At 38.8% G+C, this 57,263-nt stretch overlaps 6 protein-coding genes across 21 annotated transcripts; 1 reads left to right on the top strand and 5 right to left on the bottom strand.

The window, feature by feature from the left end:
- Window positions 1-4,974: 4,974 nt before the first annotated feature.
- On the bottom strand, window positions 4,975-12,977 carry si:dkeyp-69c1.9 (uncharacterized). Its single transcript, XM_064352076.1, has 10 exons — window positions 12,706-12,977; window positions 11,887-11,999; window positions 11,089-11,216; window positions 10,574-10,781; window positions 10,141-10,263; window positions 9,564-9,801; window positions 9,003-9,144; window positions 8,338-8,526; window positions 7,470-7,612; window positions 4,975-6,885 (listed from the first exon to the last, which is right to left on the bottom strand). The coding sequence occupies exons 1-10, from the start codon at window positions 12,789-12,791 to the stop codon at window positions 6,789-6,791; spliced, it is 1,467 nt and encodes a 488-aa protein (XP_064208146.1). The 5' UTR covers window positions 12,792-12,977; the 3' UTR covers window positions 4,975-6,788.
- A 4,483-nt stretch (window positions 12,978-17,460) lies between these two features.
- On the bottom strand, window positions 17,461-37,527 carry LOC135263738 (uncharacterized). Of its 16 annotated transcripts, XM_064352086.1 has the most exons (8): window positions 35,346-35,483; window positions 33,760-33,856; window positions 33,583-33,638; window positions 33,213-33,414; window positions 31,148-31,294; window positions 29,828-29,948; window positions 20,659-20,771; window positions 19,108-19,647 (listed from the first exon to the last, which is right to left on the bottom strand). In XM_064352086.1, the coding sequence occupies exons 3-8, from the start codon at window positions 33,624-33,626 to the stop codon at window positions 19,549-19,551; spliced, it is 726 nt and encodes a 241-aa protein (XP_064208156.1). In that variant the 5' UTR covers window positions 33,627-33,638; window positions 33,760-33,856; window positions 35,346-35,483; the 3' UTR covers window positions 19,108-19,548. The 16 variants fall into 16 exon arrangements, 15 of the variants coding, with proteins under 15 accessions (XP_064208161.1, XP_064208156.1, XP_064208160.1 ...); XM_064352090.1 differs by lacking the exons at window positions 33,760-33,856; window positions 35,346-35,483 and adding an exon at window positions 37,389-37,527; XM_064352081.1 differs by lacking the exons at window positions 33,583-33,638; window positions 33,760-33,856; window positions 35,346-35,483 and adding exons at window positions 35,488-35,561; window positions 37,389-37,518.
- On the top strand, window positions 36,311-38,065 carry ttc36 (tetratricopeptide repeat domain 36). Its single transcript, XM_064352096.1, has 3 exons — window positions 36,311-36,551; window positions 36,711-36,899; window positions 37,411-38,065. The coding sequence occupies exons 1-3, from the start codon at window positions 36,446-36,448 to the stop codon at window positions 37,683-37,685; spliced, it is 570 nt and encodes a 189-aa protein (XP_064208166.1). The 5' UTR covers window positions 36,311-36,445; the 3' UTR covers window positions 37,686-38,065.
- On the bottom strand, window positions 38,066-40,197 carry c1qb (complement component 1, q subcomponent, B chain). The gene is made up of 3 exons (XM_064352095.1): window positions 40,041-40,197; window positions 39,339-39,520; window positions 38,066-38,816 (listed from the first exon to the last, which is right to left on the bottom strand). The coding sequence occupies exons 2-3, from the start codon at window positions 39,505-39,507 to the stop codon at window positions 38,278-38,280; spliced, it is 708 nt and encodes a 235-aa protein (XP_064208165.1). The 5' UTR covers window positions 39,508-39,520; window positions 40,041-40,197; the 3' UTR covers window positions 38,066-38,277.
- A 4,896-nt stretch (window positions 40,198-45,093) lies between these two features.
- c1qc (complement component 1, q subcomponent, C chain) lies at window positions 45,094-49,197 on the bottom strand. The gene is made up of 4 exons (XM_064352094.1): window positions 49,179-49,197; window positions 47,853-47,905; window positions 46,974-47,147; window positions 45,094-46,177 (listed from the first exon to the last, which is right to left on the bottom strand). Exons 3-4 carry the CDS (start codon window positions 47,137-47,139, stop codon window positions 45,618-45,620), a joined length of 726 nt encoding a protein of 241 aa, XP_064208164.1. The 5' UTR covers window positions 47,140-47,147; window positions 47,853-47,905; window positions 49,179-49,197; the 3' UTR covers window positions 45,094-45,617.
- A 3,128-nt stretch (window positions 49,198-52,325) lies between these two features.
- Window positions 52,326-54,583, bottom strand: c1qa (complement component 1, q subcomponent, A chain). The gene is made up of 3 exons (XM_064352100.1): window positions 54,426-54,583; window positions 53,870-54,044; window positions 52,326-53,526 (listed from the first exon to the last, which is right to left on the bottom strand). The coding sequence occupies exons 2-3, from the start codon at window positions 54,030-54,032 to the stop codon at window positions 52,934-52,936; spliced, it is 756 nt and encodes a 251-aa protein (XP_064208170.1). The 5' UTR covers window positions 54,033-54,044; window positions 54,426-54,583; the 3' UTR covers window positions 52,326-52,933.
- Between the last annotated feature and the right edge of the window lie 2,680 nt (window positions 54,584-57,263).

Below are 57,263 nucleotides of genomic sequence, written 5' to 3' on the forward strand. Positions count from 1 at the left end.
GACTACTCACATCGCATCTCTGTTTCTCACACATACACGCACACACATGCTCTAACGTTATCTTTTTTATGGGCTGACAGATATAGTGGCGCACTGAGATTTCTCCCCGTAGTCCCAATGGCCAGTCCATACCGCCTGGTGGCGATAGCTTTGTAATTTTAGTGATTTGTAATTTAGTTTTTGATAGTTTTAGCAAACAGTATATTGAGAAATATAATGACATAAATTGGGTAATAAATAAAAATATATGAACCAATGAACAATACATTTGAATATATTGGCATGAAATATAACAAACGTTTCATTACAGATTAGTTTATAACGTTACAACCCAAACTAGGCTATACAGCTTGCCAGTGTCAGGGTTCTGTGTCTTCCCCCCTTGTCATTCCTGGTTGGGCCGCCAGATGGCGGCACCCCTACTTTGTGTTCTGTTAATTGTTTCATTGTTTCCCATTACCCCATTATTAGTTTCCAATTGTCTCGTGTTTCCCCTCCCTCTCTGTGCTTAATTGTTCATCGTGCCCTCCTGTGTCTCGTCTGCGTCAGTCTGTTTAAGTCTCCCTCTTCCCTCACTCAGGCGCTGGATCCTTTTGTTTCTGTACCTGTTTTTTGGTGCCTGCCTGCCTGCCTGCCTGCCTGCCTGCCAATTATTTTTCATTATGTAGTGAAACAAAAACACTGGGATTCCCACCCATCATATTACATATCACATCGATGAATACATTTTAATTCTTATGACATTTTTAAAATAATACATTTGAATAGTTCAAAAGAGCAGTGTGCCCTAGGTCTCATGAAGGTAAACATCTCAAGCAACCCACAAACGTATATTATGTAAATGTAATCATGTGTTCAATCAACTTGGTACATTTTGAGATATAAAAAAAAAACCCAACAACATTTCAATTTGTGTTATTTTAATAAAAAATACAATATACATTTAAAAACTGTATTTGGTGGTCGATTTTCACATAATATTAGTTTTTATGACTGTGATTAAATGAGAAACATGATTTTGAATACAAAAAAGTGAGTCTTCATCACTAGCAATAACGGGCATAGCCAATTGGCATAGTACTGCATGCGCCTATATTTGGATAGATTGCTTTTATAACTGTGATACGTCGAGGGTCCCAGACACAGTCTTCTTCAAGGCCACTCTTCACCATCCCACATTTAGGAGGGCACCAGGCCGTGTCATAACCATGGACTGTGTGCCAGGTCTTCTGCATGGGGTGCCCTTGGTAATTGATTTTCTTCACTTTGCCAACTTCAACCCTGAGCTTCAGCACAACTCGTTCATGCTCAGGTAGATCCAAGGGGTACCTGCTGGCCTTCTGAAGATCACGGCTAACATAAACACCCCGTCCAAACATGCCATCTTTGGACTGATGGAACCCACAGGCCATAATTTGTTTAGCAGCCTCCTTTGATGTGCCGTGGTACATGATGTACGTCTTGCCATTTTTAGGTTCTGTGTAGCTTTGCAGACATGGGTCCGTTGCGGGCTCAAAATCATCTTCTGCCCACATGTTACAGTTGGATTTCTGAAATACGACTAAAATGAGTACAAGTCTTATGTACAAGCCCCGATATAAACGTATTTACCTTGTCCATTATTAACAGGATATTATAGATATATACTATATTACTGACTTGATCTTTCTAAAATTCTGTGAAAATGACTGATTCTTGTAATACTCCACTGCTTAAATAGGTTTGTTGCAGGGAAACTGTTTAAATTTTCAATTGCATTATCACTTTGTCTTTAGAAAACAGAATTCATCACCGCACAAAACAGACCACACCAAAGTGCTTGCAACAGCTCAATACTAGATTTCAATGGATAAAAAGACATGTAAATTATTTATATCTGGTGTTAAACCCTCAAATAAAATACATATTTTCAGCAAGTTAAAACACATGCCTATACTATAGTGTAAACCCATGTGTTAAAATGAATCATTTTTCTCATATACAAAAAAGTTCCTTTACATTTTGGCTTATAAAATATGCTTAAACCATTAAGCATAAATCTCACCTTGAGAAAACTGCAAGTTAGCTTCTGCTGATCTGTTGAAAGAAAACCTTTTAAATCTTATTTTGTCCCAGATAAACAGAATTAATTTCCCCGTAGTCTGTCTTTTAATTGTGAGACCACACCCCCATAAGAAGGAAGAGGGTTGTCTTTATATTTTATTGACTTGCTTCTCTGTAAGTTTCAGGAGAACTGAGAAATACCGTTTTAAGATTCAAGAGATTATTAAAAATGAGTTGTTTAAGCCTCAATGTAAAGTCATATTTTAAGTTTTATATTCTTTTTTCATTTCTATGCTCAGATAGGCACCCTGTCATGTATGTTTATTTATCTGCAAGTTTCTTTTGTGTTGATTCTGTGAAAACCAGTAAACTATTTAATAAATGTCTACCTATTTTTGTAGATATTTATTGAATAATGATCAGAGAGCACATTTACTGCAGCTACTCAAAATTAGATTTCTCATTGGATTAATCTTAATTTCATGGAGACAGCATGGAGAGTGGCCGAGATTCAGTCTTCAACCTTAATTCACTTTTTCAGAAACTTTACATTATTTGGTATGAGATAAAAATTGAAGTACAATTTTACCACACCAAAGTCTTGGTTGATTTCAGAAGTTACTAAAATCATGTTTCAATCATGCTTTTGCATAATTTGGCTTTCCAGTGTTTATAGAAATGGTCAGCATAGCTAGGGGGTTTACATAAAACGAATCTAAATATGTTTCCTTTTTTTAGCAAATTACAATATGTCACATAGGCCAGTAAAATATTAGTCCTATCTAAAAAGTAGACTGTTCTTTTCTTCATGTTTTACAATTTGAAATCAGTCTGTAGCAAAGACATTTATTAAAACTGAGCCTGACTGGGTAATGAGAGAGAGGGAGAAACAGAAACAAATCTTGAGTTTCATTTTCCTGTAACTCCGCTTAAAATGTCTCCACCCCCATGCTTTTTTCAAATGTAAGGTATTTTAAGTGTGTGCGTGTGTGTGTGTGCTTGTGAAACAAATGGGAATTTCCTGTTTTTACATTGTTACATTACATTCATTTGGCAGACGCTTTTATCCAAAGGGACTTACATTAATTGCATACCAAAAGTCATTGGAACAACTGCAAATACCCTCAAATTAAAGCTGACAGCTGACAGTACTTTGACCTCATGTTCATTGCTGGAGCACAGCGCAAAAACAACAAAAACTGTGTCACTGTCCAAATACTTATACACTGCATTGTACATATTTTTCTGTTTGTATGTGCAACCTGAAATATACATCACACTATTCAATTCTATTCAGTTAAATTTTATTTGTATCACACTTTTTACAGAGAACTATCACAAATACGCTTTACAGAGTACATTCAAAAATCTTTTCATAGGTCTTTGTAGTCAACATAAAAACAAACAACATTGTCAAATATTGTTCTTACTGCAGGAATGTCCAAACATGTTAAGTAGGTGTGACACACCGTGACTACCCTGATAGGGACAGAAGAGCTGGACACAGGGAGGTGTGGAAGCTCTGGATATCTCCGGCGTTTTATTGGGAGTAGCAAGAGAGAGCATAATCAACAGCAAACATAAACGTCACCCTCACAGGATCTGGGCAAAAACAATAAGCTAAAATAACGAAGACAAAATAAATGTGTCATGGTTCTGTGTTTTCCTGTCTGTGTTTCCCTTGTTGGGCCGCCAGATGGCGGCACTTCTGTTTTGTGTCCTGCTCCCCCCTGTTAATTGTATTATTGTTGTCTCCTTATTCTATCATTGTTCCCACCTGTGTCTTGTTATCCCCTCCTTTTCTGGTTTGATTGTTTTTTGAGTTCACCTGTGTCTTGTTACCCCCTGTCTATTTAAGTTCTTTGTCCCCTTGACTCGGGTGCTGGTTCCTTGTGTTTGTTTCTGACTTACATGTATCTGCCTGCCTGTGTTTTGACCTGCTTGTGTGTGTGACTGTGTTTCCGCCTGTGTGTTTCTGCCTGTTAGTTCCTGCCTGGTTTCTGTCCTACCTGTGTTCTGCTCTGTGTGTGTTTTGAATTTTGAGTTTTCTGTTTTGTGTTTTTTGGAAGTGCCCTGCGTGGCCTTTTGGTTTCCTGTTTTTTTTGTCCCCTGTCGTGTAAGTAAAGTCTTTGTTAATTTTCCCTTTTTGAGTTTGTGTTTTTTTTCCCTCTGCGTTTGGGTCCTCCCTACCCGTTACGTGACAAAATGAAATCGTACGAGTGCTTTTCAGCCTTTTTCTTTCATCTGTACTTGCTCTCTCTAGCTATTGTGGGGGATCCCGGTCTCAGATGCCTACTGTGGAAAGAGGCACACTTTTAAATCCTGGACTGATTCGTAAGAACATCCAGATGTGTGCCCACTTAACCAGTAGGCGTGGTCTTCTAATTGCGCTGAATTCCTCCAGCAAACCCAGCCCTGCCACAGTAAGCTAATATAATTCAAGAATAAAGTCATTTTACTATTCTTATACTGTCAAAGTCAAACAACCAGGGCCATGCTAAGGGTGCAGTCTGAGGGGAATTATCTGACATAATGTTTTATGTTGACTATAAAGACCTATGAAAAGATGTTTGAATGTACTTGATTTCAAAAATCTTTTCTCTGTAAAGCGTCTTTGTGAGATCTCTGTAAAAAGCGTAATACAAATAAAATTCAATTGAATTGAATAGTTTGATGTATTTGGACAGTGACACAGTTTTTGTTGTTTTCGCGCTGTCCTCCGGCAATAAACATGAGGTCAAAACATGAGAGCAAAGACTGTCCGCTTTAATTGGAGGGTATCTGCATCCATATTGGGTGATCTGTGTACGAATGACAGCCTTTTTATAGATGATTTGTGTGTATCTGTATTATATGTGTGGTTTTTGTATACAAAAAACCCATTCTCCAAATAGTTCACTCATCTCTTTATAAGACTATATCATTGCAGTCTGAATATGTTCCTGGTCCTGAAGCTTCCCAGTGTTCAGAAAGCCACCACAAGCACCACGATCTCTTCAATTCTGTGTATCAATAAGGTGAACCTTAAAAACTACATTCACAGGCACTTTCAAATCAAATATGTAGGTTTATATTTCACTTCAAACTTTAGCTTCTTTCAAATTTTTTGTGAGTTTTATTTGCAAATGTTGGTACATAATTGTTTCAATACCCAATTTGATATCATGTTTGATACCACAGGAATTTTTATTTTTTTATTATTCATTTTAAAACAAAGGTCTTGTAATTTCTACACAGCCATATCAATACACACAGCTAAATCTTAAATGAACTCTAACGTAGTATCTTTTACGTTTCTAGCCTCATGAAGAGGTGTAAGGTTTATTGGTTGAATTAAAGTGTATTAAGTATGAAGGTAAATTTGTTACCAGTTTAGAAGCAGGGGAAGATTCAAAACTGAAAAGCACCAGGATATAGGCACGATACAGAAGAATGTTGTAGTTTTTACTGTACAGTACTGTAAAATCTACTGTACAATTCTATATTTGTTGGTTATAGTATGTTACAGTAATTTGCATGGCATTCTGTGGAAATTCTAGACAGGTGGGAATATTTTATAGCACAATAAGTTCTACTGTAGCCTACCTTACTGTAATTTCCTTGTAACGTTATACAGTATTCCTGTTATTTTGCCCTTGTGATGTCACCCACAAAACTTGCACTTAACTCCAGAGGCAGAGAATGAATAGCCGCCATATATATATTCTTTTTTTCTCAAAAATTAAAAAAAAAAAAAAAAAGAGTAAAACTTTTAAACATCTACACAGGTAAGGTTTTCATCCTGGCATCAAATGACTATTTTCATAGACATATTTTCAGCCTCAGTAGTTGAGACTATATTGAATTTACACTATTTGTGCACCATGTTAACATTTGCTAGTCCAGTGTCTAGTGTGCGTAAGCTCTCAGATTTTGGGTAATAAGTTGCTGATTTTGAGGAAAGTGTCATTCAAATCTGCTGCAGCTAGACCTTAAAGAGGCTAGGCCACCAAACCAATGTAACCTAGTTTGGTTACATTAGTTTGATGTTCATGCCACACCGGCGGCTAACGAGACATTGACCGACTTCAAGTGACTCCATTCCCACACAACTGGATACAATAACTTTACGTATTCATATTCCACGAATGCCTAACTTTACTATGTGCATAATTCAGATTAAATAATAAACAAACTTACCCATAAATGCATTTTTGTATATGTACAGCTACCAAGATGTAATATAGCTAGCTATCCACTTTTGCCCTCTTAGGGATTTTTTTTTTACATCCCCTACTGTTCATTTTATTGTACCGAAAGGATTCATTTTGTAAATTTTTGTCCTCCTCATCTTCTCCTGGGGTGTATTCCTATGCTGTAATATGGTGTGAAGCTCTTGCTGTCTTGTTGACCATTACCAAAAGTTTCTGATGTGTAAATTTAAGTTTTCTTTTCCTTGCTTCAACGTGCTTGGTTGCTGCGTACTCATTTCTTAGTGCCTCGTAATCTGGAGGTGTAAGCATGCAATATTGTTACTGACCCTTTTTATGGGTGTCTCCTACCGCAAAATTGCAAATGAGGGCGTTTATTTAACGGCGTAAATAGAAACATTCTTTGTTAACTGGTCATTAATGTGTCGGTATCTCTGGCCGCAACACACCTAACACAGCACAATACAGTGAACGGTTTTGCGCAGCAATTGTTTTCTTATTCAATCTGGCCCTGAGAAAACTGAAGATAAAAGACACTGGTGTTGCTTGTAGTTCTTAGGTCTCGACAGCAGATGGCTTTGGTTGTCCCTGACTGGTAGGTGGATTCTGTTCCAGATACAGCTGCAGCTGGCAAACTGGGAGGCTGAGTGGCCTGAAGAGAGGATAAAAAAGGGCTACTTACAGTACTGGGCAAGGTGGATTGAAGCTGTGTTGGATGAGCAATTTCAGTACGAATGAAGTCTGTGACAAGTTACTTTGTGTTAGAGCTCATCAATCAATCGCATGTATTTGTGCACAATCTCATTTACGTAAGAGTAGACCCTAAATTGGTATCACTACCTACTTTGGTGCTTTAGTAATGTTGGACTTATTCCCACTCTGGTCCGAACATGTTAAGTCTATGTCACTGTTTCTCATATACTTCAGGTGAATGCACTTACGTTCTCTAGCATTGTAAGTAGCTCTAAATAAGAACATATATTAAATTAACATAATGGAAGGTACAGCAATTCATCATTTGCGAGAGGAAATGTAAACAAACAAAAAAAATCTGTTTGGGAAAATTATAATTATAGTTAAAATTATAGTTTGAGAAATTTTAACCTTTTTAAGACTGATGATGATTAACTCCTAGAAAATGGTGGGATGCAGAAAATAACAGCTTAATAAAAACAAACAGTGGAGTGATCAGGTGACTGCAGAATTTTGTCAGAATGTAGTTCAGGATCATGTCACCTGTAGGCTTCTCTGTGCTCTGTGGCAAAGGTATGCTCTCCCCGGTCCTCTTCCAGTCTCTGCTCAGGCTTACAATTCCTCACCCTCTCCACTTTTTTCTGGAAGAATGTCTGAGAGTTTGTTGTTTCGCCCTCAAACTTGCCCTGGAAACAGAAAATGTCCAGTGTTATTTATTTACTTAAAAACAGAAGTGTAAAGAGTTTGCTCTGCTTTCATATTTTTGCTTTATTATAGAGGTGGGATTATAGCACAGAAAGTGCTATGGTATGGGATGTATCCCAATTGTACATGGGTTTTCAGATTAAAAGTGCAAAAGTTAGCTGCCCAACAGACTGTGCCACTAGTCTCGCTGCCCAGTGTTATTCGAAGGACCTGGATTTATGTCGCACTTCTGGATTTGGTGGTTCCAATGTATTTGTTAGCAAGGTATTAGCCTAAAATTTTGTGGTAGATATCCAGCATAAGAATGGCCAATTTAAGTCTAAATGTAAGTTTAAAGATCAACTTTGTAATGGAAAGTAGCAATACATTTACTTCTTAAATATAAATACAATTTCACAATGCCACAGCAGGTCCCTTACCACCCAAAATATGCAATCATATGTCTGAAGAATTTTGTGTTCTGAATGTTGTTGAAATATCTATGGAAAACTGATTTTGTTTTCTTTTAATTTGTCAGTAATATCGAAGTGTCATAAGAGCTAATGCTAGGATCTCAAATTCCATTCCTTGAGGACTGCACACAGAAAGCACGGACAACCAGCAGACACTGCAGACCTCCAGGACTTGAGTTTGTGAGCCCGGCATTAAGCTGTTTTGTCTACTGTCTGTTGTTATATATTTGATATTCAGTGTCGGGTTTTCTCACTGTAGGCTTCAGATAGGTCAACCCATCATATCGGTCACCATGGCGAACCCGCCTGCAGACCCCCCAGTCCTTGAAGAACTCCTTGTTGGCAGTCCGGTCATCAAACAGCCCCTGCAGGGGTTTCAGTGTAGGCATCAGGGGCTGTGGCTTATGGCGAGAGCTGGGGAGAGGAAGGGGCTGGAAATCCAGCTGCCCACACAAAGCAGAGTGAGTTATAAAGACAACAACTCCCATGAACACCATCTCTTAGTAAGTATGGAGTAAGTCTGTGGCAGGGAAGTTAAACTTGTGTCCTGGAGGACCAGGTTTTTGTGGTTTTCAAAGCCAGTGACCTAATAACTAATGCAGAAACATGCCAAAGTCAGAAAACAATGCGGCTATCCTAGGTTGAGTATTTCAATAATTGTTCTCAACAGGCAACTATTTCATTATTATTATTTTATCATGTAATGCCTACCCCTACCCCATGAGGACTACAGTCTCCTAGGACTCCTCATCTATGGTATTCAAATGCCTGAAAATTAAATTTGTACATTTCAGAATGGTTGTCTGAAGAACCCACTACTGTAAAAGGCATGCTTGAATGCAATTCTTTTTTGCTAGACAAATTCTGTGTACACATATGTTTACAACATGCTTTCAATTAATGTTGCATAACAAATTACCTTTGTAACAGTATCCCCTTGGAAATGGTGATCACTGCTTCTAACAGAGAGCTCCTCTCTGAGCTTGGCTGGGGCTGGTCTGCGGTGTTCCAAGGTGTTCCAGCCAGGATAAGTATCCATTTGGACTGTCCTAAATTCAGTCCTGTAGGAGACACATAGAGTTATCACCCCTATGATAATGAAGGAAAGTTCTGGGCTTGTAATCTCTGTGTAGGAGTGCTCATAAAGTTTTGCCTTTAATCTTATCCTGGATAAGGTTAAGATATGGACTGGCACTCCTACACCTGAGACACTTATATAACAGTACCAGGCCTGTAGCTAGTTCTGCATTCTGGCTGTTTGCTGTGATGAACATTATCACTACATACAGAAAACACTTTACTCCAGATTCAGTACAAGGTCAATTCGGGCCACATTATTCAAAGACCTGCAATTATATTGTCAGCATACCAACACCACGACAATAGAATGTGATATTCAAAATATTCAGCATTCCACCTAATGTGACCAGTTGCTACTGGACAGGGCCAGTAAGGTGGGAAAATGTTGCACAGCTCTTGCCTCAGTGCTGGATTGATCATGAGGTTGTCGGGGTGGGGTCGGACAGGGTTTCTTCGTTTGGGCAGGCAGGTGCGTGAGGGGAAATCATGGCTATATCGCGTGACAGATTCCATTGGCACCCCTTTGCTTGATACCTCTTCCTCTTTCATAAGAGCTGATTGCTGTCTTGCCACAGGAGCACCCTCTAGAGGATATGGCTTGAATTCCTGACGGTGTGTCGTGGCCAAGTTTCGCTCTCCTGCAGTGGAAGCATAATTAACACAGCATTAGCATACCTGGGTCAAAAACTGTTCGTAATCCTTCTTAATCCTACATCCTTTATACCCCAGTATAATTCCTGATGATATCTGAAAACTTTGAAAAATCTATTGTCACCAATATTCCAAGGCTATTATATCTGTTTTTTGATCATAAGTTTTAGTGAGTAGCAGATTTTGTTTAAAATTCTCAGAGATCTGCAGGAAACTTGGTCAGCATCCAGAGTTAAAGTATTTTGAATGTGTTACTAACAGTCACATAAACATTTTCTTATTTAGTGAAAACAGATGCTTCTATCCATACAGTGAAAGTTTCTGACCTTCTAGCATTAGGTTGCACTGTACCACCTGTTTCCTCTCTGGTCTGCCGCCTGTTTTTGGGACAAACTCCCGATTGGTTGTTGTTTCCATCTTCTCCCTCTGGTCTGGGTAGAGTACAGAGCCTGTGTTAGAGGACAGAACAGGGAGATCATGTGATGTTATTAAGGTCTTATTTTGTTACTTTTTCACATTGTATAATAATTGCAGTAGCCATTGTCATTTTTAGATAAGCAGCTACGCTATAGGAGACAGCTTGCATGTGTTGAAGGAGGAAAGAAATGGATTTGTTTTAGGAAGTACACTTCCGGATTATAATAGCTATGTACATTGGTTTTAATCAGCAACTTTATGAGGCAGTATTGTTTAGAATAAATGGCACTACAGCTACATGAAAGGTACGCACGCATTTCACCAACAAATCACTGGACACACCTATAACAGCAGGCAACTCCCCCAGCCTGGGGAATGAGTGTGAGTATGCTGCCCGCTTGTGCTGCTGGTAGCTTGTGGTGGTGGCTTTACGTCTGACTGCATCTTGGTCAGAGGTTTGCTGAAGGGTGGTGGTGTCTGGCACAGCTGACTGTACAGGAGGGCTAGTCAAATTCTGAAGGTAAGGTGCTTGTAACAGCTTTGGGGAACCCTGTTAGAGGCAGGGGAAGAGTGAGTATTTCGTACAGTGGAAAAATCATGTACAAACATGATTCTTGGAACAAACATGAGTCTTACAATTTCCAGATTTAAGCCTTGGCTCAAATACTCCTGCAAACTATGTAACATCTCCCAGAATTGGTTTGTTATCAATGAATGTCATCTTCTCTGCCCCCCATTTGACAGTCTCCTGGATGCATCCCTGAAATGCACTCTTCTGCAAAAATTAATTTTGCTAGGTGGACTATTTGATGCAAGGACACACCAAGATTCATGTCTGTGATTGAGTACGGACTCACTCTAGCCACAAGCCTTGGTGTCTGCCTGAATGTAGGATTGGAGAGGTATTGACCGCCCTGCTGATTGGTTGGAGACTGTGCCAGCAGGACCTGTGAGAGCTGGGGTCTCCTGCTGCTTCGTTTTCTCTCTGTGTGCAGTAGTGAGTTGCCAGAGTTAGCTCGCAAATATTAGCAGAAACATAACTTCTCATAATGAAAATGAACTAATTGCTAATGCTCAGTATGACCCTTACAAATATTACTTTGTAAACATAACTGTAGACTGTAGTCTGCAAGCCACTATATGCTGAGCAAATATTATCTACACAGACATCATTTTGTCCAGCTGTCTCTTCTGGAAACTAATGAAGCAATATAATTAATTTTATTAATATACGGACAAATGAGACATGTTGATAAATAAAAATAGTCACCAATAACCTCACCAGTAAACATGAATCCATGGCATTAATGCAGAGGGGATGATGTATTTAGTTGTTAATGTGATACACTGTTATACACTGCCCATTGCAAATTTGTTATTTATTTATACTTTCATTCAAGAGGAATGTCTGATAAAAATGGGCCTTCTGTGCCTACTCGTGATTAACACTAATGTTCTCCTCTCTTTTAAAAGTCTCTCTGGACCAACAACTAAAAAGTGTCCAACTCTCAGTGCTGTATGAGGATGACAGGTATGCAAGGTATGATTTAGTGGATAGCATGCCTGCCATTCAAACAAATAATGAAATCTGAGGGTATGTGAGTAATAGTGGTGGGCGTAAACACTATGTGCTAAATGTACAGTGTGAGACTTACTATGGGGCCAGGTGAAGGTGGCTGTGTAATGGCTGAGCAGACAGCTGTCTGAACCCCAGATAATCCTTGTTTCTGCATTCCTCTTTCTGCAGCCCTTGTGATGTTTGTGACGCCTGTTAAGTGTCAGCAAGATTATTTTTAATGAATGCCCATAATTCACAACCAGACCTGGGTCAAATCCTTTATCTGAAATGCTTTCAGTCTTTCAACTCAAGTCAAGGAAAGTTGAAAGGACATAGACACCTTTCACCAATATTCAGAATAGAATTTTTCTTTTATATGATTGGACATTTTGCTTAGTAATACATTCTGTTGAAAACTGCTGGATTTTACCACCAGCAGAATTTGCCAGCATCCAAAAGTTACATTTTTAACAAAGATGCATACAGTTTGAAATACATACAGTACTTGATCCAGAGCTAGTCACAGCACAATAAGGTAAATTAACTATATTTTGTATTGTATATGAGCTATTTATTTTGTAAAATAAATCACCCCCTTAAATATGATATACTGTTTTGAGACCTCTGCAAAAATATCCAGTATTTAAAATCATTACACCAATTTTATATAGCATCCTGAAGTCAATTTGCATTTTCTTCATTTTTTAAGGGGAAGAAAGATCCAATTGCATGCTTTTGATAGTACATGTCTACAATATTACAAGTTACTCTGGTTAGGAATATCTATAAAATGAATCTAATGTAATATAATATATATATAGGTGCGATATCTTCATTATTGAAATGGTGAAATAGCTGCCTACAGCCTTGATTGACCTTTAACTGGTATGTCTAAATAAAACTCAGTCATCCTCACCCACAATTGCAGAGCTCACAGATGCAGCTGAACTTTGGAAACTCTGTCTTTCCCTGGCTTTTCAGTAATACTGAATCGTCCTCCATGTAGCTGGAACTATTACACAAACTACAAGATTTTTGATACTGCAATGAATAGCTGAAGCGACACCCAAGTTTCAGTAACACCAAACCTAGGAAGGAAGCTGCAAGTTTATACCAGTTGCCATGGCTCCCCCCATGGGGAGGGCGGATGGGTGGGTATTGAAAAGATTTTTTGAACAATGGGGACTGCTGTAATTCACACTCACCGCCGTGACTGTGTTGTGACTACTGTGGAACAGCAGTAGAGCTGTGGTCATGGAAGCTTGTTCTGTGTTCCTGAGAGAAATTTAATTGAATTTGTATGTGTTCATGAAGGCTCTGTGCTCCCAGTCTCCGCACCACATTCATCACTAATTCATTTTCATCATCACCATCATCATTAACCATCATGTTTGGTCTGAGAATTTGAGATTGGTAACAAATGACTGAAAGCAGGTTGTAGTGGGAAAAACAGGTTAAGTTTTATGTCCTTTTGTTTCCTAAACTTTCCCCACTTCTATCCACTTCACTGGGAGTTGGGTGCAATTGTCTGACGCCTGTTGTAATGAAAATAAAAATGCATAATTGTTGTTCCTCTTGTTGAATTTATTTACAAAATAAATGAAAATAAAACTGCAAAAATAAACTTAAAGTCCATCCAAAGTTTCACAGGTTCCACAGGTCAAGTTTGGTTGTGCAAACACGGTCAATGACTGTTTCCGCTCGCACCCGTCTACTCCCTCTGGCCCGTGTCACCGCACCATCTAAAATAGAATTTATTCCCGCTTCTCCTATAGAGGGACACACTTATGCAATAATGAATGCACACTAAACAATAAATAACAAACGCATGATAAATTCCATTATAATTTCAACTTAAATGTAGAACAGAATAAATAAACTTCATAATACTTTTAGGGGTTCTTATTATAAACCAACATAAACAAATGGCTCCTACACAGGTGAAAGGACTAGGTTGATAGCTTGTTTCAGTTCTACACTAGCCCATTATATTAGCTGGCACTCCATGGTATGAATGTCTATACAAACATAAATATTTGCTGATAGCTTGTGGGCGGTATTGTATGATATACAGTCAGATTCATAAGTATTTGGACAGTGACACAATTTTCAACATTTTGGCTCTGTACACCACCACAATGTATTTGAAATGAAACAATCAAGGTGTGATCTAAGTGTAGGCTTTCAGCTTTAATTTAAGGGTTTAGTCAAAAATATTGTATGAACAATGTAGGAATTACAACCATTTCTATACATAGCCCCCCCCCCCCCCCCCAATTTTAGGGGCTCAAAAGTAATTGGACAAACTAACATAATCATAAATTAAATTGTCATTTTTAATATGTGGTTGCAAGTCCTTTGCAGTCAATGACTGCCTGAACCCATAGACATCACCAGACACTGGGTTTCTTCCCTGGTGATACTCTGCCAGGCCTCTACTGCAGCTATCTTCAGTCCCTGCTTGTTCTTGTGGCATTTTGCCTTCAGTTTTGCCTTCAGCAAGTGAAATGCATGCTCAGTTGAATTAAGGTCAGGTGATTGACTTGGCCATTGCAGAACATTCCACTTCTTTGCCTTAAAAAGTCTTGGGTTGCTTTCGCAGTATGCTTCGGGTCATTGTCCATCTGCACTGTGAAGCGCCAAGGCATTTTTGAGTTTTGAGGCATTTTGCTGGATCTGAGCAGATAATATAGCCCTATACACTTCAGAATTCATCCTGCTGCTTTTGTCAGCAGTCACATCATCAATAAACACAAGGGAACCAGTTCCAGTGGCATCCATACATGCCCACGCCATAACACTACCTCCACCATTTACAGATGAGGTGGTATGCTTTGGATAATGAGCAGTTCCTTCCCTTCTCCATACTCTTCTCTTCCCATCATTCTGGTACAAGTTGACCTTTGTCTCATCTGTCCATAGGATGTTGTTCCAGAACTGTACAGGCTTTTTTTAGATGTTTTTTTGGCAAACTCTAATCTGGTCTTCCTGTTTTTGAGGCTTACCAATGGTTTACATCTTGTGGTAAACCCTCTGTATTTACTCTGGTGAAGTCATCTCTTGATTGTTGACTTTGACACAGATACGCCTGCCTCCTGGAGGGTGTTCTTTATCTGGCCAACTGTTGTGAAGGGGTTTTTCTTTACCAGGGAAAGTATTTTTGTCATCCACCATAGTTGTTTTTCGTGGCCTTTTGGTGTTCCTGAGCTCACCAATGCGTTCTTTCTTTTTAAGAATGTACCAAATAGTCGATTTGGCCACACCTAATGTTTTTGCTATCTCTCTGATGGGTTTTTTTTTTTTTTCAGCCTAATGATGGCTTGCTTCACTGACAGTGACAGCTCTTTGGACTTCATATTGAGGGTTAACAGCAACAGATTCCAAATGCAAATGCCACACTTGAAATCAATACTAGACCTTTTATCTGCTTACTTGTAAATGAACTAATGAGGGAATAACACACACCTGGCCATGGAACAGCTGAGCAGCCAATAAAAAGGGGGGCCCACATATAAAAAAGTGCTGTAATTCCTACACCGTTCACCTGATTTGGATGTAAATACCTTCAAATTTCAAACTGAAGGTCTGCACTTTGAGCTCATATTCATTATTTAATTTCAACTCCAATATGCTGTGGTAGACAGCTAAAATAACAATACCTTTGTCAATGTCCAAATATTTATGGACCTGACTATTCAATTTAATTCAAAAAGTCAATTATCTGAAACTTCACCGATTTTTGTTTAACATCAATGTCATCAAAGCTGAACATATCCTTTTATCATATCCAATGTGGGAAATTTTTTTTAAAACAGTTAGCCAAGGTATACTTAAATCATTCATATGGTCAAATTGCATGTTTTGTTGAATCTAAGTGAAAATAATTAACAAAACTTCTATATGGTACAACCGTAACATTGTGTATTTTTGCATTTTAATGTACAATTACAGTTTACTTGTTGAATTTAACAGTTTGAAAAATAAAACAGTAAATGTGACGTGCAAAATATTAGGCACCCTTCCAGTTGACCCATTAATACTTTTTCTGAAGGTCTCAAAACGTTATTGACTCGTTAGACCTTGAATTAAGCCAGGTCAAGATAATTCCAGAGCTTAATAAATACTCTGACCATTCTTACCTCTCAGCGTCTTGTACTTACTTTCAACAGCCATCTAAGCACATGACTGAGCACTTGAAAATAAAGATAACTGACTCTTACAAAGCAGGGGAGGACTATAAGAATGTACCTAATCCCTCACAGCTTGGAATTTCCACTGTTAGAAACATCATTAAGAAATGGAAGTTAACCGTTGAAGTCAAAACAAAATCTGGAAGTCTGAGAAAAATCTGCTCATAGATTGGTCAGCTATGCAAAACAAAACGCATATATCACTGCAAAGGACCTGTTTGGCTGATACCAGCGTAGTGGTGCACTGGTCCACTGCAGCATTGTTTACACATAATTGATCTGCATCAAAGAAATGTCTGAAGGAAACCATTACTGTAATCTCATCACAAAAGTCAGTGTTTGAAGTTTGCAGCACAACACTTAGATAAGCCAAAGACTTTCTGGAATAAAGTGCTGTTCACTGATGAAACAAAAATATATGGAGCATCGCGTAGTTCTGGCAGGCCACGAGAGTCAAGCGCTCCGGCTGAATCAGCTGATGGCTCAGCTGAGTGATGTTCGCCTATCACAGTACATTCACTAACAGGGCGGTCTACTTAAACAGCCTCCCTCTACTCATTCGGCTGCTCCTCCTGCATGCAAACGCTGCACGTTGCTTCGTAAATCCCCTCCACCACCCCAGCTCCATCCCCATGCGTCAAGAATTTGCATTCTCCATTGCTATGTGTTAAGAATTTGTATTGCTCCATCCCCATGTGTTAAGAACTTGCTTTGCTGCTGGATCTGTTCTGTGTGTACCCCTCTAGGGGGGTTTGGCTGCTGGCCTCCTGGCCTTATCCACGCGGGCTGTGTGGTTGGCGGGAGAGCTCCAGAACAGAGCCATACCTCCAAACATAACTGTATTGCCTTTATTGTCAATAAAGTTCTACTTTGATGACAGTGGTCCTGACAGAAAACCCTTTGGCCACAACCTGCACGGATAAGGGAAGCATTTGAAGAAAAGTATACCTTGCCAACCATTACAGTGTAGATCTACATTGCTTTGGGTTTTGTGGCAACCAGTGGCACAGGAAATGTTGTGCAGCTGGAGGAAAGAATGTTTTCAACTAAATTTCAACAAATCCTAAAAGCAAAGTCTGTGAAGAAATTGAAGTCTGGTTTTTTTTTTAAATGTCTGTAAAAAACAGGTGTTAACTTGTTTCAGAACAAGATCAACGTGGCCATTCATTATTGGAGACATTGTCAGCGTGTTGGAGTAAGGGACAGTCACCATAAAAGTAACAGCTTTAGGATTTTGCTAATTTATTCAGAAAACACTTGCCCTAGCACTATGAAATTGTACTTCCAACAGCCTTGACATGTCAGTAGTCTAGTCATTAGCCATTTCAGTTACATTCACAACTTCATTGAGTCGAATACAATTAAAACCAAGGTTGTCATGATTTTATCACAGTAAATGAAATTGTTACAGTAAATGAAAATGCCCTTGTGGCAAGTGAGTGCCACCCCTCCTGGTTTTAAACACTCCCGGGAGACAACCGTTTCGTTCTTAGCACTTCCGTGCTTTTTTTTATTTACGCTCTTGGGTTTTTTCAGACAGTCATTCAAACACCAATGTTTCGTAGCTGTCTTGTCACCGGCGCTCGTCCCTCCCTCCGGCTTCCGGTCTCGCTTTTAAAAACCCCAGGCTCACTGTTGAAAGCAATCAGAGGCAATCAGCGCAATTAAACAATTAACAATTATCGGCGCTGATTACCTCCAGCTGACAGTTGTGACAAAGGATCAGAGAGTCGCTCCTCTCACACTCTCTCTCTGCAGCCGACGCTCAAACCACGCCCACCCCACCACAGCCCTATAATGTGCATTGTTTTTTTCTGCACATACTAATGTTAATCAAGGAAACACATTCCAGTTGTAACATGAAACCAGCCACATCATCAGATTATGAAGCATGGGGACTCATTCATGAAAAAGACTGTGCTTAAACATTGGTGCACAAGCAACTTTGTAACTCACCGTAACATATGTTGTAATGTCCAAATAGATGAGGAAAGCTCCTTTTGTTTGTTTTTTAACACCCAGTTAAGCACTTACAAAGCAAACAGACAACTAGACGGACCAATCTGGTGCACGCTTATTATAAATGCCTATGACCACGTAGCTGTTTCTTTTCCATTACACATGGGGATTTTCCGTTGTTATTTTCTGTTCTTGGACTTAATAAATGGCAACAAGCCAATTGTCATATTTTTCTGTTTCTGTCTGTTCACCACGTGATACAGTGGTTACGCCCAGCCCTGTATCACACAACTCAGAGATAGCATAACTGTAACAGCTGTAACATTTATACAGACATACATCATGTTTTTTGATCATCTAGCATCCAATTCCTGCAAGAATATGCTCCACAGACCATACTTTTTAAGGACAGATCACTTTTTAATAATGTATGATTTATGATTTGTGATGTATGATTTTATTTATTGCAAAAAATATATATATATATATATCCGGAACAGATTTTTACCTAGCTCTCTCTTTTAGGAAGTATTTCCCACAAAGGCTATCACATTGCTCCATTCCTTTGAGAAGTGGTATAGGACTGAATTTCACATTTACAAACCTGAAATGCCTATGGTAGCCACATTGTACAGTAATTTACTGACCATGTTACATTCATCAAGCATAACATTGATGGCAACTCTCCCCTATTTTTGTAAAAAGAGAAAATCTTTAAAAATGTTTATATGGCCCATAATTTGGTTGCAAGAGCACTGAATCTCTGAGTTGAGCAATCTCAGGACGTGTGGCATCTTAGCTACTAGGGGGCTTGCGCAAACGGTTTATTTTATTTAAGTCATTGATTGGATAAAGAGCTTACACACCTTGTTCTCGAGGCCTTATTTGGCTGCTAATCAAAATGAGACCACAAATACCTGCAGAAACTGCAGCCCTGAAGGGTAGTTTGTAACAGCAGAGCCCTTTTGGGTTCCTATGGTTCTATCTGTGGCCAAATTGCCTCAATTGTCCTTGTCCTGGGTTAACTTGGTACATGAGGGGACAGACATCTTAGAAGAAGAAGAAGAAGAAGAGACAAACAGATACACTGCTGGGGAGAGGACACAACTAAAGAAACAAAGCAGAATCACAGATAACTCTGGGAGAATTCTCCCTCTCACATCAAGGCAGAACTGGAACAAATATTTTATTTGAAATATACCTCAGTAAAGTTGCACAAGTTTAAAAGACGCTTGCATTTTCAGCAATAGTAAGAACATAATTCAAGAGCAAAGCAAGGCACTCAACAATCAATTGAGCAACATCCCTTCACTAACTGTCCTATCTTGTAGTTTTCTGAAATTTTCCAATGTCATGTGCATATGCTGGTCATTGGGGGTGTTCTTTGGTTGTCCTATACCGGGTCCTTTTTCAAGGAATTTTATTTCCCACATTATTCAGAGCAAAATTTTTCTTGCATATCAAGAATGTGTTTTTGAGTGTAACCAAGTTTCCTTGAAAATTTTCATGGAAAATTCTGAGTGGCTTTCAATTTTATCAGCATATAAAGGGTTTGAGTATTTCAAATACATGTTTTAACGGAGGTATTATGTAGAATACTGCAAAAGCATTTATTCAGCATCCTTCTCCATTAGTTGCTCAAACTCCAGCAAATGCTCCATGTCCTCATCCAGAGACTGGCAAAACTCCGAAAGCATCACATCCAAAGCCTGCAAGGACAAGATTGTTGTCAAAACAGATTGTATATTTCTGGGAGAAAAGATTTCTCTAGTCAGTCATACATCCAAAGTTTCCATCAGCCTGAGAGGGTAGTACTACATACATTACAAAAATGTTTATTTTGTTGAGTTAAGTCATAGATGCACATTCTAAGAGCACCTTTGTAAAAATCTAATTCTCATTCTTTTGGGGTAAAACATAAGAGACTAAATAAAGCAGGGAGATGGTGATTTGTGGGGGTGCAATGGCACCCCCTGCCATGCATAACCACACGCCCCTGAATGCACACTATTCTTGCCCAGGGCCTTGCTTCACGTATGTCGCTTAAACAACTTGAGACCCTCTTGCAATAGAAATCTTCCTCAACAGTATTCACCCCAGGCCAGGAAATCTGATGAATGCACCGATATGCCTTTTGAATGCAATGCACACTTTCCTAATTGCTCGATATAGATGCTGTTACTTTAGGCCACTTATATTTTCTATTCTTTGGCTCTACCATTAGCCTATTTCTCATTTAATTTCTTATTTCTCTTTCTCTTCTTCATTTCTCTGTTTCGTTTTAATTTCCTCATTTACTACTGCATTTATTGTGTAATCTTGTATCCTGCTTGTTGATTTTATTTATATTTTGTTCTTGTCTTAAAACATGGAACACTGCAATGCATTTTATATTTGAAGCAAATGAACAAATAAAGATTATTATTAGGACTATATTTTCAGCATTGAAAACAACATATAAAAATTAACTGAATGTTATATAAATATATATTTCTCCCCTTTCAATGGTCAAACTGCTACAAAATACTTATCGAAGTGAATGTGAATTAAACCTTATTTTTCCTTTCCTAGTACCTTTTTGCTTTTACCATTGACTCATTGCAGCACCCCCAACTTGTACTGTATATTGTAACAATGGCCCTGTGCATGATTATAAAATACAAGTTGTGGCAAAGAGGCAGAAAAAGTCTTTGTCCATGTTTTTCAAGTTGAATACTTACAATGTCCGTAAAAACTTGTCTGTGGTAGTTTCTTAGTGGTATGTTTTCCATTGTAATGCCCCTGTGCTGTAGGACACTGAAAAGCTGATGGAACAGGACATCCAGCATCCAGCCTTAGATTGAAAAGAGAAGCAGGAGGAAAAATTCCAGAAAAAAATGAGCTAGCGTTGCCTTTTAGACAAGAAGCCTTTAACTATTTTAATGAAAATCACTTTAAATAAAAAGTTTTGACAATCTAGCGCTCGACAATAAGGAGTGCCCACTGGGGTTGGAACAGGAAGATGTTTTAAAGACAAATTGGAAGGGAAACTACACTACAGCTTGATCATTTCTGTACTGATTCTTGCTACTCAATAACACATGCTACTGCTTGACCATTCATTAATATTTGTATGGTTGCCCTTTACTGAAATTTGCTTAACAATAACTAGTGTTACAGCTTTATCATTCATTCCTTTTTGTGCCAAATTAAATGAACTCACTAGTCACGTTTCCATTAAATTGTCAAGCGAATTTTAAGCAAACTTTTGAAATATCGCAAAAAAAAAAAAAAAAAAGGAAATGCGAATTAAGAGTGCTTCCATTACCTAGTTTGGAGCATATGAACCAGGCTACGCAAAGTGTAGTTACGTCAGAAGTTGGCGCTATAGGCTACGTTACGTATGGCTGTCATCCGGGAAGACGCTGACAACGGAAACAGCTGATCAGTCATGTGACTTAAATGTTCGCTACGTCAGAACTTAGTCGAAAAACTGTTTCCATTTCTCATTTTGCTCTTCTTTTTTTCGTACTTTTTGCGCATTTTGCTGTTTCCATAAATAGCAAAATGCGCAAAATGGCAAAATGCGCATCAAAATACGTTTATGGAAACACGGCTACTGTGGCTGTTCTCATTTACAGAACCAGTCTTAGTAAATACCCCGCTAAACTGAAAACATGCGGCAACATAATTTTGTGCCACTGATGGTAATTTGTGGCATGTTTAGTAAATATGGCCCTAAAATTCGACAGAAATATTGTTTATTCTACAATACGTTTCTTTAATGTAATGTTAATTAATATTTTAATCATTTATATCGATTTTTAGTTTTTCTGTTTTTATTGCCTAATATATAGCCTATACAGCCTACAATAAAACCATAACAATATAGGCTGTATAATTAAGGCTGGGTGTTTGTCACAGAAAATACTGGCTAAAGTCAGTCACAGTATAGTTGTTGAAAATCACAGAAAACTGAAAAAGTGGCAAAAATACAAAAGAATGTTTCAAAAAATACATTTATTAAATTAATAGATCTCATATGCGAAACGATTGCAATAGCATGTGCAACTACAGCAACATTAACAGGTGCGTGACGTTTTAAAAAAAATCAGAGGGCAGTTGCCGCTATAGAAACAAATACCACTAATATGCATTGATAGAGACCGTTCTAGATTTAATCACTTTTGTCCATCACAGAAAGAAAGCATGCCACACACATTAGGCCTACTAAAATAATAAAACAGGGTTTACTGTGTGTTCAATTTTATTTCGTTAAAGTTTGTTTTGGTACAACATGTTGTACAGTTTGAGGTAGAGCATATTGTCTACTGACACGTTACTGCCACGTGACACGTCACGGAAGGACAGCTCATCAAAAACTCTTGGCAGGGGCCGTCACACAAATCATTACAACAACTGACAAGGACTGTATTTTTGATCCCAGCACATTGTAAAACCTACATTGGCGCAATTGGTTCCTCCCAGTTTTTTTGTTTACAGTGCTCAAAATTTCAAAAACTAAGTCCCAAAAAGAGTGCAAAAAAGTGTAGAGGGTGGCTAACAGTCAAAGAGTAATAGAAAAAAAAGAAAACAATATTCAAAATTAACCTGCCATGTTGCTTCACAATAGAGCTACCTCCTCTAGATGCTGATGCCAACAACATTCTCCTTCTTTGGATTTGGTTGGCAGGTCGCATCCAACCTCAAGGTGCATACACCGCCACCCACTGTGCTGGAGTGTGAGGCTGGCAGTCTATCTTCCATACATCCTTCTGCCTAATCCTGTTATTCTAAGAAAATTTTAAAGAGCCTTACCCACTGCCACTTTTCCCTTTCCTCCCCCTAATATCCCATGTATACCCCAACCCTGCACAGTTTCTCTGAGCCTTTCAAACATTCTCTCCCTGTCTAGATCATAAAATTCACAAAAAATCAGCAAGTGCTGCTGTTTCATCTACTAAACACTCATCACATAACCCTGTTTCATGTTTACCAATTAATTTCAGTGATGAATTTAATCCTGTATGCCCATACTGTAACCTACTCCGTATAATTTCCTCTCTCCTACAGTTCCAACTCCCCTCCTCTTTCTTAACTGATTTATGTAATTATAAATATTCCTCCTTTTATTGTCCCATTGAGTTTGCCAGATATTGATCAAATATATAAGATCAAATCAAGGACTTGACTTCCCTACATCCCAATGCTACCTGTATATCAACCATCTTTTCCCAGCAGTCCTAGCCACAGCATCCATGTTCTCATTGTCTTCCACCCCAACACTCCTATCCTCTCCAACAACATTCTTTCCATAAGCATATCTCCCTATCCAACCTACTGAACTCTGAGGCAGAATGTGATCATTCCCATTATCACAGCCTCATACACTGACACAGAGTCTGATACCTAGCATACAGCCTAATGTCAAATTCAGGAATTTACACCCCTGCTCCTACCCTGCCACTGACTGGGTCCTTAGATCCGTCTGAGTAGCATTTACCATCTACATACCTTCCCACACACCTATTTACATCCTCGCTCTCATATCTCTATCTCTCCAAGTCCATGTTCAGCAATTTTATCTTCAATTGTCCAACCAAATGTCCTCTGCTTGCCTACTCTCCTCTCCAAATGCTCCGTCATTGCTATCAATGCAGGATAACTTTCAGAGCTCCCTTTAAACCTTGCCCAATAGGCTAGTGCAAGTTTATCCCGTCTAAGCTGCAATGGCCATTCCCCAGTTTCAACCTGTAGTGCCTTAACAGGTGTTGACCTGAAGGCCTCGGTACAGTCTCAAAGTTCTTGAATGTATTCTAGCCGCATGAGACTTGAGTTAACTGCCTCATCATAAAGAAAGCACCCATAATCTAAAGTTAATCGTATCAATACCTGATACAAACACAACAAGGTTTGTCTGCTCACACCCGAATCATAACCTGGCACTGTCTTCATTGGATTAAATATCTTCCTGCATTTTGTTTTGATATGCTCCAAATGTCTCTTCCATGTAAGCCTCTCATCTAACCACATACCGAGATACTTAAATTCTGCTACTCTTCCTATATCCTGTCCATAAATTTGCAGCTTTATATCCTTAATCCTTCTCCTTGAGTAAATCATAAAACATTCCACATTGCTCCATCATCTGCATACAGGGCCGCTCCCATTCCCTGCCCCACATTCTTCAATATTTTGTCTATCATTATTGTGAATAATACTGGACGGACTACACTTGCCTGGGGAGTACTATCATCCACTTCAAACACGTGACAATTCTGACCCCACCCTTACTCGAAAGCGAAAGTCCATGACCCAGTTATACAGACAATCACCGATTACCATTGCATTCAGTTTAATTAACAGCTCTTCCCTCCACATGGTGTGATAAGACTTCTCAATGTCAAAGTATACAACACTCAGCACTTCTTTCATTGTCAGAGGCTTCTTTATCTCTGTATTGGGATGGCAGGTATGCCGATAATTTCCTCTTTTACACGAACGTTTTCTTACGCTTTTATATTTTCTTTACCAAAACTCACTCACGGCCACTCATATGCATTTCATGACGGCAAATGTATTCCTTTTATTAAAAAGTTACACCAGTTCACCACTGTGCCATTTCTACTAACTATATTTCTTCACTTGGCTACCGTACAAAACCTTCTTATCAGCAAACGCCACGTTTCTACATTCATGTTACCTCGCCCTGTTCTCTATCTAGCCACATACAAACAATTACTACGTATGTACGTTCTGCAACTCCCCATTAAAACATTACATTTAAAACCACTCATAAGTATAACTACTAGTACTGAACATGAGAAAAGCGCATTAGTGCAATAGATTTCACACGTTACTTAACCCTCCACTTTAACAGCAAATGCTTTATACCAACGGTTATATATACCATTCCATAAGGAAACTAAGCTCGCTCATGGTCACTTTATTTACTCCGCACTATAGTCTGTGATCATGTCAACCTTCACCTACATGCCCATTCTGCTAAAAACATATTGTTTCAACTACGCAATTTCATCATTTCATCCAAATTTCTCTCACACTGTTGTTATTTTCTCATATGCAAAGCCTACTGGGACATATGCGTCTGCTCCTATTCTCCACTATCAAGTTTTCCGGTTCTAGCTTAGCAAAACAGCGAACAGGATTCCCACCTGCAGATAAGCCAATCAAAATACCTTATAAACCTTACAAACACTAAAAATGCACCTCCACGAAATAACAGACAACGGAGCAGGACAGCAGGGTACACAAGTTGCGACCTAGGCAGCTCTAATTCTATGGGCTTGCTGATTCTTTTCTCAATCAAGGCTTGTTGGATGGCCGTCAAATCCGTGAGTACATACACTGGCCATATTTCACCTGCGTTTCTGTTGCGTTTACATTTACGCCACCGCACCCTTTGTCACAGCCACTGTTTTACATATATAGCAAACCGAAACTGCTAAACAGTACACGCTCATCAGAGTGTACAAATTCACAGCCATAATCCACAACCCTTTCTTACAGGGTCACTACGCATTTCCCACTCTCATAATAAAACGCTTTGCAAAAAGCGGAAACTGAGGAAATATTGGGTAGCATTGCTTTGGAATACATCTTATTTAATTTTGGTGAGGCAAGATAGGCTATATTGTTTGTAGTACCGTAACTTGGCGTCATTTTGATATCAATACTTTTGAGTAACTTGGCATTTTTGTACGTTGAAAACTTGTTTTTTATGAGATTTCACTTATACAACGACTATATATGGTTACTTTAGTATTTATTGATTTTTATCGACTTAATCACCTGAAATTGAAATATTCTTCCGCGGCCGTTTGGGCATATTATTTACCGTTGTCAAGCAAAACTCTCGTTGGTAGTTCGACTTGGACCGTTGTTATGCAACAAACAGGATATAACAGGCCAATATACAGATTGTAACTGTTTTATATATCCTCTCAAACACATTAATGTTTTTATGCGACCATTCACTTTCATGTCTTGACATCCGAGGCGACAGAATGCATTCACATTCTACAAATAACTGGTAACAACAGCAGAAAACATGCACACGTCGTAAACAATTCGCTGTTGAATTGATTAATTTGACTCTTACCATCATTTCCAATATAGGCTAATCGCAAAATGACAAGAATAAATAGAATGAAAACTCGGACTTGCGTGAAAATGTAAATTAATCAATATTAATGTGGTACACAGTGGTACAGCCACCGTTTTCTTTACTCGAAAGTTATTGCTAGCGGAGCAGCGGAGTGTGCCCTCTAGATGCGAACCATGCACCATAAATATGTCTAGTCTTCCTGGTCTTTTTGTGGAATTGAAGAATCGCAGAGTGAAATTATGGCAGTCTGAAAAAGCAGAAGGGACGATTACTAGAATTAACCTGTTATTTTACCCTGACAAAAAGTGCGGAAGGTGATTTCTAGTTTGCTTTTACTGTATCCCCAATGTAAATTACGCAGCACTACCGCATACCTCACATAACTATAAGTCAAACGTTTTGAGTCAATTGTAACGGACTAACAAAGAAAATCCGGAAGAAAATATTCAGCAACCAAATTAAACCATTTGAATGTTTTGGTACGTAGGCTAATATGCTGTCCCAACATGAATGCTTAACATTTTATAAAACGAATACTAAAGCAAGAAAAGAACAGAAGAGCACACGTTATAATCCTCAATCTTAATTTCTCATTTGTTCCAAAACATTGGCAGGCTATAACCAAAAGTAGGTTACTGCGCCGCATAACATACAAGTTTGAATTCAAGATATTATAATGAAAATAAATCGGTTTGCGGCCGCAGCTTTTTAAAAATGGCGGTTGAAATAAAATACTGCGAGTAGGCTAGTCGACCAATCAGAAATATTCAGCGCTTGCGCCCCACCCCAAAAGTTCCGATACTTTTTGAAAGTACTACCCCCCGAGCAGGGACTTTTTTGGGGGTAAAATAAAGTCCCCAGAACTTAATTTAGACCCTGGTTCCTGTGGTAGAAACGCACTCAGTTCCTCAAAAGGTTCCTAGTTCCTGGGGAAAGTTCCTGCGGTGGAAACGTGGCTTATATCTTTCTTGTAGTATGGTCCCCGGAACTGCACACAATATTCCAAGTGTGGTCTGACAAATGTATTGTATAAGATAAATATAACTTCCTTGGATTTATACTCAGTACTTTTGCCTATATGTCCCAGCATCCTGTTGGCTTTTTTTTACTGCTACAGCACAGTGCCTAGAACCAGAAAGGCTTTGATCAACCATTACTCCCAAGTCTTTTTCAAACTGAGCCCATTCCAATTTTGTTCCTCCCATAAAGTAATTCTGGGAGGAACAAAATTGGAATGTTTTAGATGGTTAGGCCAGAGCAGGAAGAAGTTTGCTGGAAGACTCACCTCTTTTGCTTTGCCCCAGTAGTGAGGTTTAGAACAACGCTTTCATTTAGGTGAAGAGCAGCCTAGCTCTGGTCTGTTTTCTGCCAGAACCATCCTGTTACCCTACACATGGTAATGTGATCTCTTTGTCTTATTGGTTGTAATGAATCTTATATTTTTGTTATTGTATGTAGATATGGACTCTTGTTTTGTTTGTGGCATTTGTTGTGTTACTGTCCGTTGATGCGCCCGGTTACTGAAACTCAGGTTTACTTTTGGGACATAACACAATACCCTCCCATAAGCTAGACACTTTGTATTTTTAACATCTCCCACCTCTGTATTAACAGCCTTCCACAATGTAACTGGGTGTGGTATTTCACTAGATAGTTTCCGAGAACCCTATCATAACCTTTTATTCTGGAACCTCCTCTCACTGCCTGCCTGCTTTCCTATACCACCCCTTTCCTTCATTTGCAGATCTACTTCCATCTCCCTCCCTATTCATTTTTCCTCTCACTTCCGTAAAGTTAAACTCTTCATCTCTCATTCCACTAGGGCTCTCCGTGCCATATCTAACAGAATACCTTTCCAATGCCGGCCTCAGTCACAGCATTGTTCTGCAGATTCGCCCCAACACTCCTAAATCCCGCGTTAACTTTCAATATGTTCAAACATTCCTGCCGTGGCAGGTAGCTAAGCTGCTTGGCGGTGACAACCGACTTAACAAACTCAATGCAAAAGAATGGTTGTTTAACATGCACAGATCAAAACACTACTCAGTTAGTCATCCAGAAAGCAAGGGTTATACACAAATCAGTTAGTCCTCCAGAAATCGGTCATACACAAATACAAGTTTTATTTTTATTGCAACTATCAATCTCACTCCCAAAACCAACCAATCTCATTCCTCGTCCACTCAACTTCTCCTCCTGGGAAACCCCACCCTCTTGGTCCCTACCATGACGTCTTGGTTTTATGATTACATTGGGCAAACATACCACTGCTGGTTTCATAGTATCCATCCATCCATTATCTATAACTGCTGAGCAAGGTCCTGGGTGTGGGGTGCTGGAGCCTATCCCGTGCATTGGGCGAGAGGCAGGATTACACCCTGGACAGGCTGCCAATCTATTGCAGGGCACACACACACACATCATTCACTCACACACTCATACCTATGGCCAATTTAGAGTCTCCAGATAGTCTACCCGTATGTCTTTGGACTGTGGGAGGAAACCAGAGTGCCTGGAGGAAACCCACGTGGACACAGGGAGAACATGAAAACTCCACACAGAAAAGCCCAAGCCGAGACTCAGAGCCACGATCTGCTTGCTGTGAGGCAACAGTGCTATCTACCCTAGTAGCCACCGTGCCTATTCTTTTTAGTCTATTTCAGAATCAGTAAAGTAAACATTTAGACCTTCTATGCCTAGTGTCTGGTGGCCTATTCCTAAACCCACCAAATTTTTGATATGTGGCATGACAAATGCTATAAAATAACCCAGAGCTTTACGTTCTGTTCGGTCCCACTCTCCACCCGCATTGCAGAAGTTTTTCCTGGACCTACATACTGTAGAAGACGAACAACAAACATAGCGTGCTACCACGACATGACACGGATACAATAGATAAGTAAATAAAAATGTTTAAATGAAAAACTTGATTGTGTGTGTGGCATATTTTATTCTGGGGTGTGCAGCAGGATAAAGATGTAGTATGACGTGGCTGTGTTTGTGTGTATGAGGGTTTAAGAGTTAGCCGCTAATTCTGTACGTACACTCACACAACGCGACATGCTAAAACTTGTTACCGGAGAGAAAAACTGTTTGTGGACTGACTACGTGTTAAATATGAGTGCAGCCGGTGCGGGCCAATGACAGAGCTCTTTGTCACAATTGCAAAAATGCAAAATTTCACTCTCAAAGGTGCTCTGAGAGAATCTTTGCAACAACAATCACACTGCTTCAACTCCCCAGACAATAAATCAGTAACAAGTAGCAGTGACAATTGTTTGAAGTTAAAAAATAAATAAAAAATGCATTGATTGGCTGTTGCATTTCATTGCTTTTGTCCATTATGGAAAGAGCATGCTTTTTGCCTTTAACAGAACATTGTTAGATTCAACTTGAGCAACATTTTGTCATAGAGTTGGGATTTAATTAGTATTTTTGCTTAAGAAAATGTTTTAATGGGTTTGCTTCCATGGTGTCGGTGTCTGCCCACAATGCTACCAAGTGTAACAAGGAATGATTTGTTTCAGGATCTCATGTCAGCTTTGATCTGACATTTTTATTGAAGCTAGGAGCTACAGCTGCAGATGGTACACATTTCTTTGGTAAATATGTTTTACTCTGGTCCAGTACAGGAGTGAAGCAGCATTGGTGTATGCAATTGTTTAGAAAATTAAGCCAGAATAATTGACAGGAGCACAAAGCATCAGATACACCAGGCCTCCATGACTGGAGTTGTGCATCCCTAGGCTAAAGGCAGGTAATCTTTAATGTTTGACACTCACTGTCCAGCAGCCTCCCAGACTGCTCCTTCTCTGTAAAACACTGTGCTTTGCTGGGCCCCAGCTCCAGAAGGCAATCCATCAGGAAGAAATCCATTAACCAGCTGCTGGCGTACTGCCTGACCTAACAAAATATGAACATAGAGACACATAATTTAGAGAACAGGCCATTAATATACTCTCACCATCTTTGTTTGAACTAGAGAGTGATTGAGTGAAATTTTATCTACCTTACGTTTTTAAAACCACAGGTGGCCTAATACCTTTAGCCTGTAGTCCAAGAAAGACAGGCACTAAAGCTGGAAGAAGTATGGTAAAATGTTAGGCTTAGATGTGCGGGGCCAATGTGCAGGGCCAAGTAAACATATTGTGGCAAGGAGGTTATTCCCAGTGAGAAATTGCAAAGATTTCCAGGTGCAGTGTTCAGTACACACTCAGAAGTGTCTAGATGATGGACATTAATGTTAACAGGAGAAAACCAGGAAGATCAAGAGGAAGAAGACAAATATCTTGTGTTGTCTTGCAAAAGAGACCATCACAAAACTGCACCACAACTACAGGAAGACCTCAATGCAGCTAGAGAGAAAGCAGTTTCCCTGACTACAGTGAATCAGCAAGAATGATCTGCTGGTCTAAAAGGATGTGTATCTGCGAAAAACTCTTTGCTACATGCTCTTAACTAGAAGAAAAGACTCCAGTGGACCAAGCACCAACAACACTGGACCTAGAAAAACTGGGAAAAGGCAGATACACATCCTTTCAGACCAGCAGATCATAGTTACCATTTGGTATTACGCTACCTGTAAAACTTAAGGTAGAAAAGATTTCAGTCAATTTAACTATTGACTCAAGAAAACAGTCAAAAAACAAAATCACTCATGAATCAAATCATCATTCATACAATCAATTGTATTTTCAATTAATTAATACATTCATTCAATATGGCAAATAATCAATATGTCAGTCATCTAGCAAATCAATCAATCATTCAACCAATCAGAAAATTCTTTCTGTACATTGTATTTAAAAGTGAGTCATGAGCAGCATGAACCCATAAAATTACTAAATGCACCAAGTGCCAGAGGTAATTTCTGACATTTAAAAAACAATGCCAGACGGCATCATTATTTTACTCTCTCTCGCTCTCTAACACACATGTGCAAGGTCACACACGAGAGGACAGCGTACTGTAGAATGGCTGCAAATTAGTTTTTTTTGTGAAGTCAGCATCTTTTATTTCAAATACCAGTGTAGTTGTATATACTGCAGTAGAAGCAGAATGTTGCATATAATACCACCATGGGGTTGGCAGAGGGAGTGTACCTGGGAGAACTGCTGAATCGTCACCTGTGACTGACACCTGGCCAGCTCTGACAGGACCACAGCACTGGCTTCTTCAACAAGGACTTCTGGGAGCAAATCAGCTTCTATGACTTCATCCACTGCCTTCTCCCTCTGTACCTCCTCCACCTTTAACACCCCACAACCCAAGAAAAACACCTTTTGTTCTCTTTCAATGGCATACAGGACAGCTCAGGGTCCCACTTTTTTCACCCAGTGTAACAATGTATAACTATACACAGGAACTTTGGGGCCTCTGGCTCCCTGACCACGGGATTGACCCTCTGTTGAGTCACGTTCATCATCAACTTTTTTGGTTAACCAAGGAATAATGATGTGCCTGTCCCTTTCCTCTTGCAACACTACAAGGGAATTCCTTTGTTGTTTTACATTGTTAAAACGTTATTTTATGAGACTGATTACATGAACTAACCATATAACATAGAGTTTGGTGTCACTAACTCATAACACAAATTAACCTTTGTTAAATGGTAGTACTGCTAACCTCTGTTTAGCCGTCGCAGAATTGTCATTTCTTCTTATTACAATTGTATAATATTACTAAATGCAGATGTCACTTCAGTCACTGTTTCTGTTGAAACACTAGCCAGTTGAGCAGTCTTTGCTACTGAAGCTCCTGCCATCTGTTCACCAATAATGAACCCTCTCTCAAAGTCAATTGAATCTTTTTCCTCTTGCCATCTTGATTCAAGGTCAACTGGGCCTGCTCAGCATCTTTATACATGTCACAGAGCATGATAGTATGTTATTTGCTTAATTGTATCATAGTAGCATCTGCATTTGTTATGTTATGATGCTACTCATTTATTCAGATTTTTATTTTAATTGTCACCCATCTGTACACACACACACACACACACACACACATATATATATATATATATATATATATATATATATAATTTCTCTTCTGGTGCTTGTAGTTCCCTTATGCAGCAAAATTATATTTTCCCATACATTACATTGCCATTCTTCATTTGTCTTTTTTCAAAATTTGTCTAGAACAGTATAAGGAAACTTGCAAAAGGATGTTTAAATTAGGAAGTTAGATATCTCTAATTTAGTAGACACTGTTGTTACTACTCATTTATTTTATTTAACCAGGAAACCTCCATTGAGGTCGAAATCTCTTTTGCAAGGGGGGCCTTACATAAAACATCAAGTTACAGAACAAGACAGTTGACAAGAGAGTTACAAACATCAAATGGGGAATTAGACAGTAGTGTTAAAGTAATTAAAAAGCAGAGCAGAAAATAAAAGCAGGAGCATACTTCAGTCACAGAGCTATGAATTATAAAAACTAACAATGAACAATGATGAATCAATGATTTAGCACCTGAAATGAAGAGCAAAGCACAATGGCAAACTGAGTCTCCACTTGATTTTATGACTACATTTATTCCTGAAATTTAAAGCTTAACTTTGTTCTCAGTTTCTTAATTAATTTATCTATATGCAATTTAAAACTAAGCTTATAGTCTAGCCAGATCCCAAGGTATTTATAACAAGAAACTCCTTCAAGCACTTGCATTAAGGACCAGCTGCAGATCAAAAAGTGCAGACTGAATATAATTAGAGTATTCTGAAGTATTTGAAAGGCTTGTGCAAGAGTGGGGGCATCTCAATAAAGAATTGTATTGTCAGCATATAAATGGATATTACAATTTGAGTTGATTAAAACAAGCAAAAGATTATTCATATAAATAGTAAATAACACAGGATCCAGGATGGACCATTGAGGGACTCTCAAGAGATATACATATGGTTCTATTGGAAAGGTCATTTGAAAACCAATTTACTACAGTAAACCCAAAACCAATGTCCCTTAATCTGTCAATTAATGGTCAACTGTATCAAAGGCCATAGAAAGGTTAATAAAAAGGGAAGCACAGTGCTGTTTATAGTCATTTACATTTTATGCCATTTTATGCTTTGGCTATACTATGTTGCCAATTAATGGTCAAAACAATACATCATATTTGAATTTTAATTAGTTTTGAAACTTGCATCAGACTTTGCAACTCACCAGTCCAGGTAGGAGGAGCTGTACCATCTCAGATATGATTTCTGAAGCACAGCGCCGAATGGTCACCTCAGCCAGGTAAACATCTACAAAGTCCCTGGTGTATCTCTGGAAGGTTGCCACAGTGATCTCACGCACCAAGTCCAGCAACAGGTCATCTAAGAGCCACTGAGCCAGGGGAAAACGGCTTCTCTCACCAGCAATGCTGTCAATGTAAATGTATAACATGCTACATTTTAACCTTAGGACAAATGCCACCTGTCTACATAAGAATGCACTGTAGGACTTCACCATTCCTGATTATTGTACCAATCTGTACTTTATTTGATAAAACTGACTTATGCATAAGCAAAACTACCAAAAGTCAACATACTTTGGGTGTCTCATTTTGGTCACACATCCTCCCCTGTAAGTCATTCCAGTTTTGTACTATAAAAAGCGACAAAGATTGCAGGAAGTATGTTAGTGTACTGTGTGAAAATCAGCCATTCCCAAAAGCAATGATCAATAGCCTGTCTATTCATGTATTTTCTGCGATGTTGCTGTTTACCTAATCATTTCTCTTTGGAGGCAATATGGGATCAGACCTGAAATCACCGTCCAACTGTTGTGCAGAGACATCTGAGGTCTGAAAATCATCTCTGTCCCTGTTTTCATATGTATTTAATAATGTTTTAACGTGACCATGGTAATTACTAATCGTATTAACAATGTTAGCTTTACTAAAAGCAGGGGTTAAATTGGGGGTGGACGCGGGTGGACGACGTCCACCCACCTTTGGTAAATAAATAAATCATTTTGACCGGCAGTTTTACAAATAACTATGACAATCCAGTCAATTTATGCTCCAGTCCATGTGTTCCAGAATAAACAGCCCCAACGCACACTGGCTATTATTAACTGACAGCTGGTCAGCAACTAAGCTAGGATTGAATATTTCCCACATACATAACGTTTTATTCAGCGGCGACTGAAAATTGGTGGGGCGCAAAACTTTGCTTTAAACTAATCATTGATCTCCTGTTTTCATTAGTAATTTTCCTTTATAATCAAGCGTGCCAACGATCGGATTAATCAAATGGCAAGTAGCCTAACACACAGTGTTTTCATACCGTGTTAGGGGGATTAAATAATAAATTCAATTTATCCGTTAAAAATCCGTTTTAATTACCAAGTAGTCTACACTTAACAAATAAGATACACCAGTCTGTTATCTACCGCGTTAGCTCTCAGAATAACCAGCAAAAACAAAACCTGCACTTCAATTTTGTTTACAATCTAGCCGCATTGCAGATATTTGCCATGAATACGAGTGCAGAGAAAGAAGTGCATGTATCCGCAAATAATGTTGATTAAAAATGTGCACAATTTCGTACTGCAAATGAAAATAAATGTAGGCTATACGGCCTAGCTACTGGCTAAAACTGCCTAGGCCTATTTGGGGAGAGCTGGCTATTATGATAGTATTGAGTAGCCTATTTTGTGGATTAATTGTATTGATACTCAAGGAAAATCAGGGAAAGATTCCGCCACTGCTTAGTGATTAAAACGGATTTTTCTAAATCGCATTTATCATTTAATCTCTCGAACACAACGCGAAGAAGCTGTGTCCCTTTCCAACTGATTAGTCAGATGTTTGCATGCTTGTTAATCACTGAAAATTAATTAAAACGGTTTGAGATCAATGATTAGTTTAAAAGAAAGTTTTGCGCCTCACCAGTTTAAGAAAGATGGATAAAGGAGGAAGAAAGTGAGGACAAGAGGATGACCGATTATTTTCGTGGGTAAAAACAATTCTCAGCATCAATGACACTCAATATATTTCAAGTTTTTTTATGTAAAAGCTTGCATCAATAGTATACATTCTTTTTAAAACATTCTTTTCCTTAATTACAATTATGTGCACAATACATTAAAGATATTAACTATTTTGAGCTGAGACATTCATTGGTTTGTACCTTTTTTCACCCACCTCCCACCGGATCTCAGGGTCCACCCACCTCCCAAATCCCAATTTAACCCCGGACTAAAAAAGACAACAATACTACCAGTATATCCCTATTGTTACAAGCATTATCAAATATATTATTTTATTTCTGAGTAATACATTCTTTATTATTTTTAAGCAAGACCTACCTGGCGACTCGGGATTGAGCGTGTGGCTGCCGTCTTCCCTTTTGACCCAGGACACAATTGTCACTGCGAATGACTTTGGGTGGACTTGAGCCTTGGTTAAGTTTCATATTCCTGTGCATCTTGGTCTTACAGCAAAACTTACGTTTCAAGAAACTCTGTAGTCCGTCTCCAGAAATACTGTTGTGCCAAGACGTGCGCGTAATACCACATGTATATCTGTCAGTAAACACAAGCAAATACTTTAAGATGACTGGCCAGAAAATGTATGATACGACGTAGCCTAAACGCCTGTCCACTCAGTAGGGGAATCTACATTATGCGTTGCGGAGAATGACAATTAAAAGAAGCTGACTCACACAGACACAGCTGAACTCTCACTCTTTTAACACTTCTTTCTAAACATGACAAAACAAATGGAAAAATATTCGCATTTAAAGGAGCTACAGGCTATTTCCCTAGCTCGCATTTAGAATAATTATAAAACTGCATGCATTCACTACTGTGTACTTTCTCGCACCTGGAGACAGCTGTAACCAAGCAACCGAACCGTTTAGGTAGGCTAGTTTAACCACGAGTTTATTTAGTGTAGTATAGGGTAGCCTACTTCACATATTCGTCGATGTTATTAGGCTATGCAATATCTAAGTAAAAATATGAACCACTTGGCACTTCGTTTTCAATCACTCATTTCACTCGTTGTTTAAATCTTGCATTGGCATATTATTTTCAATAGGCTAATGGAATTCTGGGTGTCTTCAACATCAGACACAATTTAGCTAATCCAAAAATGAATAGCCTACGGGTAACGTCAGGTTACATAAAAGGATAACGGTTTAAAGAAAAAAAAATCGACTCATGGAAACCACACAAGTCATCCTAAGCATGCACTTTTGTACTAATCAAATACAGATGTGTTCCCCGTCATACAATATCAAAGTCCTCTGAAAGTAACCCACCCCCTTTATGATTGGTTAAAACTTCTAGACGGTCTGGATTAACGGTACGCGTGGTATTTTACAGTCAGTAAACTACACACCAGCTCTAGTTAAAACGCTTTACTTAAAACAGCGTTAACACCATTCCGCTTTCGTTTTCCTAGCATGGCTACAGCACACGACAGAGCGGTTCTTCAAACTATATTCACCCCGACCACCCCATTCGGAGATGTGCCTGGCTTGAACAGAGTGGAGGACCTGAAAGATGACGGTAAAATTTGCCACGTCTCCGCCTAAATAATGACGAAAGGATATGGATTCATGCAAACAGCATGCAAATATACTAATATATTTGAGTTTACTATTATTATACCGGAGTTTTTCCTTTCGACAGCTTCTGAATATAACCTAACGTTTGCTATTATTCCAGACAACGAGTTCGACTCACACCTTTTGAAGCAGGTGAAGGACTTGGAGCTTCAGGGTGTTGCGGCAGCAGAATTGGGCGACTTGCCCACTGCACTAGAGCGCTTCAATGAGGCCATCGAGGTACTGCCAGAGAGAGCTTCTGCCTATAACAACCGAGCCCAGACGCGTCGGCTTCAGGGTGACACTGAAGGTAGTTACATCGCAAAAATGTAAAAGTCGCTCTTTGTTACCAGCAATAATTCTGGTTTAATTTCCAGAGCAACTATACACCAATGCTGCCGTTCCCCTATATTGGACCACAGCAAAATATTTTCATCAAAGATTTATGTGCAATCTGTAGCTCATGACTATAAAAATTGTACAAAGAGATGATTAAGCTGATTTAGTCATTAAGAGTAGAAGTAGCCATGAAATTTCAGCATAACACATTATAGAGCTGTGTACAAAATATATATAAGTACTTGTGTTTTTAGTTGCATATAATGTACTGCTAGTGCACTGATGATTTTGGGATAATGGATTTGAATACACATGGTTAAATTGTATTTGTATGATTTAGTAAATTTTACAACTCAAGAGTAATAATATAATCATAATAATAATAATTGTAATAATTATAATAATTATAATAATAATAAAACCATTCCATAACCCGCCCTTATTGTGCACCCTGATTCACCTTGTTTTCCTCTGTGTCTCAGGAGCGCTGGAGGATCTGGAGCAAGCCGTTTCTCTGAGTGGAGGTGCAGGTTATACTGCCTGTCAAGCGTTGGTGCAGAGAGGCCTGCTGCTCCGTCTGGCATGTCGGGACGAGGAAGCGCGTGTGGACTTTGAGCGCGCAGCGGCACTAGGCAGCGAGTTTGCCCGGCACCAGGCAGTGCTGCTCAATCCCTATGCTGCGCTCTGCAACCGCATGCTATCCGGGGTCATCAACAAACTGCGCAACCCGGAGATTAATGGGTCACATGATCCATAGGCGGTGGAGTTTAACAGGCTAATTTGGACAAGAGATGATACATGCACCAGTTTCCAATTTGATTGTCAGTTCCGGAAATTATTTGTAACTCAATTCAAACTATTGCAAAATAGGCGCTTTGACAGTTTTTTCAATAAATGAACTAATTTCCTGAGTTAACTGAATTGAAATGGAACTGACCTCAATGCGGACCTGTGGACATGTGTGTGTCTTTTTTCCTTACTACTTCTGTTTCTTATTCTGGTACCTGTAAAATTTTCAGACGTGCCTGCCACCTTGTCTTTACTGGAATTTAGAGGCTACTTGATGCCAGCCCTCATATATTATTCAGGTAAAATAATTATCAATTGAAAACAGTTAATAAACACAGTGTCGCTCAATTGTGCTGTTTGTGGCTTATTTATTGTTACAAATAATGGCATATTTTTTAACACGTTCCAGTACAGTCACTTAATAGTATGAAATAAGTGAAAGCAGAAAGTATCATTTTCACTGCCACATATGACAGTAGTGAAGTTTTTAAAAGAAATATTTATACTATTATTATTGGCAGTGCTCCAGAGTTGTTCCACCTGTGGCCTACAGGGGAGCTCTAGCTGACTGCGAAGAGCAGAAAGCCGGTGAAAATGCTGTCAGCACCAGCACTGCTCGTGACAGAGATGTTGTCAGTGGGCTGTAAGGAGACTTCATCCCCCACTTCCAGCTTCAGCACCAATGAGCCAGAGGTCACCAGGAAACCTCTCTCTGCTGAGTCACAGAAACCCACCTTCGTCTCCAGTCCCTTCTTAATATTGAGGCAGATGACAGCGCGCCCAGTCACGTGGAAGGCAAAATAGTAGTAGCCCTTGATGGTGCTCCGGAAAACTCCTTTGTTCAGGGAGTCGCCCTCTACGACTGCCCCTTCAAACTCTATGGGGGTGTCTCGTTTGAGCTGGTTTTTGTAGAACTTTTTGACGGAGAAGTAGGATTTCTTGGAAGAAGTGACTGCCATTGATATCCCTCTCTCTCCCTTGGGACCTGGAAATCCAGGTATGCCTGGAAACCCAGGGTCCCCCTCAACGCCTGCCCTCCCTGGGAACCCCATCAACCCAGGTTCCCCCTTCTGCCCCTTCAAAAGCTGGCCGTGATCCCCTGCAGCAATATAACAAGTATGTTAAATAAAAGGCTTGCATTATTTAACTAATACAATATTTCAAATGAACTAACATGACATTGATACTGAAGTCATGGCCATGTGTACAAAGTATAGTTATGAATTCCTCTGTATGAGGCTACATCTTCAATGAATTAGTTATTAATTATATTTTGTATAATATATAAATGTGGTACCTCTATAGCTACAAATGAATTAAACTTCTAATATACAATAGCTATGGATAATGTTCCTTTGCATTCATTCTGTGAAGGGGAATTTCAGTTTTCGTTACATCAAATTTGACTTGGGCCAAATTACATTTGAAAATACTTTAAACATTTAAGATATTAGCAAAATTCCTGCAGATTTCTGACAATTTTAAATACAAACATTTGTCCGGAATATGATTGACAAGTATTCAAAGTTATTTTTTTTTAAAAATGTATATAACCCAAGTCTGTTCATTGTTTTTTGTGTTTACATTCTATCATCTCTGACAACAATGGTAAAAGCATTACCGTCATCTCCTTTCAGTCCCTTTGGCCCATCTTTCCCATTTGGCCCGTGTGAGCCTGGAATGCCTGGCACACCAGGGTAACCCCTGTATGCACTGCATGTGTCTGCGACTGATGAAGTCACAAAAGAAATCAGAATTCCAATCAGTGCTGTGGCTTGGACTGACATCATGGGATAAGAAGATCTAAAAAAAAGGAACCACAACAGGGTAATCGATAAACAGTAGCTCAACATAATTTATTTTGGAAACCTCTGTAAAAATTAATTTTAAGTATGTAAGTATTTTGTTCATGAGAGGTTGTCAGAGGCCAACTGTTCCTGGGTCAAAAGGTCTGTCTTAATAATAGTCTATTTAGTACTACATAACCATCTGTAATAATTTAACACATTTTGCTATCAAGGCTATGAGATCAAAGCCCAAGTGCACCTCCAAGTACTCCGTGACCATGTTTAAGCATCTGTTCACTGTTTCTGGGCACTTTGACCAGAAGGCATTTTTATATGATTACAGAAATGCACTTTAAATCTATATCAATTCAGTTTGTGCCAATTCCATTTAATTTTTTAAAAATGTACACAACAGAGGAATTTTACAATAAAAAACTTAAAAGTAACCTTTTATTTTCAGAGCAGAATCATTTCAAGAATTATTGAAATTACAACATGAATGGAGATATAGAATTTTATCTATGTATATAACTCACCAAGTATTCACCAATGTCTGCAGTAAGATGAGTCGTATGGTAAAGAGGCAGTTGGAGCGCTCTCACTCCAGCCAGATCACATGAAGAAATACATTATTAAGAAAACAAATGTGAAAGATTGCTACAGTTCATCCCAGAGGAAGTCAGGAAAAAAATAGCAATGATGACAGTGGCCATATTTTCCCTTACATTGTTTCACTTCTGCTTTTGAGTTGATTTCCCAAAACTGTTTTCATATCCTTGCTTTTTATTTAAAACAGCACATGTACACATATACACACAATTTACCCCTGTATTTAGGCTGGAGTGGGTTTATTAGCATTCTTTCAATTTTTTACAGTGAAATTTTCAATGAGTCTGGCCACATGATACACAATTTGAAAGTGTTAAAACTCACGGTTCTATCTCTATAAACTATTTTACCATGCCAATGTTTTAGCGACAGCGGTTCCTTGTTTCATAACATGTGGGGTGGCAAAACAAGCTTGTGGGGTCCTCACTTTCTTTGCATTCTGGAACTCCGTAGACAACAAGAAGCACAATAAAGTCAATATGCTTGTCACGGCAAGAATCCAGCAAACAAAATCCATAGTAATTTTTAGTCCCTAAAACATGCTAACTTGGAGAAAGAAACTCGATATATTCAATGTTTACTTAAAAATACTCCGGAGGAATTATCATTGTTGTCTGTTTTACTGTTGCATACACACTGAAACTATTGTATACAAAAGAATATTGTTAAGTCCAGTTTGTATATATTCTCTGGAACAAAACAAGCCTAACTATAAGCTTCTCTGACCAGTACTGGCCAAGCAGTCCCTCAATATAGCCAATGTGACCCACAAAGACTCAACAAGAACAGTGTAACTTCTGCCTAGTACATTGCCAGCCATTGGAAAACTATTATACTAACGACTGAGAAGCATTTTAGATGAAGAATTTACGTGTCTAGCGATTGTTTGACTGGCATAAAAGGACAAATTGTTTCTCCTGTGTAAACAAACCATAACTTTTTCAGTGTGCATGCTGAAAACGTTGCACTTGAGTCCCAACATTCTTGAGACTTCATGCCTACAAGGGCTGTTTTACAAAAAAAAAAAAGGATTTTTTGCAATGGCTAAATCTAAACAGAAGACTCCACATTTGGAGGCCCTGGAAGAAATCACTCATCAGAGCGAATATTTCTAGGAAAGACAATGAAAACCACTTTAAATCCATAGCAGAGGGCATGTTCACTGAAGGATTAAATCCCATTTTTATATTGGTGAGCATCTAAATACATTCTTAAAATATTTTATTATTATCCAGTACTCTTATAAATAAGGAATAGGCATGCAGAATATGCAGAATATTTAGAATTTAGAATATTTTGACATGTTGATGGGGGTGGGGTATTTGATGAAAGCTTCAATCAAAAGACCTCAATCAATGGATTAGTAAACTAGATAGCTAATGTATTTGTTTTCTACAATCTTACAGACCTGCTGTTGCCAGAGGTTGACAGGAGAGGGAGGTAGAACAGGGTCGGGAGAAGGAGATTGAGAGGGAGGGGAGAGTGACCGGCAGTGGGAAAGCCAGCTACTTTTAAGCATACTTCTTTCATAAGCATTTAGCATACAATATATATAATTTTGTGTAATGACCCATAAATATAACTTGGTTACCAAGTGTCATTTTGGAGTCTCCAAATGGCCTTTTTGGAAACATGCCAAGAAAAACATAGCTCAGAAAAAACTGTGCCTAATGCACATTTTTGGTGGTATTGTCGTAAGATTTGAACTTGGATTTGTCCAGTGTTGTGGCTGTGACTGTTGCTACATTGTGTTTCTAAGCCCATCAGACACAGCCACAAACATCTGTATCCACTTTAAAAATAAAAAAAAAACTTTTAGATGAGAGAACTTCCACTTCCACTGTGTTTCAAATTCTATTACCCTCTATTTCAGTAATATTTAGAGTAATTCTCTTGAAAAACAAACTCCCAAGGGTTACCTTTTAGAAGAGACTAAGATTATGCCTGTAGTCAAAAGGGTTCAAGAATAGTAACCATTTTATTTTGGGTATGTTATGTTCAGGCTTTTGTTTAAAAAATGGGGTGATACTTAAGGGGATAAATGCATGTGAAATTTATTTTAATATTGGGAAGAACTGTGACAAATTATTGCAGTTAAGATTCAGTTCCACTTTTTGATCCACAAGATGTACCCACTTCCTTTAAGGTTGTCTGTCAGCATTACAGATTATGGACATGATGAACCCATTTTAAACCACGGAGCTTTGGATATGGATACAAGACGTCCACTTAAAATGCAGAATTCAATGCAAAGAGATCTGCAACTACAATTGAGGCCAAAGGTTTACATACATCTAGGCTAAAGACATTCAAATTCAATTTTTCACGACTCCACACATTCCATGTTGCCATACGTTTCCTGTGTTAAGTCAATTAGGGTATGTAATGTATTAGGTCATTTTAAAATAATAGCTAAGAGACTGATTTATTTAAGCTTTTATGTACTATGTCAGATTTTCAATGAGTCAAATGTTTACATACACTTTGTTAGTATTTGGTGGAATTGCCTTTTAATTGCGTAACTTGAATCAAACGCTTGGGGTATCCTTCCACAAGCTACTCACAATACTTTTCTTTTTCAGTTCAGTCCACAAATTTTCTATGGGATTCCAATACTCTAATACTTTCACTTTGTTGTCTTTAACCCATTTTGTTACAACTTTGGAGGTATGCTTCGGATCATTATCCTGCTGAAAGACCCAGTTGCAACCAATTTTGAACTTTATAGCTGATGTCTTGAGGTGTTGCTTCAGTAACACATACAAAGCACTATCTATAATTCATTACTTCAAATCTAGGCCTGCCATTAAAAGTATTGATATCAAAACTGTGCCAAGTTACATGAAACAATATTGGATATCTTAGCTCACTCACATTAAACAAGTTGTAACAAGTAATTTGGCCCTGTGTGTAGAAGCATACAGTGCATTAATGAAGCAAACATAAGTGACATTTGTAACCATTTGTAAGATTCTATATTTATGTAATATGCCTCAATGTGTGCAATTTATATCTGTATTTATGCCCCCCCCCCTTTTTGTTGTGAGAATGATTGTATGTGTATTGGTATATATAAATGTCTGTTTATAAATGTGAATGTCACATGCTGCAAGAGAAATGTCCCCATGGGGATACTGAAGTATTGTGTATATGTGTGTATCTATGTATGTACAGTATTTATTGTACAATCAGTGTTTATTTGAAATTGTAAATATACAAAGACTCGTACATTTTGTAAAATGAACTTGACAAGGAAGTATAAACATATCCTTTCTGGAGGAATATCCTTTCTGTAGGTATTAACCAGCAGGTTCATACAGTCATGTAGAGTAAATGCCATGCATGAGGCAATTTCTGTTATTAGACATTTAGATGTGACACAAAGTTAGAATGAGAACATTGTGTTAGGATGGTATGATAACGAAAACACAGGGCCAAATTACTTGAACGAATTTAGGAAACATTGGGCAGCATTGCTATGGAATACAGCTTGTTTAATGTGTGTGAGCTAAGATAGCAAATATTATTTTATGTAACTTGGCACAATTTTGGTATCAATACTTTTAATGTCAGGCCTAGATTTTAAATAATAACGTATAGATAGTGGCTTGTATGTGTTACGTTGAAAATGTTTTTCATCAGATATCACATATTTTTGTACTGTGTCTGTCATGAGCTATAATAGTAATAGTGATAATAGGAATTCATATATAAATGTAGGCATACACATACATGCATACACATACATGCATGGTAACACACATTGTAGATTAAAGAAAAACATAGGCATGGATTCAAAAAATTTTCCTTGACTTTGAATGACAAATAAATGAAAGTGTACTGTATGTGAGGGGTGGCCAATCAAAAGGCTAGGTCTTCGTCCTGATGATCACCTGCAAACTTCATTCTGGCTTTTTTATGCCAGTCATGGAGTAGGGGCTTCTTCTTTGCGTAACAGCCTTTCAGGCCATGGCGATGTAGGATCCTCTTAATGGTGGATGTAGATACTTTGGTACTTGATGCCTCCAACTCCTTCACCATTTCCTTTGTTGTTGTCTTGGGGTTCAGTTGAACCTTTTGGACCAGAGTTTGTTTAGCCCTGGGAGTAAATTTGTGTCTCCTTCCTGAACGATGCAGTGTCTGTGTGGTCCCAAGATTTTTATATTTGCATACAATTGTTTGTACAGATGCTCGTGGTACCTTCGGTTGTTTGGAAATTGTTCCTGAGGAGGAACTGCACACACGGAGGTCCACATTTTTTTTCTGAGGTTGAGTTTCTTGGATTTTCCCTTGGTATCAAAGGCAAAAAGGCAGTGGCCCTAAAGGTAGCCCCTTAACTCCTAATTAACTCCTAATTATGACAATTGGCCAATCAGAAGCTTCTAAAAAGTCAATACATCAATTTCTGGAATCTTCCAGACTGTATGTTAATTTTTGACCCACTGGATTTCTGATATAATGAATTAAAGCTGAAATTAATCTGTCTCTAACCGATTGTTTTAAAATTACCTCTGATGTGAACAAAGTAGATGCCATAATTGACTTGCCAAAATAAATGTATGGTAACGTGAACTGTGCAGAGTTGTGAAAAACTAAGTTTGAATATCTTTAGTCTAGGTGTATGTAACTTTTGGCCTCCACTGTATGTATCATTGTTAGTAAGGCTGGGAGAGAAGAGAAGTGTGAGGAATAATTCACTTAACTTTGCCACTTCAAACTTCCACTCTGTATATTGTAATGACATGTACATCGTGAGTGCACTCTTTGAAAGTGGTGCATTAAAATATTACTACTGTATTGCAATGTACTGCTACTGCTATTATTATTTTATTATTGTATCCCTGAATACATTGATGCTATATCAAGAAAATTGTCCTGTCATTACTGTAGTGGGTATGGCATCTTGTTCATTTTGCCATTAGAAAGCCATTTCAGTGATAAAAGAAACAATGGTGAAATGAGTCAAAAAGACTAATGCACTGAAGTTTAAAAGTACTGATTTATTTATTCAAAATCCAAGTTTATTCTACTGTAATCATTTAATAATATGCAGCATTTAAATTCTGATGGACAATTTTTTTAACCTGAAGGTTGTTTATGCTCAACAAACACACATGAAATGTAGCTAAATATGCAATTTAATAGCAAGAAGGAAAGGGTGCCATCAGTGTGGAAAAAAACAATCAAATTTAAATCCTATCATGTCAGCTTTAAATCGTGGCTAGCATTGGGCAGTCAAAAGTTCTTATTCACTTTTAGACCTGTGAAATGTCCATTTTATTTAAGTATCTGAGCACTTTTCCCTTTAGTAATAATGCTGATGGCAGGTGATGCACACTGAAAAGAGGTACAGCCGAGACCCGAGTCAGATACTGGCCTAAGGATAATTCCTGGAGATTGCTGACAATTCTAAAAGAAAGATCTATTTTCACATATATTCAGTGCAAAATTACTCTCATACTAATGTACATTTTAGTCAGGATCTAGCTTTGGCACTCACTGTCTCAGTATGGGTAGAGCAGGAACCCTGAAAAAACGCTCTGCTTGCCATCCACCCCAATCATGCCTTTGTGGTCGTTGGTCTCCAGCCAGACTGCCTGATCTTTGTTCAGATTGACCGTCAGTCCTCCAGAGCTCACTTGGTTGAGGTTGGAGGTCACATGGTCGCAGAAGCTGGCTAGATTCTGGCCGTCCCGGACGAGAGAGACGCATAGGGATGCCTCTGAAGATGCGTGGTAGACAAAATAATATGTGCCAGGGATGTGGCAGACAAACTTGCCTGTGTCGACATTGTAGTGGTTGTTGAGGTTTGTGATGACATTAGTGAAGCGCACAGGGCTTCTTGGGATGGGGTGGGCCTTGGTTCGGCGGGTGACACTGAAGGCAGACTGGAGCTCCAGTTTGTGGACCCCTACCATGCCCTTGTCTCCCATGAGCCCCTCTAGGCCAGGGAAGCCCTGCACACCCTTGGCCCCGCTTCGCCCAATCTTCCCAGGGGGTCCTGGTGGGCCATGCTCTCCTTTCTGTCCTTTCTGTGCCACGAGCCCTGGTTTCAGTGGTAGACCTGTGAAGACAGAGAGAGCGGAGAGGGGAGGGAGATTCAAACACTTAGTGGCTGGTCTCCTATCAAAATTCACAACCCAATGCTCTCTTATCCCTCAGCATAATTGGCTCACTATAACGCACCTATTCAGACTGCACTTCAGGGTTTCTATTTAAAAAAACTTCTGTCCTTTTATCTGACAAATCTTGAGGCATACAGCTTAATGATGGCACTTTGTGGTGGCATGTTTGTAAATTAGTGGTGTTTGATGCACACCATGTGAAATGCCTTTTTGTAAGCTGCTTTGGCTTAAAGTGTCTGCCAAATGATTACATTTTTAATTGTATAGCACCCCTCTCCACCTCAGCTGTGGTGTGAGTGTTCTCTTAAAATGTGGCTGCTATGTGGATAGTTATCCCCTTCACTGACAAGCATTGAGAGCTTTACATTACATACATTATTATTTTTCTTCTTCTTCTTCTTTTACTTATTCTTCTTCTTGAGCTGTTTAGAATTGAAAATACTCCTGCAGATCCCCTTACATCTTTAGTGGAACATTAGTAAATTTGTAATAATATAATGAAATAATAATTTTGTGATGGATTTATTTGAAAATTGTCAGCAATCTGCAGGATTTTAGTAGTTTCTGAAGGGTTAAATTAATTCAAATAAAGTGTTTGACGTAGATCTGCTCAAAATATGGCCTGGTGCTTGGGATGCAATATCATCCCAATTTGCCTTATAATGAAAGTCAATTGAGGTTTCTGTACTGCAGGTCCCTATGAGTCAAAAAAGAAATTCTAAAGATATTTCTTACCAGGTTCTCCTTTCTCCCCCTTCTCGCCATCCCTTCCATCTCGACCAGGAATTCCTGGAATCCCTGGAAGTCCAGGGGTTCCTGCAGAAGGGCAGTTTTCCATGGCAACTGCAGGCAGAAGTACCATGGCCACAAGAGTTGCGGTTGTAATGTGATGGGTGAACATGACAGCAGCTGGGACCAGAGAGACGGAAAGACATCAATAAAACACAGTTGTGTGAGTCTACATTGTGTTAGCCTGTTGGAAATTCAACCTTGTCTATGCTCCCTGGTACAGATCAACTTCCAGATAGAGACCTCAAGGGCATTAAATCATGAAACATCAGCAACCTAATTATTATACATTAATAATAAACAAGGGTAGACAAGACTGACAAGTTGCATAATTGTGTTACAAGTTGCATAATTGGCATCGATGCTACTGGTGATGGGAGTACCTTTCCAGAAATAAATGCAGCACATAATATAAACATATAAAGTGCATTGGCACAATAACAGTGGAAAAAGTCAGAGGTTATATGTTGCTGCACAGATCATGATTTTCATACTGAACCAATAGAAAGGCAGCAGCATCCATATTTTGAAAGGTATTTGCAAAATTACATCTGCAAATATCGTCTTGTCAATGACTATTCAACGCAACAGCATTCATTTATACCTTTAATAAAGACAAGCTAATTTCCCCAGATGTGGTAGTCATGTTTTTAAGCTTAACATAAACTTAAGAACAAATGTAGTCAATTCAATTATGTTGTGAGAATCCTTACACCTATGCCTACCCTACCGGGTGATAGCTTAATTGAAAAAACATTACAAAAACTAATACACACAATACTAGCAATTATTAAGACTAGCTAAATAAATTAATAAGAAACTTACATATGGACTGCACTTGTTTTTCACAATGCCAGGCTGTTCGAAGGCAATAAAGTCTTGAGAAAGGGAGAATGCATGTTTCAGATTTGGGATGGGGAACTGAGGGGTTACGAAACAAATGGGTGGGGGACCATTTTTGGCGCATCGTGGCATTTATTTGCAGCTTCAGCAGGTTTCATATCTACACATTTCTTAGCAACATTTCACAATGCTGAAATATTTGGTTTAATGTTCCTCTAATACATTCCTGAGCATTTGGATCAGCATTTTGTTTATAAATATACAGCATATATGGGAAGTGAGCACTGGCCTTTATATAGTTATATTGCTGTTGACTTTCTGTACATCAGAGTGTTACGACCCGGTCTAGGGCCAAACCATAACAGGGTGTATGATAAGGGAAATGTGTAAGGGAATGTACTCCAAACTAGGGTTACAAAATTCTGGGAATATTCAAGGATGGAAACTTTCCATGGGAATTAACGGGAATTTTTGGGAATTAACGGGAAATAACGGGAATAAAATGGAAATATAGCCCTATTTGCTCAGGCTGCATTTACCATGTCATATGCAGATAGAAACAAACCTTTTACCATATCATAAGCAGACATAATTGCAAACATTCTCTATGACCCCCTTCCAAAAAAAAATGCTTTTTTTCTTAACACCTAAAAAAAACCCCCTAAAAACAGTCTTCCGAGTGTTGTTTTAGAATTCTATTTACATAGATAGTTGAAGTTCAAGTTTTTAGAAAAAGTCAAGGAATGACAGACGTGGAATAAACATTAACAAAATACATCCCATTTTACTGCGCAAGGGGTCAGTTGACCCTGTGGTTCTAGTGACGAGCAGTATACCGTGAGTAGTGCCAAGTAGCACACAATGTGACCAAAGATGGAAAGTTTTGAAGAGAAGCTAACTGCTTGTCCAAAATTACCAACATTTATACGACGTCTCCATGCCGCTTCACAGCGATAAAAATATCCTACTTATCAGACGACGTTAATTTCGTCAACAAAAAATATTCGTTACAACCCCTTTTTCCAGAACGAAAACAAAACATAATGAAATAACAATTCAGAATAGGCCTTGGGGGTTAAAGTGAACAATTTATAAAATATTTTACAATGAATGAATGGAAATAAATTAATTAAAACTCCTCAATTAGCATGCTCAATCAAGCTACATCACATGGTAACAGTTAGCTAGCAGAAGGTTGTTAACAAGGTATAAACTGTGTACTTTGCATTAGGCTACTATCTGCCAGCTAACTGAAATATCGTAAAAAATATGAAATATATTCACTCAAATAATATAATCAAAACTTACCTGAAAGCATGTAGTCCCTTGGCTCAGACAGTGCGGTAGTGTTGGCAGTAATGTGGGCTGCACACGTGATGGGAAAATGCACTGTGCATGCAGAGGGTTGTAATTTTACTGAATTCCTATTTAAAGGTGCAGTGTGTAGAATTTAGTGGCATCTAGCGGTGAGGTTGCCGATTGCAACCAACTGAATACCCCCCCGACCGCTCCTCACCCCTCCCTTTCCAACAATATAGGAAAAGCTACGGTGGCCTGTAAGTTCCAAAAATGATGTCATCGTCTACGACAGCATCAAGTAGCGAAGTGTCAAGTGATGAGGTTCCTTGATAGATTTATAAATTGTATTTAGCTATTTAGTCTGTAAAACTATAGGTCATAACATACAAGTAAGATAGCGATTATGATTGTTAATTGTTCCGCGTTGTGGTAGCGTTTTATTGCTAACATTAGCTAATGTTAGCTGCTATGCATGATAAATCATAGAAAGACATGATGCGTCACAAAAGCTATTACACTACTAACTAACACTTACATTACAGTGTGAAATATCCTCATTATAAAATACCACTAACCTATTTAAAGTCACTCAATTTAAAAAATAACGTATATAACCGAAATATTTTGAGCAGTAGGCCTAATACTTACATAGCAATGATGAAATCTTATCTGTTTTCAATAGATAGAGACAGAGTAAATCAATGATATATTTCTATCCGCTTCTGTCTTACACCAGAAAACGATGTCAACTAGGTCTATCAGCAAACATATGGCTTAGCTATGCCCAGAAGTCCTCAATAATAACAGTATTTTTCAAGAAATTACGAAAAATTGTTAACAACGTTTTGTTAGGTGCAACGTATTTTACTGCTACCACAGAGTGAATGCATAAGTGAATGTGAACCTTTGATTATGCTGACCAATGAAACGCTATTATAAAAGCAAAATTAGACATGTTATACATCGTTAGAAAGCTTATGCTCTCACCTACTGAATAAATGGATTGTCAATCAAGCCAGACTGTACTAAAAAGGGCGACAACGCTGTAAACAACACGTGTGGTATTACGCACAGCTATTTTGGAAGGTACCCAGGCAAAAGCGCCCCCTCTAGAGCCGTTTGTCCATTCTGGGCTACTGTAGAAACATGGTGGTGCAACATGGTGGCCTCCGTGGAAGAGGACCCGCTCCCTATGTAGATATAAAGGGCTCATTCTAAGGTAACGAAAACACAACGTTCTTATTTTCATGGGATTATACACTAATTAAAACATATTTATGAATATTATATTCAATATCTGCCAAGTCCATTCCGCTAGATGCCACTAAATTCTACACACTGCACCTTTAAAGGGATGCTCGCAAATTATCAGTGATGTGATGGAAGAGTGCGCTGCTGAATGCCGTGCATGGTTACAATTCAATTAAATGGGAATCCTTTTAACCAAAACATGCCATAAGACCTAGTATTGCTTTTTTTAATGTGTATTCCCCCCCAAATAAGTTCACGATTAAAAGGTAAGATTTTTATATTGAAATTGTGCAGAATTCACAAAATTCCCAAGCTTAACTTTCCTTCCAAAATTTCCGGAAATTTACCGGAAATATTCCGACCCTTTGCATCCCTACTCCAAACTAACCAGTAACTCCGCTCCCTATATGCCTATCCAAATCTAACTGAAAACTGGCTAGTCTATGAAAGGTACTGGGCACAGGTCGGCTTTGAACGCTGAACTTCGGACAGTTATCCTGAAAACCAGAAGTCCGAATAGTGTACCCCAATGGAGTGTTAAATCTCCACCCAGAGTACCTTAAAAAATAATGGCTATGTATAACTGTTACATAATGAGTATTGTACCTTATCGGACCTGTGTTTTGTAGTTGTTCCAGTGACCTTCAGTATGCACTTATTGTACATCACTTTGGATAAAAGCGTCTGCCAAATAAATGTAATTTATTGTAATAATAAAGGAAAAATAACAAGGCAAAATGACGAACTTGTGTCCCGATGGAAGGATTTGTAGTCCAGCTGGGAACACACTAACTAACAGAGGCACTATACGGAAACCAGAGGGCAAAACTAGAGTCGAGGTCGAGATTGAGCAAATGGTCAAACACAAAATCCAATCTGCAAACAGAGCGGGGCTAGGCCACAATCGGAATCGAAAATGAGAGCAAATGGTCAAACTAAAAGGGCTAAGGAAAGAGCCCGAAGGGCTATTCGGGAATTGGAATAAAAAAATAGGGTCGAATACGTGAGGTCAAACAAAGCAATCACTATACACAACCCACCAACCACGAGTTTGAAGAGCTTGTCTCCACTGGTAGGTGACAAACAACAGCTTTTTCAAGCCGAGTAACCGGAGACGGAAACGGGCAATCACATGATGAACCGGAGAGATGAAACACACAAGCAGACAAATGTGAACACAAACATACGACAGGGGTCGTAACACAGAGCAAAATATTTCACTGATCAGAAATGGGAATACATTAATAACTATAAAGAAATATACAATGCTGTGAAATGTTAATTTCCCTCATGAGTTAATTTGTAGAATTACCTTGTGGAACCCCAGGGCTGAAGTACCCCTTTACAACATGTCACATGATGGCAGAAGAGTCATGGTTCTGAGCTGCTTTGATGGCTCAGGACCTGGACATTGAGTCAACCAATGAATCCAGCATGAATTCTACACTGTGCCAGAGTATTCTGAAGCAGAATAAGTTGTACAGTCAAAAGTCTTTAGATGGAATAAAAGCACCTGATAACAAACTCTAAATGCAAAAAAATTCTTGCATGCAATGTGAGAGACAGATCAATATTTGTGGGAAATGTTTAGTTAAAGCTATTGCTGCTAAAGGACATCTTACCAGTTACTGAAGGCTTTGGTGGGAATTTACTTCTCATCTGGAATGTGAAATGTATTATTTTGTGTTGAGTCAATTATGGAAACACTGAATGTATTATTTGTGCTATTTTCTATGTAACACCACCTTTTAATGTATCCATACTAGGATTTGTGTGATAATAAAATATCATTTGGATGAAGTAAATCTTCATAATGTCAGTTTTATATTACAAATGTACATCTGACATAACTGTGGAAACAAAGACACAAAAAACGAATGGACACAGAATTACAGAGAGACTGCATTATTTAAATATGTTGTTTAATATTGCTTACTTTTTCCATGAACGAAACCAGTGTCTTTTACAATGTAGAGACAGGGATGTTAACACAGGGATGTAGTAGATTGTTTAAAATATCTGAGTTAATGCATCATATAACAGCACACATATCAGGCATCATATTACCCCCATAAGTACTCTAATTTAACTAAGGACAGAAAAAAACTTTTTATGAAAGTACATACTTGTTACAGACTTGCTACAAAAAGTTACAGCCAAATAAACCTGGGAATTACACTAGTATTGTCAGTATGATTTCTAAAACTTACAGATAGACAGATATAAGACAGAGATTACTGATTGCTTTGAAGTATAGAAGGCTTAGGTCCATATTCATATAGTATCTCAGGGCAGGAGTGCTGATCTTGGATCCAACCCTTACCCATTATGAGATAAAGGGTGATCCTGATCTTAGAGCAACAAGCCTACTATGAAACACACTATAAATGTAGAGCCTAATCTAGGATCAGTTTAGCCTTTCCAGCTCAAAATGTATAATCGGTTAGGATATGGAGAGGGGAACCCTGATGCTAGATCTGCTCTATGGCCACAGACACTGGAGCCCCAACTCACTACTCTGCAGCAGGAAAAATTAGGAAGCCATTGAAGACAATAGACCTGCTCTGGGTTTCGGTCATGTGGTTGGCCAGTTTGGAGCCCTCCTTAAATGGCTCCACCCACACCTTCTGGCCCTGGGTGAGCTTGAGGACCCCTCCTCCTGAGAGCACCTGAGATATTCCCCTCTTGTTGACGTCACAGAACCCCAGACTCTCCTGGCCCAGGGCATCACTCTTCAGAGCCAGACACAGGTTCCCCATGGAGGACATGGAATGGAAGACAAAATAGTAGACTCCAGCTATCTTGCAGGTAAAGTAGCCGGTCTTAAGGTTGAAGTCACCACTGATGTCTGCGAGGACAGTGTTGAAGGTCACCGGTGCCCCATTGTTTGGTTTATCCTTCACAGTTCGCTCAACAGAGAATGCTGATTGGTGCTGTCCATCGAGGCCACTGCTGTCTCCCCTTGGTCCTGGGCGCCCCTGGGGTCCAGGCAGGCCCTGTTGCCCATTTTCCCCTCTGTACCCCTTCGGCCCCATTGATCCCGGGAATCCCCTGTCTCCTCCATCCCCCTTAACACCTATCTTCATATCCACATCCAACCAGGGAGCTGAAAGCAGGTGGGATTTTAAAAAACCAAATGGAATTCTATAATGTATTTTATTTAACACATATTTTACCAGAAACGTCCACTGATACAAGGCATCTCTTTTCCAAGGAAGATTTTCCATTTTATTTTCTAAGGTGGCCAAGAACACAGCAAATATTTAAAAGCATGTTACATTTCCTAAATGTGGAATACTCAGTTATGTACGGCCTTGCTCAGGCTGCAATCTCATTTTAAGGTGAAAACAAAAATCATCTGATTGTATGGTTGAGGAAAAGTGCTTTAAGAGAAACCCCAAGAGACCTTCTTTATAAAAATTGTATATACAGTTGTCTTATTGTCTCACCTGCTTCCCCTTTCTGGCCTTTCTGTCCTGAATGGCCGTCTCTCCCAGGTATGCCAGGCTCTCCAGGCTTACCGTCCTGTACCCGGCATGTATCCTGGCAGATTGCCAAGCTCAGCAGCATGACAAGCCACAGAACCAGAAATTCATGTGCAAGGCAGTGCATCCTTGGAAAAACCTGCAAGAAACAGCAGAAAGTATGCTCGCTTATTTCTATTACAAGGCGACTGCTAAATCTCTTCTATTTTCAGTTAAGGGAATATGCAGAAACAAAGACAGTTATAGATTTTACACTTTAACCACATAGCAACAATAGTACATTTTAAACATGGATATGATCCTTTTATTGTAATATAGTATTTTTCTGGAAATGCTACAGCAACATCAGTTCTTTTATATCTCCTTTAGAGTGGTACAGATAGGACATCAAATATCTCAACAAACTCTTACAGCTGAAAAACTGACATTCTTTTTTTAATCTTTGGATTTTTCCTTTTTAACATTTGTATTTTTAAGAATCGATAGCACTGTATTATTTTCATGAACATGGACAACTTACCAGTGTGTTCCAAAGTGAATTTATTTGATGTGTCAGTGTTCTTCGTCTTTTTGAGTTTTCCTGTCATCTAAGGGTGGTTGCTAATGAAGAGGCACAACTGGGTGCAAATGGCCAATATAAAATGACATGTTCTCAGTTTCAATTCTGCATCTGTAGTGTCACAAACTTGCAATTCTTCGACACAAGCAAATAGGGAAATGAAAATTAAAGAAGATACACTGGCCATTTCTCTTTTTGCCAGTCAAAAAAGTAAAACAAAAGTTGGGTGTCTGTTAGAGTTGATTTAACACTGGACATTTTACTATGTACTACAGTAAATGAGCATTGCAGCCATTGCCCCAGGCCTGTACCTGTGACAAAGCTGGGCTAGAGATACCCTGCCGACTGAAATCCTAGCTCCTCTTGGTGATGTAATTTATGTGTAGCCCTGGTTTGATACGAGTCTGTGGAAATATTGAAGGTGGTATTACTTCTTGAATGTGGTAGCCCTATCTACCAATTCTCAGAACCCTGATGGTTCTCAGTCTTTCACACTGGGAACAGCATTCACTGTAGCAAATGCTGGCCACATAAGGAATGCACCTGCTTAGACATTGGTGAGATTCCCAGAGGGTGATATGTTTATGTGTGGCATATTTGACACAAGTCTCTTATGCTATTCAACCTTTGTCTCATAGTTTATGTTTAGATTGCCAGTCTGAGTCATTGCCTTCACCTTAGTGGTCAAGTTTTTTTGGGCTTGTTGAGAGGTATAAACCTGAGAGATTGGGCTATGCTTTAGCTTGATATGTCACCCGGTTTCAATATACACATCTTTTGTGATATTAAGGCTTGTTCAAGGAGGGCAGTTTTTGTTTTTAGAAATGTTTACTTTTAAACCAAGTATATTTAAACATTCTTCGCAAAATCACATGTACAGTGGTTTAGAGTTTCATCTGACACATTTGCCTCTATGGCAGAGGTTCTGCTGGCCAGAGGGAAATACTTGCGGGCAGCAGAGTGTACTTTTTCCTCATAAGGACAGCTTCCATCAGTCTGCATTGAGAAATCCTACATAATAATCAAATAACAACATGTAAATTGCTAACTTGTCAGAAACTTGTTTATTCGATTTTAAAAATTAGCTACTTCCGTCTTCTGCGTAACCACTCTGGAGGGATACGGGGACATCCAGGTTGGGAACTCAGAATCAAAAAGGCATAATTTAAATAAAACACTCATTTGTAAAACTAAACCTCTTTATACCACACTGTAGACAAGATCTTGGTCACGATCTAGCCTACACGTAAAAATTTCATTGTTCTAACTAAGTTTATAAATATACAAAAGTATGAATAAATAAAACCAATGAACTTCTAAAAAATTCTGCAAAACATTTTATTACTGAGTTTTTCTTGTAATAAAATGTGTAATGATGCCCTCAGTGCCATTATTTTTCTTTATAATGACCCCATTGATTTCGGTACAGCGTAAAGTGCATATTTTCTGAATTCAAAAGTGAAACATCATTGAACTGGCAGTGCACTTTTAAAGCAAGCCAATAGCTCTATGTACTGTAACATTGTTTATTTATTTCCTTGCTACATGAGCTGTTGAAATGAGCTCAGATAGCAATTTTGTTTTGTTTGTGTGTGGAATGCCCATTGTGATTATATTGCAGGCAGAACATTTAGCTAAAAACCATGCTCCAGTTTGATGTCCGTTTAAAAACCAAAAGATTCAGAGAAGCACCAAGACAGCAAACCATACACTACCCAGGGTACAGAGATGAGTCAGTTGTAAGATTTAGTCAGTGGTTGAAGCAGTGGCGTACAAAGCTAGTTCTGCTGCAGCTGCAGAGATATATTGGGCTTTAAATGAAACTTTTTTTTTTTACCCAAGAGAGGTGACTGGTCAATAACGTTAATCCAGCGACACATAAGGAACTACTGTAGTTGTTTAATAAACATTAAGGAAATTAAGGTGGACATAAAACTAATTAGCTGCTTCTTGTTTGTGATAGTTAATTCCTGCCAGCTAGCTAACTAATAAAAATGTTTTTTAAGGAGTTAGGTGAACTTTCAGATATTTTTATTGAAGCAAACTCAATAATATAGGTTCAGTCCGACAGAATGCTTAAATTTACGACAGTTTACTTTGACCCAGTTGATAAATACAGACAGTGTGTGCCATTTTCTTCACACCTCCACTGCCAAGCAATAGTCATGTGTTGATACCTGAGTGTGAATGTGTCTGTCTCTCCTCTGGCCCACTGTTTAACACCTGAAAGATGGAGGAGGGGAGGAGGGATATTATTCTCTGATTCATAAGCTGGTGGTATACTCAGTAAGAAGAAAGAAACTTCAGGATTGAGAACCACCGGCGAACATGTCCACGAACACCTTTGTCGGTATACAGTGAGAACACTGCACCATTTAATGTCACTCCACACCGCTGGGGGGCGCAGCAATTAACCAGGGCTGGAATCTCGCCCAGACCTCCGTCTCGCGGCTACGTCATGGATGTGTAAAGAGAAGGGCTACGTGAGATCACAACACAAAACAAATAGTTTAAAGTGTTTAAAGTGGCTTTAGTTTATCTAGCTATGCAAAAGAAGAAAAAAAGGTGAAGGAGAAGGTACGTTCTCCCTCTAAATCAGAGTAGGACGGAGAATGGAGAGTTTTGTCTGTAGCCTACATTCGGCAAATGCAGAGTTTAGACAAGGGGGTCCACTTCTCTTATTTACGAATGTGTCCTAGGCGTTTTGATGACTTGCTGAAATGAGTAGCACCATTCATCAAACATGTGGGAACTCACAGAAATCCCATCTCTACAGAAGAGATATTGGCGTTGACTCTC

Source organism: Anguilla rostrata, chromosome 9 (genome assembly GCF_018555375.3).
Source record: "Anguilla rostrata isolate EN2019 chromosome 9, ASM1855537v3, whole genome shotgun sequence".
NCBI lineage: Eukaryota > Metazoa > Chordata > Actinopteri > Anguilliformes > Anguillidae > Anguilla > Anguilla rostrata.

What these genes read in the sequence shown, in the direction of transcription:
- si:dkeyp-69c1.9 (XM_064352076.1), bottom strand. Translation starts at nt 12,791, where the DNA reads ATGGAGGACGATTCAGTATTACTGAAAAGCCAGGGAAAGACAGAGTTT. An exon ending in TGTGAGCTCTGCAATTGTGG is followed by an intron (nt 12,000 to 12,705) that starts GTGAGGATGACT and finishes GACACTTAACAG; the next exon opens with GCGTCACAAACATCACAAGG. An exon ending in AAGGGGATACTGTTACAAAG is followed by an intron (nt 8,527 to 9,002) that starts GTAATTTGTTAT and finishes TTGTGTGGGCAG; the next exon opens with CTGGATTTCCAGCCCCTTCC.
- LOC135263738 (XM_064352078.1), bottom strand. Translation starts at nt 35,464, where the DNA reads ATGCACAGGAATATGAAACTTAACCAAGGCTCAAGTCCACCCAAAGTC. An exon ending in CGATTCAGCAGTTCTCCCAG is followed by an intron (nt 29,949 to 31,147) that starts GTACACTCCCTC and finishes ATATTTTGTTAG; the next exon opens with GTCAGGCAGTACGCCAGCAG. An exon ending in GACAAGTTTTTACGGACATT is followed by an intron (nt 19,648 to 20,658) that starts GTAAGTATTCAA and finishes TTGTCCTTGCAG; the next exon opens with GCTTTGGATGTGATGCTTTC.
- ttc36 (XM_064352096.1), top strand. Translation starts at nt 36,446, where the DNA reads ATGGCTACAGCACACGACAGAGCGGTTCTTCAAACTATATTCACCCCG. An exon ending in GGAGGACCTGAAAGATGACG is followed by an intron (nt 36,552 to 36,710) that starts GTAAAATTTGCC and finishes CTATTATTCCAG; the next exon opens with ACAACGAGTTCGACTCACAC. An exon ending in GCTTCAGGGTGACACTGAAG is followed by an intron (nt 36,900 to 37,410) that starts GTAGTTACATCG and finishes TCTGTGTCTCAG; the next exon opens with GAGCGCTGGAGGATCTGGAG.
- c1qb (XM_064352095.1), bottom strand. Translation starts at nt 39,507, where the DNA reads ATGATGTCAGTCCAAGCCACAGCACTGATTGGAATTCTGATTTCTTTT. An exon ending in GGGACTGAAAGGAGATGACG is followed by an intron (nt 38,817 to 39,338) that starts GTAATGCTTTTA and finishes ATATTGCTGCAG; the next exon opens with GGGATCACGGCCAGCTTTTG.
- c1qc (XM_064352094.1), bottom strand. Translation starts at nt 47,139, where the DNA reads ATGTTCACCCATCACATTACAACCGCAACTCTTGTGGCCATGGTACTT. An exon ending in GGGGGAGAAAGGAGAACCTG is followed by an intron (nt 46,178 to 46,973) that starts GTAAGAAATATC and finishes CTGTCTTCACAG; the next exon opens with GTCTACCACTGAAACCAGGG.
- c1qa (XM_064352100.1), bottom strand. Translation starts at nt 54,032, where the DNA reads ATGCACTGCCTTGCACATGAATTTCTGGTTCTGTGGCTTGTCATGCTG. An exon ending in AGGCCAGAAAGGGGAAGCAG is followed by an intron (nt 53,527 to 53,869) that starts GTGAGACAATAA and finishes ACCTGCTTTCAG; the next exon opens with CTCCCTGGTTGGATGTGGAT.